Below are 72,089 nucleotides of genomic sequence, written 5' to 3'. Positions count from 1 at the left end.
AAGACCTCTAAAATCTTAGCTTCTTCGAAGAGGGAAAGGTTTATAAAGCTTAAGAGAAAAAGGGTCTATAGGATATAATCACGGTGAAAAAAGTTATGTGTGAATGTGGCTTCACAACATCTATGAAAGCCCTTGGGAGATATTTGGCACTGGAGTGAAAGGACTTAGGGGTTTTTCAAACCCAAAGGAAAATTTGAAAGATAATATAAGGGTTTACAGTATGGGGGAAAAGGCATGTAAGTAGAAAGGGGACACGGGGTTTTTAAAAAAAAAGCTTAGGGGTGTATGAAGTAAAGAAATATGAGGGGTAAAACACGGGGTTTCAAAGAAAGATGGGACTTATGGATTTCGGCACGGGGATTAAGGGTTTTTGAGGTCAAGGGAATTTGGGCTAAGGTGGCTTTCGAGGGATGCTAGGGGGGCAAAGGGTTTCTTGATGCCAGGAGGCATATTTCACGGTGGATTCCGTGCCACGGTGGATTCCGTGAGGTTTTACGGTGGATTCCGTAAACTTTGATGACCGGGGCTCATACACAAAGTGGATTCTTTGTGCGAGAAGTTGATGGGGACGCCTGTCCTTTTCGGGCGTTTCATTAATTTAATGTGTACATGGGTGATTCCATAGCGGGTGATTCCGCAAAATGCATATTAAATTAATAAACATTTATGAGTTTAGAGTGCGCACTCGTAATAAATTAAGGTTAGGATTTATTTCTAACTAGTTGATTTATTTATGTAGCTGAAGACTGCTAGGTATTCACTTTTGTTGGTTTAATTGTATTATTTTACTAACGATTGTGAATGCTTCAGTTGATGTGTAGAGATAGCAGCAGTGGCAGAGGAAAGCATTGGAGTCTAGCGAGTATTCGATCTATGGATTATATTTTGATAGGCGCCACGCCTATATTTTGTCATGTCTATTGAGGCATCGATTATTTATTATTATTTTGTATGCGCCCATGCGCACGGATATGTTATTTCTATTTGGACATTGTATTGGGCGTGCCAGACTCTATGGGCACCGTCCATTAGCTTTATTCCTATTTTTGTAAAAGCAAACTCAAAAGCTAAAAGCTTGATATATTTTTGTAAATTGGGCTATTATTGAGCATGAAGATGGAAATATACATAAAATACATACTTTGTGAAGCACTCACACAAGGCATGGGGGGAGATTGCACCCAATTGGTCTTTTGCTCTTATCGTTCATGCTTTTTACCTTGTAACTTGTGCAAAAAGTAGAGTTCATTGTTCTTGGGGACCTTCCAGGATTCACTACGTGAGCATACAGCGACCGATCTGCGCACCATTTCTAAAGGTTAGAACCGGGAGGGAATGAAAACGGTAAGGAAGGGTATAGGAAGGGGAACTTGAGGGTTTTAAAAACCCGAGGAAGGGGGAATGAAAAAGCATAGGAAGGGGGGGCTTGAGGTGGTCCCCTTTAGAAGCTTCAAGAAGCTTCTTGAGCTTCTCTGGAATCTCTGTTGTGCCACGTGGGGAGATGACCTCGAATGTTGATGGAGTCGGTGCTGCAGCCTTTCGATTGGATGCAGAGCGATTCCTCCTCAACGGAGGTGGTGATATGGTGGACCCCCCCTCTTCCGATACTTTACCAGGTATGCCTACTCCACATTCATTATTGACTATGAAATGTTTGGTGCATGGACAGGAAAAGACTATTTTGCATGATGACAGTAGTACTCATGATTTTATTTCAGCAAAATTAGTAAAAGAATTGAAATTACAGACTGTAGCTACGCATTATCGCATAAAAGCTGCATTTTTAGGCACTAGGTATAATGGTACACAGGAAGTGCAAGACTTAGAGATTCAAATTGGTCAATACACTGAAAGAAGAAATTTCTTAGTTGTTCCATTATAGTCGAGTGACATTATTTTAGGTATGCCTTGGCGACACCAGCATAACCCAGATATAGACTATTCCACACACTCAATAAATATTAATTTTCAAGGAAAATCTATTACATTATATGGTATGCATACATCTAATGTTTTTCCACTGCTTTCGCATACTCAAGCTAAACGTGCATTACGCAAGAGTAGTAAATCCTATCTCATTTGGGTGAATGAATTGCAAGTAAAAGATAATCATATGCATCCTAGGCATAAAGAATTTCTTGCATATTTTAAGGACTATTTTGCAGAAAACCTACCACCTGGTCTACCTCCTTCACGTCCAGAAGACCATAAGATAGATTTGATCCCTGGCACACAACCACCTTGCAAAGCACCATATAGGCATAACCAGATAGAGCAAAAAGAAATCCAGAGTCAAGTTGAGGAATTACTAAATAGAGGATTGATTAGACCTAGCAGTTCTCCATTCGGTGCACCTGTTCTGTTAGTCAAGAAAAAGAATAATACCTATCGTATGTGCATTGACTATCGAGCTTTAAATAAGATCACTGTAAAGAATAGGTATCCTATTCCTAGAGTTGATGACCTTATGGACAAACTGCAAGGATCTGCTATATTGAGTAAAATTGGCCTTAAGTCTGGTTATCATCAGGTGAGACTAGATAAGTCAGACATATTCAAGACTGCATTTAGAACACAGTTTGGTCATTACGAATTTTTAGTCATGCCATTTGGATTGACTAATGCACCTGTTACCTTTAGTAGAATGATGAACCGTATATTTCTGAAATATCAGTATTGTGTAATTGTTTTCTTTGATGATATTTTGGTGTTTAGTCAAAATGAGAAAGAACATTATTAGCATTTGTCATTGGTTTTTCAGTTATTGACAGAAAATCAACTGTATGCAAATCCTGAAAAGAGTGAATTCTTTAAAACAGAAATTGAGTATTTAGGTCATATTGTATCATCTGATAGAATTAAAGTTGATCCTAAGAAAATTGATGCAATATTGAATTGGCATGTACCTAAAAACGTGCATGAGTTACGCTCATTCCTTGGTCTTGCTAGTTTCTATAGGAAGTTTGTATGTAATTTTTCATTACTTGCTTTACCATTAACCAAACTTCTGAAGAAAGGAATTGTTTATCAATGGACCGAAAATCAATAGAAATCCTTTGACTTACTGAAACATGCATTAACCCATGCCCCTGTTCTACAGTTGCCTGACTTTAATAGACCATTCTTTCTAGTAGTGACCGATGCTAGTGGATCAAGAATAGGAGCTGTACTTATGCAAGACAATCATTCCATAGCCTATTCTAGTTGTAAGATGAAACCCTCTGAGCTGAAATATTCCACATATGACAAAGAACTATTAGCAGTTGTACAAGCATTAAGACAGTGGAAACACTACTTAATGGGTTCAGAATTTATGATTAAGACCGATCAGCAAAGTATTAGACATTTACTTAGCCAACCCCAAATCTCTGACCGACATATCAAATGGGCCTCCTTTATTCAAAACCTATCATTCAATACCAACCTGGAAAAGAAAATCTAGTGGCTGATGCATTGAGTAGAAGACCTGCCATTCATAATATTTCTGTCATATCTTTTGATTCTTTGATTGCTATGAAAGATACATATCACCAGGATATTACTTTTCATGCTGATTGGAATAAATTAGTTCAAAATAACTTCATTCCTATTGATTCATTGTCATATAATGATGGATTTATGTTTTATGAAAAAAGATTGTGTGTTACAATTCCATTCCGATCTTTTGTTTTGAATGAAATTCATTGTCCCCCATATCAAGGTCATAGAGGTATCATATCTACCTTACGTATGTTACCTGAAGATTTTTATTGGCCGCATATGGATGCTGATGTATCTAACTTCGTTTCTGAATGTTTGATTTGTCAAAGAGTTAAGAGACATCATGGTAAACAGTATGGATTACTTATGCCTTGTCTATTCCATCTAAACCTTGGGAACACATTTCTATGGATTTTATTACTGGTTTACCAAATAATAAATCTAACCATGATATGATTTGGACAGTTGTAGATAGATTTAGTAAACAAGCATATTTCATTCCATGTAAGAAAACTTTAACAACATCACAAGCAGCACAATTGTTTTTGAAAACTGTTTTTACTAACCATGGATTGCCAAAAGTGATTATTTCGGATCGTGATTTCAGATTTTGTAACAATTTTTGGATTACTCTGTTTGCTAACCTAGGCACAAATATTGATTTCTCATCTGCATTTCATCCAGAAACTAATGGACAAACAGAAGCAACTAACAGCACAATTCTAGATCTTTTACGTGCATATACTATCTCTAAACCTCAGACATGGGACACACATTTGCATTTATTACAGTTTGCATATAACAATACACCACACACATCTACAAAGAAAGCACCGTTTGAAGTGATTTATGGATATAGATTATCTACACCTGTTGCATCTTTGTCTAATAGAATTCAAACTGCTGATGATATTGCTAGTATGCATAACACTATTTTTGATGAAGTTAAAGATATGATTGCTAAAGCCTAGCAATCATATACCAAACAAGCCAACAAGAAAAGACAAGCAATGAATTTTCAAGTTGATGATTATGTTTGGCTGAGAATAGAAAAACGTAGACTGCAAAGTGTAGATAGGCATCCAGTTGTTAAATTAGCCCGTAGATTCTATGGACCATTTAGGATCATTCATAAAATTAATGATAATGCATTAAAGTTAGAATTACCACCTCACTGGAAAATTCACAATACATTTCACATTAGTTTATTGAGACCATTTAGAGGCCAATTACCTGTACACCCTGTTTATGAAAACCCACCTTTATTAGAGGAAGAGACTGAAATACTTGAACCAGAAGCTATCATAGACACTGACTTTATGACCACTAGAACTGGCCAAAGGTATTCTAGATATTTAGTTAAATTTAAGAACCATCCTGTAGAGGAAGCACAATGGATGCACGCTAGAGACTTAAATGCTTTCCCCACTCTATTAGCTCTACATTGAGCTAATAGCAATTGAGGTCAATTGCTATCCCACCCCGGGGGTATGATGCCAAGAGGCATATTTCACAGTGGATTCCGTGCCATGGTGGATTCCGTGAGGTTTTACGGTGGATTCCGTAAACTTTGATGACCGGGGCTCATACACAAAGTGGATTCTTTGTGCGAGAAGTTGATGGGGACGCCTGTCCTTTTCGGGCGTTTCATTAATTTAGTGTGTACATGGGTGATTCCATAGCGGGTGATTCCGCAAAATGCATATTAAATTAATAAACGTTTATGAGTTTAGAGTGCGCACTCGTAATAAATTAAGGTTAGGATTTATTTCTAACCAGTTGATTTATTTATGTAGCTGAAGACTGCTAGGTATTCACTTTTGTCGGTTTAATTGTATTATTTTACTAACAATTGTGAATGCTTCAGTTGATGTGTAGAGATAGCAGCAGCGGCGGAGGAAAGCATTGGAGTCTAGCGAGTATTTGATCTATGGATTATATTTTGATAGGCGCCACGCCTATATTTTGTCATGTCTATTGAGGCATCGATTATTTATTATTATTTTGTATGCGCCCATGCGCACGGATATGTTATTTCTATTTGGACATTGTATTGGGCGTGCCAGACTCTATGGGCACCATCCATTAGCTTTATTCCTATTTTTGTAAAAGCAAACTCAAAAGCTCAAATCTTGATATATTTTTGTAAATTGGGCTATTATTGAGCATGAAGATGGAAATATACATAAAATACATGCTTTGTGAAGCGCTCACACAAGGCATGGGGGGAGATTGCACCCAATTGGTCTTTTGCTCTTGTCGTTCATGATTTTTACCTTGTAACTTGTGCAAAAAGTAGAGTTCATTGTTCTTGGGGACCTTCTGGGATACACTACGTGAGCATACAGTGACCAATCTGCGCACCATTTCTAAAGGTTAGAATCGGGAGGGAATGAAAATGGTAAGGGAGGGTATAGGAAGGGGAACTTGAGGGTTTTAAAAACCCGGGGGAGGGGGAATGAAAAAGCACAGGAAGGGGGCGCTTGAGGTGGTCCCCTTTAGAAGCTTCTTGAGCTTCTCTGGAATCTCTGTTGTGCCACGTGGGGAGATGACCTCGAATGTTGATGGAGTCGGCGCTGCAGCCTGTCGATTTGATGCATGACGATTCCTCCTCAACGGAGGTGGTGATATGGTGGACCCCCCCTCTTCTCACAGCAAACGTCGACGGCAGCAACATTAATTTCCTCGCCTCCTCTCTTCGTGTCGTTGTACCTGCGGCCCTTCGTCTTTATATAGGGGAGGGGAGGGAATCCTCCCCCCTTGCCTGTCAGTTTGCATGGCGAGGGGCCTGAGCAAGCTCCAGCGAGGAGCTTGCTGGCCCCCCCCTCTATCCCCTATCGATCCCCGTACCTTTCACGGCGTCACGGCTACAGCACATGCGCCGCCATGAAGGCGTAAAATTTTTTGTTTTTATATATTTAATATATTACAAATTCAATGGTGTTCTCAGCAGTTGTTGCTGATGAGCATATGCCATGTTGATCAGCTCCTCTTTTCATTGGCTTGCACGTTTCATAACAGAAAAAGCAATAGCAAAGCGTGAAGAGGCATCAAACATGCATCCTTTCACCTCTACGCTTCGAGATATGATCCCTCTTTTTTATGATGACCCGTGAACATATGGAGACGGCCCAAAGAGTAGTGGAATTACAGAAAGAAAAGCTGGTGGGAAGGCATGGCGAGACTGATTTAGCCGAGAAAGCTTTTTTTTCTTGTCGTTGCTGATCCTCCTGGTGATGGATGGGAAAAGCGCCCACTATCCCTCTGCCACCTTCTTCTTTGCAACAAAACAGGTTCCCCCAAAAAGCTTTGTCTGGAAATAGCCATCTGTCGCTTTTCCTTCCCCAGGCTCCTTAAGTAGCTCCTTCCACTTTTTAAGATCAATGCCGCTAAATATTCCATCTATTCAATGAATTTTATCACCAATTTCTAGAAGGACTCTTAACGTGCTGATGATGGGAAGCCCTGCACCAACTGTCACTTCATAGAAGTAATGTCTGTAAGACATTTTTACTAAATACCAAGATATCATCAAAGAATACAATAACACAATGCTGATATTTCAAAAATATGTGATTCATCATTCTACTAAATGTAGTAGGTGCATTAGTTAATCCAAAAGCATCACTAAAAATTCATAATGACCAAATTGTGTTCTGAATGCAGTCTTGAATATGTCAGATTTATCTAATCTTACCTGATGATAACCAGATTTAAGATCTATTTTACTAAATATGGCAGAACCTTGTAGTTTATCCATAAGATCATCAACCCTAGGAATTGGATATCTATTCTTTATAGTAATCTTATTTAGGGCACGATAATCAATGCACATACGATAAGTATTATTCTTTTTCTTTACCAAGAAAACAGGTGCACCAAATGGAGAACTACTAGGTCTAGTCAATCCTCTATTTAATAATTCCTCAACTTGAGTTTGAATTTCTTTTTGCTCTATCTAGTTATGCCTATATGGTGCTTTACAAGGTGGTTGTGTACCAGGAATTAAATCTATTTTGTGGTCTTCAGGACGTGAAGGAGGTAAGCCAGGTGGTAGATCTTCAGCAAAACAGTCTTTAAATTGTGCAAGAAATTCTTTATGCCTAGGGTGCATATGTTTTTCTTTAGCTTGCAGTTCATTCACCCAAATTAGATAAGATTTACTACTTTTGCGTAATGCACGTTTAGCTTGAGTATGAGTAAGCAATGGAAAAGCATTAGATGCATGCATACCATACAATGTAATATGTTTTCCTTGAAAATGAATGTTAATTGAATGCGTGGAATAATCTATGTCAGGATTATGCTGATGACGCCAAGGCATACCTAAAATAATATCACTGGACTGTAATGGTACAACTAGAAAATTCCTTCTTTCAATGTATTCACCAATTTAAATTTCTAAATCATGCACCTCTTGTGTTCCATTATAACTTGTGCCTAAGAATGTTGCTTCAATGCGATAATGCGTAGGAACAGTTTGTAATTTCAATTCTTTCACTAAATTTGCAGAAATAAAATCATGAGTACTACCATCATCATGCAAAATGATCTTTTCTTTTCCATGCACTAAACATTTCATTGTCAACAAAGAATGTGGAGTTGGCATACCTAGTAAAGTATCCGAAGGAGTAGTAATGTCGTCCTCATCTTCTGTAAAGTCAGGCATTTCTTCATGTTCTTCATCTTCCATTGCTCCAAGATAGTTGATATGGACAGGTGGCTTCTTCGATTGGCAATTGGCTGCTAGATGTCCAGGTTGATGGCATTTGTAACACACTATAGGTTTGGCTTTAGATACATTGTTTGCAATGGCAGGAAGTCTAGGAATATTAGGATTTGGCTGTGAAGATGGCTTAGGGTTTTGATTGGTATTTGATGGCAAAGCAGGTGGGTTTGTCCAAGACTTATGGAAAGATGATGAAGAAAAACGACCTTGATTGAATCTTCTAAAATTTGAATTGAATTGCTTAGAACTATAGTTACCATTTTCTTGAAATTGTTGTGGACGCTTGTCTCTTCCTCAAAGCTTGTCTTCAGTGTCATGAGCTAAAGAAATTGCATCTTCAAGAGTTGCAAGCTTGAACATATTGACTTAAGAGTAGTAATGGCCAAGTAATCCAGATATATACTTGCGCTTGTGAGTCGCTTCAGGTACGTCTTCAAGCATGCATAACTAGAGTAATGCATTCCAAAAGCGTTCGGTGTACTGAGGAATAGGCTCACGATCTCTTTGTTGAAGAAGGTTCCATTGCTTTATGGCTTTTTCATGGAATTGTGGAGGAAGGAAATTCTGCATAAACTTCTTCTTGAAATTCTCCCAGGTAGTGGGACAATCTATACTCTTACGAACCACGGTCCACCAAAGAGATGCTCTATCCACTAAATGATTAGTGACACACTTGATTTTATCTTTTTCAACGTATGTTTCCTCATGAAAGTAATCATCAAATTGACTGATGAATGCAAGAATAGTTTTTCCATCTCGAGTGCCACTGAAAGTATGGAATTTGAAATTTCTTTTACTTATCTTTGTTTCTTTTCGGATAGATTGAGCTTCGAGAGTCGCATCGATGGTATGTCGAATAAGATCTTCAGATTGTGGTTCCTCTCAGTAGTCGATCTTTGTAAATTGGCCAATTGAACTTGCAATGCTTACCGGGCTCATCGTTCTTCGTCCAACTGCATCATAATTAAATCCAACTTTTGTTCCACTGTAGGTTCAGGAAGATCGCTTTCAGCCATTAAATCATCCATATGGTTAGTAAAATAATACAATTAAACTAACAAAAGTGAATACCTAGCAGTCTTCAACTACATAAATAAATCAACTGGTTAGAAATCAATCCTAACCTTAATTTATCACGAGTGCGCACTCTAAACTCATAAACATTTATTAATTTAATATGTATTTTACGGAATCACCCGCTATGGAATCACCCATGTACACACTAAATTAATGAAACGCCCGAAAAGGATAGGCGTCCCCATCAACTTCTCACACAAAGAATCCACTTTGTGTATGAGCCCCAGTCAACAAAGTTTACGGAATCCACCGTAAAACCTTACGGAATCCACCGTGGCACAGAATCCACTGTGAAATATGCCTCCTGGCATCAGCCATATTATTAATAAATCCTTTCCCAAAGTAGATAGCTAATTTCACCGTCATTACACAATAGGGATCTCTAATGACTATCCCAATACTCCCTTTTTTAGTGGGACCCCTGGATGCTCCATCAAAATATAAGATATATGCCCATAAAGGGTTCATGCATTTGGCCATCATGGCTACAAGCAAAGTTAAAGTCAAAGAAGCTACAAGCAAAGTAAAGAGTGACAAACCAAGCAAAATGAAGAACAACATGTTGTATGAGCTCAAAAGAAAATTCAATGTAATGTCAAGCCATGAGTCAAAGCCATACAAGATCCCAAAAGCTATGTATCCTAAGATTTATGAAATAGTTCAACAAGTCATGCCAAGTCATAACAATGTACCCATCTCAAACTCACTGAGAAAGAAGACCAAAATGACCTCACAAAGAAGACTAGAGCACAAGATAATGATGAACAAGTCAAAGATAAAGAGCATGAAGACCAAAAAGGAGTCCAAGAAGATCAAAGATACCCAAAAGATTGAGAAAAGCAAAGGATGCCAAAGAAGCATGAAGAAGATAAAGAAATTTGTACTACTGAGAACAAATAAAATTTCCATAATGGGTCTTTATTTCCCATAGTGGATCTTGTTTCCCATAGTGGATCTAAAAGCTCTTACCAAAGATGTAAAGTTTCAAGCCTTAACTTGACTAGGCTGCCAAAGAGCTAGTCTCCTGGGCCATATCATCATGAAGGGGGGGCAAAAGACAAAAAGGGTAGAGACTCATCATTTGAGGGGGGGTATTGAGAATAGCAAATGATCATGCTTGCCCATAGAGGCTAGATGTATGCCCTGAAGAGGCTAGAAGATAGACAAATGATATATGCTCTAGGAAGAGATGTTCAGAATCCCATATGCACAGTGAGGAGAGTGGTACTATCCAAAAATCTATAAAGGCATGTACTTAGTTGATACTCATTACAAGGTAATGGAACTATCAGTTTGAGTCATTGTCCATCTTACGCAAGAATGTGTTTATAAGTCTAAGCTAATCTATCTTGGAACTTGATTCAATTGTGTAATAGTTAGTCTATCTAAGTCTATGTCATCATGAGTTGTATATTCATATTCTATCCTTCATAGTTCCTGCCATGCTCTAGATATGTGTTTTTTGACAACCATTGCATCCTCTTCTTATACCACATTAGGGGAGTTTTGAGGTCTCGAAAATGCTATGTAAGAAATCCTAGAGAGAGAAAATATTCTAATAAATAAAATAATTTTTTAGTTTTTTAAAAACTTTCATATTTTGGTAAGTAAATATATAAAAAATTGTTGATAAGTCATTGTTGTGATATTATTGTGGTCACATCAAACCTAAAAATCTAGGCTACCATGAAGGTGACAAAGATTGTCATAATGAAGATCTTGCTCATCCTCATTAAAGTAAAAAATAATATATCAATTTGAATTTTGTTTAATGTTTGATTACTTTCCTCCATTCTCACTTTCTTATTTATTTCCCATCCTTATTGTTTCTTCTTCTTTTTTCTTCTTGTTTCTAACTCGTATATTTTTTCAATCCAATCTTCTAATGGCATCCTTAGCTATGGATCTGTCATCCAATGATCTCTGTAGCTCTAGTAAAAGGACTCTCTATCATCTTCATATTGAGTTGGATAGTGAGTATGAACCAATAAGGAAGAGAACAAAGCCCATTATTATTACAGAGTCTACAAAATATATACTCAGGTTTGAAGGAAAGAATAAACTTGATCTTTGGTTAGATGGTAGACTATATCTCAAAGATTCTAGCAAAAATAGCACTCCACCTTTCTATAATAGCTCTTCATTGTTGAGGTTCATTGGTGATGGTTATAATGGGTTTCTAAGCTATACACTTAACTTGGTTGAAAAGAATGTCCTCAAATTGAAGAACCATCTTTTATCAAAACATAACAATGAGTTACTTCAGAAGCTAGAAGGCTATCAACAAAGGGTTCATTTGTTGGAGAAATGCATCAAATATTATAAACGAAAGCAAACTATTTTAGGACTTCAAAATCAACAAAAAGCTCTTAGAAATATTGAGAGTCTCAAACGAGGAGAAGGTGATTGTAGTAAAATAATCCAAGTATCAAGGTACATTTTTTTTCACTTTAAAAATATAAAATATGACTTTGTTTATAATTAATTGTATTGATTTGTGATGTTGATTTTGTTTAGGTCTCTTCTTTATTTGAATGCAAGTGAAAGAGATTCTTTAAAAGCATCTTAGTTTTATTATCATCTTCTTTCTTTAGTAGTTTCAAAAGATATTTTAGAAAAGAAGAAATTTAAAAAGGCAAAGAAACAATGCTTGGAGTCATTTATAAAGGATCTCTCTTTGGATATTAAGTCAGTGCATAAGTCACTAGATAATACGAGATGCTTATATACAACTTTTCTAGCTTTTATAATCAAATGTGAAGCAAGGATAAGTACGTAATTGCATACTTTCAAGGCCATGTGTGATTAGAACTATTAGATAGAGAGTGAATAACAAAGTAATGGAGATTTTCCATATAAAGGCTAGCTTCAAGGGCAAGAAAAAGGAAGTTGTATTCAATGAATTTAACAATACTTTCCTTGACTTGTCTACCCTACAATGCTTGATTATTAGATTCTATGACTTGTCACTAGAAGAGAAACAAGGAGTGGCTAGATTTGTGGTTAAACTTGATGAAAGTGAGATTCTAAAATGTACAAAACTAGAGAGAGTCTCTATTACCTTGATGAATAGAGCACTTTCATCAAATCATTATAATCACTCAATGTCATTTAGTATTCAATCAAAACACATTTGGTGGCTACGAACACTCAAAGTAGATACAGAGGATTTTGATATATTGTATTAGGTTTTTCATCGAACACCAATACCTGATATTATGAAGAGACATGTAGGAGAACAGCTATTTGTTGAAGGATTTGGAAGCTATAAGATTGAGTGTCACATAGCTGGTGACTAAAAGACACTTAAATGTATGTACACTGTATCAAAGGGAGTCAATTCTAGATCTCCTTGCCTATATTGCATATCCCCAGCCATAGAGTTGAACTCAAGCAATTGGAATAGAGCACCTTCTAGGCACAACAAGGATCCACAATTTAAGCCAATCCTAGATATTCATTTAGTGAATACCCATATCTGTACACTTCATACACTTTGTAGGATAATTGAAAAGCTTGTTCTTCTTTATATAGGATTTGTATGGAAACTGAAGTCATTACCAGGTAGAATAGATACTATAACAAAGATTGAAAAAGTCTTATTTCAATTGGTTTGCATGGTGGTAATGTTGTTATTAAATCGGATCTTCAAAAATCTAAGGATGGCAATTGTACTGTCCTCAAAAAGCCATCTATTGGTGGAGTGAAGGCTAGAAGGTTCCTAGACTTTTATAGGAGACTTGGTAAGGTAAACTCTAGGAATGGTGGCTCAACTATTAGATTGAATCAATGGAATTGTCTACATAATGTAGTTAAGGATCATGGTGATAATAGACAAGCTCAGAATAGAAAAGCCAATATTTGGGAAATGCTAGATAAAGTATTCTTTTATTGTGATAAAACAGAGTGGAATGATGATGATCTCAAAGACTTCAAAAACCAATTGAACCTTTCTTAAAAAGTACAGAAGCTTGGGATAATCAACACTTCACTCACTATATGGTAAGAAGTTTACATATCTATGTATCTTTATTGTCTGACACATAAAGGGTTTTCTAATTGAATTTCTTTATTTGTTATCTGCGTAGCATATTTTATACAACCATGCTCTATATTTTATCAAGAAATATGGATCTCTATCTATTTGGTCAACCCAAGGGATAGAAAAATCACATTATCAAGCAAGAACAAAATACTTTAGACATACAAGAAATGGATGTGAAAGATACAAAGAAAACAGTCTATTAGAGGTCTTTCAATGGTTTTACATACAAATTTGGCACAAATTCAAGCTCAAAGGCACAATCCCATCATGTAATACATCATCTTTGGCAATGACTATATCAACTGTTACCCAAAGAAAAAAAGAGGGATATTTAAACTCTTGTGAAAAAAGCAAAGATGTTTTGAATGGTTATAAACTAGACAAAGAGATGAAAAAAGATGGGTTTCAAGAAACCCTTAACATCTTTTAGTCTGACTCTATTGTTGCAGAAGAGTCTTTAGTTTCAGGGAATTCAATAGGTCCTCTAAAGGAATCTTTTGTTTCATCCAACTCTACATTTGAGGAATTGTTGTTTCCTACAGCTTCAAATTCTTAGTGACTCCTATATGGAAGAGCAAATAAGAGGCAAGAAGTCCAAAAGTATCCTGCCCTAGATTCATTGTATCCTGGCATGAAGCCAAAAACTCTTACAACCTATACCTTCTCCACCAAAATTATCTTGTCTGAACCTCTATTGAAAGCTTGGGATCCAATCACCTTAGAGATAGCTTTCAAAGCCATCATTGGTAAGCTTGGAGAGCTTGACAACTTGCTATGATAAATTGCAATTGTTTGATTATTTAAGCTTCCAATATAATGACCAAGGCCTTAACTTTTGCCAAGCTTCAATGGCCTTGAGGCCTTGGCTCTTTCAAGAAAGTTGTTTGCATCTTCAATTTCTATCTACACAATAAACCACAATAGTATAAGATGTTAGTAGACATGCATAACATACTCTAATATAAATCACAATTGATATCTTAGAATTATCTTTCATACCTTAGGGTTTTCATCTTCTTCAAGAAGACTATTATTATATATATTTATTGAAATTTTGGGTTTCTTCTCTAATGGAGACTTCAATTTCTCTTCATACCCCATGTTATCAATACCAAGTCTCTATTGAATTTGTAAGTACTCTTTCTCTATAGGTATTCACCTCTTTTCATATTCCACGATTTGATTAATACAATAATGCAAGGCTACAGAACTGACTTGAAAATTCTCTCCCTCAATATCAAGAGTTGCTAGCAATTCCTCTTCATAACCTATAAAATTCTTATCATTTTGACCCCATGCAACAAGGATTTCCAAGCAATAATCTTCTCTAAGATAAAAAAGATATTGGATATCATTTAGCAATATATATCTCTTTTTGTTGATGAGATGACTGGGAAACGTTGGGACACATTTAAGAGGACCTATTTCAATCTCTGCACTCAACTCTATCTCCTTTTCTTCCACTTTTGTAATGTTCTCACTTTTAAACAAAGCAGCATTAAATCCTTGCACTAACTGGTTCTCAATATCCTCCTGAAACATTTCACCTTTCTCTTCAACTTCTTTGTCTTTGCATGCAATATCCTCCATCTTCTTCTCTTGTATTGTATTTGAAGAATAATTATTCATATATTAAAGATATACAAGAAATCCAACATCCTTCTGTACAAGAAGACATTGTTGCTAATTCTGATGAAAAGGGCAATCCGCTTTACACTTCTTGAATTCTTCATCAATAAGGCTAAACCTTGTTTGCAAAGTTGTTCTAGCAGCATTGGAAGCTTCCATTACATTGCTATAATGGACAAATCCCTCAATCTCTAGACCTTCCACATGTCTATCATAAAACTCCTTGAAATTCTTCAGTTTATTTTCAAGATCCTTCAAAAGCTCTTGCAAATCAAAGAGAATATTGAGCATATATATGATGTAAACAAATCTAGATGAATTTCTAGTTGCATGAAGAAAATCAAACAACTTTTCATTATAGATATCCTCCAAATCCTCCTCCTCCATTCCCTCTAAAGATAACTTCATTTTAGTCATCCTGATTACTCACAAAATAAAATCTAGAAAAAAAAATTAAATTTGGGGGATAATTTACAAATCAACATTCGCTCATATCCAGTAGCTTAAAGAAATATTGTTAAATTTTTTTGGCATGAATTGAAACTCTCTGCAGCCTTACAAAACCTATAATATACAAGATGAAATGATTGAAATGAATGAATGAAATAAAATTTAGTCAAAATCTATAATATACATGATGAATGAAATAAAATAAAACTTTATGCGATAGAGAAAGCATGAAACATTCATGACTCATGAAACTCGAAAACAATGATTCAGATGGCCTTACAATTACAAAATCGTGTTTCATACGTTACTTTAACAAAAAACTTAACGAATTTGCATTTTATACAACCGAAAATTTTGAGCAAAACAATGCATGAAGAACATAAAAAAATTTGACGAATGTGTGTTTAACATGTGTATCAGACCAATATTGATAGAAAAACAAAGTAAAACCCTTACAGAATTTCTAAGTTTCTTATGTAACATTGTTCTCTTAAACCAACTAATATCTTCAATGCCACGAAATTCAAGATTGCATAGAAAAATATTAAGAAAAGTGTGATACCTTATATTTGCAGGCCTTGCTCTTGAGAATAAATGGTTTTTGATAAGAATGTGCTTGGTATAGCTTGTAATGCTTACAAGATAAATAGCTAGTCGAAGTTAAGAGAAGATACGTGAAAGAAATAGTAACCAAAACCCGAACCTGAGTGTTCATATATATATATACCAATGATCATCACATGTTGGATAAAAAAGTACATTGCACTCATTTGGAGGAGGTGCCCTTAAAAAGAAAATGGTAAAAACTTAAAAATCAGAGTAATAAAAGTGCTATTATATCGAAAAAGTAAGTGACACGTGGTACAACTTCCCAGGCAAAAACGATATGCAGTCGCACGTGTGAAATTAACTATGCATTACAGTAGCAGGTGCAAACAAAAATCCTTATAAACCCGATTTTTGAATCGTAAAAGAGTTTTTTGGAAGACAAAGCCCTCTATCTGCTCAAGCACACCAACACAATGCTAATTTGATCACAACACAAAATTATTCTTTCGTGCAAGGCTACTAAAGAAGGTTTCATTGCCCAGCATACGCATCGAACACTCAAGAATGTAAGCTTTTTGCTCAAATATAAGTTACCCTTGAATCACTTGAGAATTTCTACTAGACCATTCCTAAAAATGCCAAAAGTATGAAACGTGACGAGCCATGGCTCTTCACATTGGGAAGAGCTATTTCGCAATTCATAGGTATTAAATGTGAGACTGTGTTGGTTTCTCTTCTCCATGTAAAACCTCCTCGTGTTTCATGTGACTTAGGCATGTATTTATCCTTTTGTGACGTATGAAACACGATGGGTGTGAGATTTCTCTTTTCTATATGAGGGCTCCTCGCGTTTCATATAACTTAGGAGTGTATCGTTTCTCTATTGAAATATGAAAAGCGATATGGTTTTAAGTACTCTGGTCAAAAAGGTCCCTCATGTCCATACGACTTAGGCATGCATCATTTCTCCTTCGACATATGAAATGTGATATGGTATTTAGTTCTTTGGTCCAAAAGGCCTCCTCTCGTTTTGTATGTCTTGTGCACTATTTTATTGAAATTGGATGTAGACTATGTTGTTAGTATTTGCTTGCTTTTTACTAATTGGATATCTTTTTTAATTTATTTTTATTATTTATTTTTTTGGATGTTGTAGATGGCTAGAACTAAGGCCATTGCAAGGAGGTGATATTAACAAAGATCTGATATGGTATTTTTGGACTCTGATTGTGTTCAAATTCTCAAGAATAAAGTGAGAGAATTAAATGACTCGATTCTTCTTGCTGGGATGAGGTATAGTATACCAAAGGCCAAGTGTGTAATGCATGAGCTCTCCTTTGATATACAATAAAAGATTGAGGTTCTTAATCCATCCATTTCATACTATATGAGGAGTGAGCTTTATGTAAGTGCTTTTGACCATTGGTTCAATTCAATTGACTTTGAATCTTTGGAGCTTCTTATAATCCCATACAATGAAAAGTAAGTAAATTGATATTGTGCTAGATTTAATGAGATCTTGTTTTGCTAAATTATTAAAAAAAAATTTCAGTTCTCATTGGAGCCTAATTGGAATAGAGTGTGTGGAGAGACAATGTTTCCTCATTAATTCTATAAAAGGAAGCCATGGAAATGCCAAGTTGTAAGTTATATAATGTAGGGTCTTCTTGATATTTTGATCTTTTTGTTGCAATTACTCTACATATTTTGATATTTCTTTTATAATAACTCTATATTTTATTACCTTTTTGATACAGAGTTGTAAAAAGATTGATTGAAGTGCTAGAGAAAAGGCCTCCCATACCTTCTATCTTACTTGTAAGAATGCAAAATAGACAAGTTGGGTAAGGTCTTGATTAATATGGTTGGAACATACTAAGAAAATTTATTCTAAAAACTACCATAAATAAGTTCCATAGTTTTACTTTATGTTGTTGATTGTAGTGTCCTCATCAGGATAATAGTTACTCTTGTGGCCGTAGAGTAATTGTAAATGCCAGAAGATTGGTTCAGTTTATTTATCTCAATGATGATAAACTTATGAAGGTAATGTGAAATATACTAAATTTTAGAATAGAGTTTTATTGAAAAATAGTCCATTGTAAAAAATAACAATAAACTAAAAATATTTTCTTAAAAGTGTATGATAGTTTACAAGGGATTGCTATACAAGTGAGTACGTTTGGTATATAAGAGCAAAGCTCATGAAATACATAATGGCCAATTGTATAGAACCAACAAGAATGGACAATAGTGGGGGCTTGGATATTGAAGGAGAGGAGGTACATGTAACTACATCAGGTGAAGCTATGCCTTCAACACCCAAGGAAACCAAAGTATCAAAGATAGGCAAAAGGACTCCTAGAAAGGATGTCCCTTCTCCTAAGAAAAGTTCTCAAAAAAAGTAGCTTTGCCTCATATTGTAAAGCCTTGTGTATAAGCCATGGAGATGGCTGATAAAAAATTGTACATGTATTTTATATTAATATTACAGATATCTTTTCTTCAATGTCCTTGCATTGTATATTCTTTTCTCTCATCGTTTGATATTTGTAAAAAAATATGTTACAAATGTTTATTAATCAAGAAGTGAAATTAGATATATACCTAAGTGGATATAATATGATATAAAAACTTACTTGTTTGTTATTAAGTTGGAACACAAATGAGTATGGTAGTTCAATATCTTCATTCTGTAAATCCATCCTCACTTGATGTAGCATACATGATGATCTAACCTTTAGGATTGCAATAATATCCTCATTGTACTAAACATCAAGATCCACTATAGGATCTTTGCTAAAATTAAAAGAGGAAAAAACATGAGAGGGATAAAAGAAAGGAAGGAAAAAAACAAGTGCCAAGCTCTTTATTAATTTGAATTTAGATTAAACATGTCATTATTATTAATCTAGACATATCATTAAATAAAAGTGGCGGGGACTGTATATCATTAATGCAAAGAATTTCATAATCAGGAATATAAGAGACTAAAAATAGATATTGATAATACAAAGTCGTAATATTATTATATATGTATCTTTTTGTAAAAAAAAAATTGTCCTTTTTAAAAATAGAACTTCTATTACACAGGCTCTACTCCTATTGGTCTAGAGCGCTTTCTCTTTATCTCCTAAAAGACATTTTCGAGACCTCAAAACTCCCCTAATGCATCAATTACATCATGGCTAGCTGCATTAAGAAATTGATTCTTGGACTATAACAATTTATAGGAACCAAATGCTTTTATGGTGGATGATACTCAAGTAAAAATCAATGCTATTCATTAAGGTTTTTTTCTACAATTACATTTGTTGTCGTTGTTCATCATGGTTAACCACAAAGTGGTTTTATCCACTTGTGTTTTCATAGGGAGGTTTTTGGTATTTCTATATATCTATGTATATGGCAAGTTTGTGTTGATATGTTTAGAGCACTTTGCAACATTATAAATATGCAAGGTATACCTAATTCACATGAGAATGCTAGGATAGATGAGGCTCAAACTCTACTATCATATTTTTATGAAAAATAAAAGAGGAAGAATTATTCATCAAGTACTTCAAGGATACATGATTATCTTGTATAGGTAACCCTATGTATAATAGTACGGTTGTTGCCCAATTCAAAGCTGAGACCATTATTGAAGAAAGCTATGCAAATGTAGATATTGTGTCTAACTCCTCTTCTTTCTATATTGTTCCTTCTCTTTCAACTTTTCCTAAATTTAGGGATAAGGAATACATACTACTATTAGACATCTAATGTCTCTTTAATCTCAGGGAGGATTATTGTTTTACAATCATTGCAAAGGCTTCTGATGCTATAAATGGCATAGTTGATGTCGAAAATGAATCCAATAAAGAGTTACTTAAATTGGATACTGAAATTGTAGATGACAAGTTTATTGATGCAAGGGATTCCCTTTCTCTTTGTTTCAATAAGGCAAAGGATGCTAAGAAAGAATTGGGGATGACTGATGAGGAGTCTAACCATCTTCAAGACTGACTTGGAATTTTCAATTTTGGAAGAGAGTAGTCAGAGTATGTTAAATAATTGTAAGATACCAATGAGACATCGTCATCAATTAATATATGAAATCCAACTAAGCTAGAGCATGATGAAAACCAATTGGTATCGTAGGAATGTGGATATGTGCTACAAAAGTTATCCCTCACGCAAATCAAGAGACAAATGGTAGCATTGAGTCTTACCACTCAATTTTGAAGAGTCATTTTCTTAGTGAGAAATGAAACTTTCATGGTCAACACATTGACTAGTTGATTGAGAGGTTGGTTTGCTCTTATCATACATACTATTGGTACCAAGATATGCTAAAATATGTGGATTTCAATAAGTATTTTAATGTTTTAAAGGTCATAGAAAATTCCATTCAAAGAGCTAAATAAATACCAAATTTTATTCATGGTGATAGAAGTCAGGCTTCAATATAGAGTTGCACAAGTGATGGCCATGGGTACCATGTTTGAAATGTCGATTGTAGTTGGCCATCAAACCAAGGCCCTTATATGTAAACATAAAACCAAGGTCCTTATGTTAAATGGAATAGAAGTGGAGACCATTGTAGAAAAGTCTAGGGAGTTATATGGTGCACAATTTCATGAGCACAAAAGTAAGTATTTAATATATCATCACTATGGCTAATTGAAGAATTGTCCATTAAATGTTTAATGTTTGCATTCTAAGTTTTTTCGTATTTAGGATACATGACAAGTTTTACCCTCAAAGGAGAGTGGGTCACATGTCCACTAACTTAACATGCACCTATAAAGGTATGAGTTTGAAAGGTATGGTGTAAGAATAATGATGTTAGCAAATGTCATAGGGTGTAAAATGTATTGGTAATATGTGATATATAGGGTTACATAGAATGGCACTGCATCCTGCAAACACATCCAAGACATAATCGCATCGCTCTGTAAAGGTGGACTGTAACCGCCTAATGAAAACACAACTTGTTAAAATACATTCAATAAACTATTTGCTAACATTCGAAGTATATGAGATATCACCTATAAAACAATAATGATCTCTTCCCATCACCCCTAGAGAGAATCCCATGAATTTTCATAGGATAAACAAAGCCATCTAGCACATAGCTCTGATGATCTAGAAAGTAGATTACATCAATGGCCTTACCAACCTCTTCGTTGTATGACGGAAATACTACTCACTTACCCGCCCAATGCCACAAGAAAATGTTGAGTGCCACAACAAAACCAAGGAAATAAAAGTAAAGAAGATTCTAGGTTCTTACTATCTCTCGAGTAATAGGGTGTCTATAGGCTTTTGTCATACAATTGAAGTTTTTATTGCGATAGCTTTATGATTGTGTAAAAATTATTAGGTCAAAATACATTTGTAAAAGAGCTCACAAAATCCAAGCTCTTGTATGTATGTCAACCGTGGGGCATATGATAAAGCTAATGATAGTCAATTACTTCTACAATAGATTTGTCGCACACCTCCCCTTGCTTTTCTCGATGATGCTATTGAACATAGATCAATATTTTACACCATCCACAGTTTTAAAAATACTCATCTCTTAGTTTGAATTTGCTAACCTTCATCCTTTTGTCTATGTTATCAACACATTTGCAATTGAGATTATATACCTTGGAATGAGAAAGTCATATAGTGACAATCATGAGGCAAACAAAGCTATACAATTTTTTAAAGGGCAAGAATACATTGTTTTACATCAAATCTATCTTCTCATTGCATACAGCAAGGCCAGTTTATCATGGGGGACTAGGGTTATTTCAGCTCATATTATAAGCTATGGAGCTAGATCTTTTGAGAGATCAAGCCATGTTGACAAACCAGAGACATTAATAGTAGCCATAATATGTTGTGCTTTCCATGTAGTCTTGTTTGTTGACTTGCTTATTGCATGTACCCTATAACAAGAGGTGGGGCTAGGATGTGGATGTTTTTAGTAACTAGTGGAGATAAATCAAGAGGATGCTGTAGATATGCATGCTTCTTAATGCTAAAAATAAGCCATGAAATATTTTTGGATAGCATAAATGCTTCTCCAACTTAGGGATGGACTAAAGATGTGGACTAAAGATGAATGTATCCTAAGAGCTAGCCACAATTGGTATCTTAAACCGGGTTAAAAAGATGATAGAACCTGGATAGATGGATATTGGTTAGAAGCTGTAAGTAATACAAATACACGTTGCAAAGAAGGTTATTGTTGTTAATAGCTTTGGATGGATTTAGTATTCTTAAAATTTGATGCCAATCAGAGAGCTTTTGATGGTGCTCAGCATATCCAAAGTGTGCTTTGACACCTAACGAGCAGCCCTACCAAGTTTGATAGTAAATCCAGCAAGTGTGTGAGAGATGTACTCTCTAAAAGCTTGACAATTATAGTGGACTGCATGCGGATGGTACTACATGCTATACAGAGTTTTTTTGAGATGGAAGCTTTAAAAAATTTCCCCCTAATGTCTTTAGGGAAGTTGTACTTTGGAATGAGCACTTCATTTTTCCTTTAGAAAGTTCATCAATCCAAGTTAAGGATCATAAGGTATAAGTAGTTTTATACAAGGATGTCCTCATTAACAGGATTTCAAAAAAAACAAAATAGTTGTCGTTAAATTTGATTTGGGTTTCTTAATAAAATGTACACTCATAAGTTGGCAGTCTGGGGATACTAATCATGGTGAATGAAAATATTTGACGTGGGTTATATCACCAAGTGTAGAAAAAAAATAAAGGACATGTAAATATAGTCTATTTCTCTTTTGGGTGAGTGTTCCTAGTAGAGTTATCTTTCTCTCTCCAAATCTAGTCTTTCTCTCTCATTGTCACTCTCTTTCTCTCTCTTCTTACAATCTTTCTCTCTCTTCTGTAGTATTCTCTTTCCTCTTTCTCTCTCTCTAGTTCTCTCTCTGACAGCTCTATCATCCAAAACTCGCAATGGCATATCCTGTTTCTTTTTAGCATGTTTCCATATAGTATCCATCTTTTAAGAAAAACCCATAGGTTTTCCTCTTGATCTTCTTAAACTCCTCATCTGACCATTCATCTCTCTTTGTTAATGTACTAAGGTATTGACCAATTCTCAACCACTCTGCTACATATTTGTCTCCTATAAACTTTTCTACACAAGAATCAAAACATCTAAAGTGTCTTCTCTTTGTTGTCAAAGCTTCTATTAATATTGTAGCAACACCTTGCATTGCTAAATTCACTCTTACAACATCATTTTCAACCGCAAGAAAGTCATCTTCTTCTTCCTCATCCAACATCCCATCTTCATTCTCATAGCGTGCTCGAGATAACATGTCTGCCACTGGGTCTTCTCTTCCTGCAATATGCTGAAATTTGAGGTTGAAATATTTGATGTATGCAATCTACCGGAGCATAGCAATGTTGGGGGTAGCACAACTAGTAATCACACCCAATACCGGCAAACAATCGGTCTCAATGACTACATGAGTACCTAGAAAATACTCTTTATCACATTTAAGGGCTGTCACCATTCCCCATAATTCTCTTTTACTTGTGGATACCTTCTCTAGCGTTCAGTCAATACTTTAGCACCAAAGCAAATTGCATATCTTTGCCCTTTCTCATCATCTTACCCAATTGCCCATCCAATCTTGATTGGACTTGTATCAACAGTCATAATGATAGGCTTTCCATGTGAATAGTCAGCCTTTTTCAATGTAGGAGCAGATTTTAAGAGTTTCTTCAATTTCTTCATTGGTTTTTGATGCTTCCTTTCCCAATGAAATCTCTGACCTTTCCTCAGAAGCTGATATAGAGCATCAACTACATGTGCAAAGTGAGGGATCCATATCAAATAGAATATACATGCACCCAAGAATCTACGCACCTCTAATACATTTGTGCATACATCTTGCATTCTATTAATCCCATCTATTTTTTCTGGTGATGGCCTTTGCTTATAGGGCCCACACATATGCCCAACAATCAAAACCTCTTCAACTCCAAAGACAAACTTTTGTCCAAAACTCACAATCCACAATATGGTCTGCAACAAACTATTTGCAACCATGAGCATCCATCTCTTTATTATTTTCATCCACTGCACACACCCTTTGATTGGAACATCATCCAAGAAGGGCATTGTCAATTGTGGTATAAAATCCATGAGTACCCTATTCATAGCATTTTTCATATGTGCCACTGAGTTTGTTGCACCCTGTGGGAGAGTACACATCCTTACTAACCCCAAGAGAGTCCTTGACATGGTTGTGATATCCCTGCGCTCAATTGCAAGTTGAAACTGATCATAACCCGAGTAAAGATCACCCAAAGAATAGATCACTCTGCCTGTAAAAGCCTCTACAAATTCATCAACCATAGGACCTGCACCCACATTTCTTATGGTCACTTTATTGACCAGTTGCATGTCTTGAATAAATCTCAAAGCCGTATTCTTTTTGGGTACAATAAACCAAAAATTTTAGTACGGGGCTGAAGAGGGCTCCAAGATCTTCATGTGAATCTTTTCGTTTAGCAAATCCATCAGCTTTGGAAAGTAAGATTTAGGCATTGGAATAGGCCTCAAGTTCCATGGTACATATGGCACAGTAAATATTACCATAGGAGAGACAACATTTGGATCCACACAACCTATTTTAGTTGGCGGAAATGCAAATACATTTCCATACCTAGCCAATATCCACATAAAACAATCTTTTTCAGCAGGCAAACGAAACCCTTTTGCACCAATGTAACGTGTCCACCTGTTGTCTTCATGACACGTCTTAGCAATCCATCAGAAAGGATGTCTAGAAAGTTCTGCCCGACACTCCCATGGAATGTTACGGGGTTTGCGATCTAGGACTTTCCGCGTCTGCCACGTAGCAGAAGTATTCTGGCCGTTCCCACTTAGGACCGACTTGAATCAGGGTTTTCCCTATTGGTCATTTCCTAAACAGCAACTAGCGTCGAACCCGAACGAACTTCTTTACGCAGAAACGCCAGGTCCGAAGTGGATTCACGCTGCACTTAGTTCAAGGAGAATGGGAAACGAGAGGGATGCAAGGCTCGACCTCTCTGCCACCATAAGACATAGTCCCATTCCGTTCCCATAAAACAGCGTAAATCGGGATTATTATAACTTAGACTTCTAGGTCAGTGCCCTTGCTGTTCATGTCCTTTGAACGATCTTCTTGCTGCCCATCATGATTGAGAAAAGTTCTTGGCCAACCAGAACCACCCATCCGTAGGACGATGCACCCATGGCCACATCCACTGCACTTTCCTCAGGTTGTTTCAGTTATCTAATTACCTACCACATTTAGTTGGACATGCATCAAACAGCTTTCTTAATTAGTCTGTTAGGCACTGGTTCCTTAACGTAATCATAGCACTTGACATAGAAAAGCAATGCCAAACAAGTTCCTTTTTAACAGCTTATCATATTTATATTTGGAATACATTTATAACATCCAACCCTTAGGCTTATCCATAATCCGCCTGAAGGCTATCCAGCAATCCATAGGGATTACTAGTCCAAGATTCCACCCGTAGACTAGTATGCGGGCCTCGAGATCCAATCCCGAGTCACATTGGCCTCTTTTGCAGGGCCCGGAAGGCGAGGGATTTAGGCCAGAGCCCCCCGGCACCCAAGTGTCCTCCTGCTCCAAGTAGCGCTCAACGGAGAGACCTCTGGTGGTGGGTTCGGTCCACCTTCCCCGGCGCAGTTAACAACCCCCTTGGTTAGGGTCAGGCAGGAAATCGGGGGTAACTGAAGATGCCTCTCCCTTCAAGCCTTCAACCTGAAGCATTTAGATATCTTTTCATCCTTTAATTCTTTGAGCAACTAAAGCAAAACAATGCTCTTAAAAACTGTTACAAGCACAATCATTTCCATTGGTCGTTATTTTTGGCCAACTGCTAAGGAGTGAATCCTTCTTTCCGAATGCATCCAACACTCGATCCGGGATCAATGGAGACTTGGCAAGATCCCCAAGGGTTTGTTTGTTAACCCTTATCCTTGGGTTAGGGCCGTACCCTATTAATCCAACTTAACCAAAACCTTAAGTTCAGTTAACAAAAAATATATTACTCCAAATTATTGATTGGTCCTTTTCTTCCAAGCAAATATCTAATCCCCGTATCTTGGTTACTTTACCCAAGAAAGGTACTATATCAGGACAATTATTCATCCTCTTGCAAGATAAACTTGCGTAAGAATATGCCAATCTCATTCCAAGGAATTGGCCATTCCCTTGTGATCAAATCACAAGATCATGCAACTCTGCAACTTGTTGCACAAGTGTCGCATCAAACTATGGGACTATTTACCCATCGAATGGAGTCTTATAATCACGAAATCATGATTAGATATAACAATCCGTTCCTGATTGCATTAGGCCGACATTGTTGGTCCTAGGGTTCCAAGTTCAAACCGAGTTTCATCTTTTTAGCGAGAGATCCTTAGGGTAAAAACCCTACATCTTTTCTCGCAAGTATGTCCTACTGTCCCTACATTCCGTGAATGTGGGCAAGTCTTTAGGGTATAGGAGTTTCAGCTTTAGAAATAAGAGCGACTAGGTCACGTCCTCAACGTGTTATATCCTAGTTAGCTCTTTGGGATATGTTGCATTGAATTAACCCTTCCTAAATGAGTCCCTCGCGGTTTTTAGGTGTTTAGGTTTAAACCAATTTAACTTGTCTATTCTTGAATATAATTACACTACCATTTTCGTAACCACATGATTCATTGCCTACGTATAAGTTGATTTACAAGCCCTAACTTTTTGGGTTTAGATCAAAGCATAGGTTAAATTATAGCATATTTCCAATTGATCATCCTATAACATGTAAACAGGATTCATGCTACTAAGCTTTAGGATTTTATGTTTAAACATGCAGCCTTTTTCTACTTTCATTTCGGAATGAATTAGTCGTATGCTGAACTTACACAACCTTTCGTTGATTTGAGTTTTTTAGGCCACTTGCCTAGAGTTAAATCTTCTTCATGCAGCCCTAGCAATTTCCTACGGTTGCTAGTAACTTTCTTTAAGAATCATTTCGAATAAGATGTTCAATAATGCGATATGCGGTTTATTCCTTCCATGCTTAATCGAAGTGTACTATCATATTTCCGTTTTGTAAAGATGGGCATTGATTAATCTAATTTCATTACTTTGCAATGCAGCAAAACCACTTGCTAGAAATGCATAGAAATCTTATGCTCACTTTATTTTGTTCGTTTTATTGAAAAATACTAATGACTAAATCCCTCAATTGTGAGCTATTAGCCAAAGTATTTTCAATCAAAAAAACATGCATCCTTATTCCTCAAATGATCCATGCATAATTGAAATATTACGATGTTAATCAAATTTAGGAAGAAAAACCTGGAGTTGTGGTGAAATTTCCACATGGATGTTAGGAGATGATCCTCCTTCGGTTATGCCTTGTGCTTTCTTAGAAGCCATCGCGACTGCGGCCTTTTCGTCTTGGATGCAGATTTATGATCTTGGCCGTCTCCTTCGCACGCAAAACTTTCTTTATGGGTCAGCCTCCTTGATTAATTTCTTCGTCTTTTGGAACCGGCTTTAGAAGGATTTATGAGATTCCTCCTTAAACTTTAAGGAAGAAGGGGTGTAAAAGATTTTCTTTGTGAAGGTAAAGGGGATTTTTAAAAGATCCCGAGTTAATAAGAACCCGCTTGAGAGGGCAGTAGGGAAGGCCCACGGGAAGGGGTTTAGCACTCAGGCTATTGGGAGTTTGTGGGGAATCCAAGGGGGAAAAAGGGCTTAATGAGCCTTTTTAAAGGCCTCGGATAGGATTCCACGGGAAAGGGGGTACTAAATGGACTTTAGCAGATTGAGAAAGGGGGGCAAAGGGTGTAAAAAACCTTAAAGAGGGATTTTTGTGGAGGGGGGAAAGAAACCCGCGGGAATGGGGTTTAAATCCCGGGGAGGGGATAGTTTTAAGATGCACTTGGTGGACAAAAGGGGGGAAAAAGGGGGGGGAAAGGGGGCTAAAAGGACCCCCCCTTAGAAGCTTCTAAAAATCTTAGAAGCTTCTAAGGTTTGTGGCCCAGCACGTGGCCAGACTGAGGACGGTGGCTAATACAAGCAAGTGGTGACGTATCATGGCAGCTGACGGATGGCAGCGGTGCTTGGTCCACAGGCGGTAGCTCACGGCATTTGCAACAACGTCCCTTCTCGCCAGCGACCCTCACTCTCCTTCTCTATGGCAACGTCGCCATCATTTCCACCTCCCCCTCTCTGCCCCATAACTCTGGTTTTTATAGCCAGAGGGAGAGGTATCTCCCTCCCTCCACGTGGCCATACGCATGGCTATGACCTTCCCCATGAGCTCCAGCAAGGATGCTCAGTCATCCTTGCTATATCCCTCTCCTCCAGCACGACTGTTGGCTGGGGGAGAGAGGGATAATTCAAAAAAAATTGTCTTATTTCTAAAAAAAATTATCCTTTTGGCCTCGTAAGAGGCAGTTCGTATGAAGAGCACGGGTTTTCAATAATCCATAGTTCTAAGTCTCAATGTGGCCCGTGGAGACCGTGTGAGTATCATGGGATTTAGAAATTTTATCGCGGAAATATTACATTCTCTCCTTCTTGGAGGAATCGAGATGTTCTCATCTCGAGATAAATTGGGGATATTGATGGTTGAGAGTGCTTTCATCTATCCATGTGGCATCCTTCTTGGGATAATCTTTGCACTGGATGAGGCATTCTCTCAAGGTTCTGGATCTCAGTTGTCTCTCCCTAACATCTAAGATCCTATCAGGCCTTAGTTCAAGGACTCCTTGACTAGGCATTACAACTTGTTGGTCATCAAGTACATGGTTAGGATTAGTACATACTTCTTCAATAGGCTGATATGAAATACATTATGAACCTTTAGGTTCTCAGGGAGTTGCAGTCTATAAGCATTAGGTCCTAGGCACTTAAGGATCTTGTATGGTCCACAATACCTTGGACTTAGCTTTTTGCAATTCCCTAAGGATAGAGAACTCTTCTTTGGAAGTACGTGAATGAAGACCATGTCTCCTTCCTCGAAGATTCTATCTTGACACTTCAAATCCATGTATGCCTTTTGTCTATCCTTGGCGTCTTGGATGTCCTGTCTTATTCACTTTATTTGGTCATCCATCTCTTCCAACATCTGCCTTGAAGCTTCAACCCTCAAGGTTGGATCTGAGAAGTTTAGGGGACTTCGATAGTCATGACCATACAATGGTTGAAAAGGGGTCATCTGAATGCTTTGTTTGTAAGAAGCATTGTAGGCAAATTCGACCAAAGGCAAGTATTGAATCCACCTTTTTGGTTCACGACAGCAGTATGCCCTAAGGATATCCTCGATGACTTGATTGACTCGCTCCGTTTGACCATCAGTTTGGGGATGGTAAGCTGTGCTAAAACAGAGTTGCGTCCCAATGGCCTCAAAGATAGCTCTCCAGAAATGTGATGTGAAGAGAGAATCACGATCACTAATGATTCTTCTGGGTAGCCCATGAAGCTTGAATATCTCCTTAATAAACAACATTGCAATGTCTGAGGCTTTATATTTTGTCTTTACTGAAACAAGGTGTGCAACCTTAGTCAGCATGTCAACCACAACCATGATGGAGTTGTATCCTCCCTGAACTTGGGATAGGCCAACAACAAAGTCCATACTGATGAATTCCCATTTCATTATGGGAATGTCAAGTGGTTGTAACTTCCCTAGCATTTTGACATGTTCGGGTTTGATACGTTGACAAGACAAACACTCAGTGACATATTTGAGAATGTCACCTTTAAGCCTCTCCCAATATTAGCTCTTCCTAACTGCATTGAGAGTCTTGGCATAGCCAGGATGTCCTGAGAAAGGGGAATCATGAGCTTCCCACAATAACTTCTGCTTAAGTGACTGGCTTGTCGGTATACATACTCTCGTCCTATAGTAGACAAGTCCACTATTGATAGAGAATTCATGATACTTAGCCTGTAGCTTTTGGTCCTGATCCTTGATAGAGATCTCCCTTAGCATCTTTTGATACGTTGGATCATGGCATGCTTCTTCTCTAGCCAGCTCAAGTATTGGATTGTTTGGCATGGACACCTTTGTGGCTAGAGATTAATGAATTCTAGATCCATGCCAAACAACTAACAATTCTAGAGATTAATGATGGCAACTAACAATTCTAGATCATGAGTAGCATAATTCTTCTCATGACTCTTCAGTTTCCTTGAAGAGTATGCTACAGGATGACCTTCCTGCATGAGCACACATCCTAAGGTAAGCGTGCTAGCATCAGTTACTACTTCGAACTCCTTACTGAGGTCTGTAAGTTTTAGGATAGGTGTTGATACCAAACTTTGCTTCAACAATCTATCAAAGCTAGTTTGTTCGGGAGTTGACCATGCAATGGAAGCTTGCTTCTTTAGTAAGTCCGTCAGAGGTGTTGCAATCAAAGCATAGTTTTTGATGAAGATCCTATACCATCTTGTTAATCCAAGAAAACTGTGTATTTCTTTGACAATTGTTGGTATTGGCCATTCTAGCACATCTCTGACCTTGGCTGGGTCCACTGAGATTCCTTTTGCTGATACGATGAATCCTAGATATTCAATCTGATACTTGAATAATGCACATTTCTTCATTTTAGCATATAGCTTGTGTGACCTCATTGTCTCAAGGACAATCCGAAGTTGGGGTTCATGATCTTCCTCCTGTTTGGAATAGACTAAAGTGTCGTCAAAGAAGACGAGTACCAAGTCATCAAGATATGGCCTAAAAATATCATGCATTAACCTGTTGAAGGTGGCAGGTGTATTCGTAAGCCGGAATGACATAACTAGAAACTCAAAGTGTCCATATCTTGTGTTGAAGGCCGTCTTTGGGATATCTTCTTCCTTGATCCTTATCTGATAGTAACCAAACCTGAGATCAATCTTGGAGAGGATCTTCGCACCCTGAAGACGATCAAGAAGCTCATCTATTCTAGGAATAGGGTATTTGTTCTTGACAGTTGATTGATTCAACCCTCGGTAATCAATACACAGTCGAAGTATTCCATCTTTCTTTTTCTGGAATAGTACTAGAGCTCCCCATGGTGAACTGCTAGGACAAATGTAGCCCTGATCTAGTAGCTGCTTCAGTTGTTCCTTCAGCTCAATTGCTTCCGGGATGGACATTCTATAAGGTCTCTTCGCAATTGGCATAGCTCCTGGTACTAGCTTGATCTCATGATCCACTTCTCTTTGAGACGGGAGTTCTGTTAACTCTTTAAGAAATACGTCCGTGTATTCCTTTAGCCAAGAAGGTCCTTCACTAGACTCTTGCTTCTGATCTAACTTGTTGAGCTTAATCAACTAGACAGGTAGTCCTTTTCTAACTCCCTTTATAATCCGAGATGCCTTGGCCAATTGAATTTTTGGCACTCCAGCCTCACCTTGAGTTGTGACTAAATCCCCTTCAGAGTTCCGAAAGGAAATTTATCCCTTTCCACAATGAATGTGGGCGTCATTAGGTTTAAGCCAATCCATTCCAAGTAGACACTCATGGATGCCTAAATTCATGACTCTGAATTTGACCGAAGTTGTCTTTCCTCCCAAAAAGAATTCCACCTTAGCAGTTTGCCTGGTACAAGTAACCTCACGACCATTTTCCAATTCCACAAGCAAGATAGGTGCTTCTACTGTGGCTATTCCTAATCTTTTTGCACAAGCTGGTGAGATAAAGGAATGTGTACTGCCACAATCAAACAATGTCTTGAAACCTTTACCTTGATAGTCCGACGGTGTCTGAATCACTGAGAACTGGCGATTTGGGCCCTGAGCGGCATGGACTGTCACCCTTTCAAACTCTGCTTCCATGGTCGGATCTTCTTCTTCTTCTCACATTTGCCTATTGGCAACGCAGGTGGTTCTTCCTCTGCCTCGGGTAGCGGCTCCCTGACCACGGCCAGTTTCTTGGAAAGGTGCTTGGCGATGTCCTCCTCCAAGCTTGGGACATTGCCTCTTGAAATGACTGGGCTCGTTGCAATGGAAACAATGGAGGTTTCGGCCATTGCTTTGAGTAGGAACAAAGTTGTTGACATTATTAGCCCTTGCTTTCTTTCTTTGTCCCTGATTTTGACCTTGAACTCTCTTCATTTGAGGCCTAAATGTTCCTCTGTTCGGGTCATTATAAGACCAAGTTTTGTTACCTCTTGGTCTAGCCTACACATCCTAAATTATAGGGGCAGCTCGAATGAGTGCGTCCTGAAGATCTGATGGGCGCATAGATTCAAGACGAGTATTCACTGGTGGATTTAAACCAGCACAAAATTTTGACACCTTCTGTGTCATGTCCATCTGTGGCGCATACTTAAGAAGTGAGACAAATTTAGAGTAGTATGCGTTAAGAGTGAGTCCTAGCTGTTTCAGCATGTAGAACTCATTCATTTTCTGCATGCGATACGCAGGTGGTAAGTATCTTTCCTGCACGGCTTTCTTCAGCTTCTCCCACAGGTAACGGATCCTTCCGCGATCCCTTGATCTCTGCACCATTGCTTCCACCAAAGCCTAGCTTCGCCGGTGAGCTTCAGCTTGGTGAGCATAGCCTGGTTGGCGGGTGCAGTACCGGCTGCTTCAAAGTAATCCTCCATGGATTCAATCCAACTTTCAGCATCTGCTTGGACGGACCTGCCTCTCTCGTCAAATTCGGGCGGCTTAATCTACTTGAGAATAAACTTCTTCTCTTGGATTACAACAGTACTTGATGTAGGAGGCAAACTGGGATTCGGTACCTAAGGTTGTGCCTGGATAAAGGTTTCTTAACGTTATTACACGTTAATCAATATGATTTATATTTCATCTCCATTTCAGCCATCAATCAAGCAATCTAACCACTTAACTTCTTATCAGTTCTCATAGACAAAACTGACATTGATAAAAAGAAGTTTTTTTGCATTATATGGGTCTAGCCCTTTCGGAGTACAACATCTCTTGGTATGGCAAAGTGGCTGATACATTTAGTTGAAGGCGAATAGTGTTGTATTACATTTATCTGCGAGAACTGGATAATAGTATGGTTTTGGGTCATGAATCTTCAGGAATCGGTAAGTCATCGAAAGATCAGGGTATTCTTTCCTTTGGAACCCATTCTTCTCATAGCGCCCCAACACCTTGATCCTGTCGGGCGGGGATTACACAAGTCACTTCCTCATATACATATGAGTTCAGCTCAACCCTCCGACCTCGAATATGTAAAGTTGAGTTTACATGAGCCTCCACAAAAATGAACAACTTCACGACTTTCAGGTCTTCCAACCACTTGATCCTTTTTAGGTTGGTCTGAAGGTATGCAAACCGATGGGTAGCTATATAGTACATTCCTTAGGCACCTGTGCATCTTCGTTCCATGTACAAAGGTGATGGGTTATAAATACGCTCTAGGATGTTCATCATCCCAACCCTTTGTTGATAATATGGGGAATGCATCGCAGTCATAAACATGACTCGGAGCACTAAGAACCTGTTCCATGCTTCATAATTCTGCAAGACAGCATTAAAAGTAAGAAAATGTTCGGAACAACAACATTTTCTTTACTTCATCTTATTGAGACTTCATAAAAACAAATCCTTCGTTGATTCGCTCTCATACCAACTGTAACGTATCCACCTGTTGTCTTCACGACACGCCTTAGCAGTCCATCAGAAAGGATGTCTAGAAACTTCCGCCTGGCACTCCCATGGAATGTTACAGGGTTTGAGATCTAGGACTTTCCGCGTCTGCCACATAGCGGAAGTATTCTGGTCGTTCGCACTTAGGACCGACCTGAATCAGGGTTTTCCCTATTAGTCATTTCCTAAACGGCAACTAGCGTCGAACCTGAGCGAACTACTTTACGCAGAAAACACCAGGTCCGAAGCAGATTCACGTTGCACTTGGTTCAAGGAGAATAGGAAACGAGAGGGATGCAAGGCTCGACCTCTCTGCCATAAGGCATAGTCCTATTCCGTTCCCCTAAAACAGCATAAATTGGGATTATTATAACTTAGACTTCTAGGTCAGCGCCCTTGCTGTTCTTGTCCTTTGAATGATCTTCTTGCTGCCCATCATGATTGAGAAAAGTTCCTAACCAACCGGGACCACCCATTCGTAAGACGGACCCATGGCCACATCCATTGCACTTTCCTTAGGTTGTTTTAGTTATCTAATTACCTACCACATTTAGTTGGACATGCATCAAACAGCTTCCTTAATTAGTCTGTTAGGCACTGGTTCCTTCACGTAATCATAGCACTTGACATAGAAAAGCAATGTCAAACAAGTTTCTTTTTAACAGCTTATCATATTTATCTTTGGAATACATTTATAACATCCAGCCCGTAGGCTTATCCATAATCTGCCTGAAGGCTATCTAGCAATCCACAGGGATTACAAATCCAAGATTCCGCCCATAGACTAGTATGCGGGCCTCGAGATCTAATCCCGAGTCACATTGGCCTCTTGTGCAGCGCCCGAAAGGTGAGGGATTTACGGCCAGAGCCCCCCCTGGCAGCCAAGCATTCTCCTGCTCCAAGTAGTGCTCAACAGAGAGGCTCGCGGCGGGTTCGGTCCACCTTCCTAGTGCAGTTAACAACCACCTTGGTTAGGGTCAGCAGAGGCAGGGAGTCGGGGGTAACTGAAGCTGCCTCTCCCTTCAAGCCTTCAACCTGAAGCATTTAGATATCTTTTCATCCTTTAATTCTTTGAGCAAACAAAGCAAAGCAGTGCTCTTAAATACTATTACAAGCACAATCATTTCCATTGGTCGTTATTTTTGGCCAACTACTAAGGAGTGAATCCTTCTTTCCGAATGCATCCAGCACTCGATCCGAGATCAATGGCGACTTGGTGAGATCCCCAAGGGTTTGTTTCTTAACCCTTATCCTTGGGTTAGGGCCGTACCCTATTAACCCAACTTAACCAATACCTTAAGTTCAGTTAACACAAAATATGTTGCTCCAGATTATTGATTGGTCCTTTGCTTCCAAGCAAATATCTAATCCCCGTATCTTGGTTACTTTACCCAAGAAAGGTACTATATCAGGACAATTATTCATCCTCTTGCAAGATAAACTTACGTAAGAATCTGCCAATCTCATTCCAAGGAATTGGCCATTCCCTTGTGATCAAATCACAAGATCATGCGACTCTACAACTTGTTGCACAAGTGTCGCATCAAACTATGGGACTATTTACCCATCGAATGGATTAGATATAACAATCTGTTCCTGATTGCATTAGGCCAACATTGTCGGTCCTAGGGTCTCAAGTTCAAACCGAGTTTCATCTTTTTAGCGAGAGATCCTTAGGGTAAAACCCCTAGATCTTTTCTCGCAAGTATGTCCTACTATCCCTACATTCTATGAATGTGGGCAAGTCTTTAGGGTATAGGAGTTTCAGCTTTGGCAATAAGAGTGACTAGGTCACGTTCTCAATGTGTTAAATCCTAGTTAGCTCTTTGGGATATGTTGCATTGAATTAACCCTTTCTCAACGAGTCCCTCACGGTTTTTAGGTATTTAGGTTTAAACCAATTTAACTTGTCTATTCTTGAAGATAATTATGCTACCATTTCTGTAACCACATGATTCATTGGCTATGTAAATGATTTACAAGCCCTAACTTTTTGGGTTTAGATCAAAGCATAGGTTAAGTTATAACATATTTCCAATTGATCATCCTTAACATGCAAACAAGATTCATGCTATTAAGCTTTAGGATTTTATATTTAAACATGTAGCCTTTTTCTACTTTCATTTCGGAATGAATTAGTCATATGCTGAACTTACACAACCTTTCGTTGATTTGAGTTTTTTAGGCCACTTGCCTAGAGTTAAATCTTCTTCATGCAGCCCTAGCAATTTCCTACGGTTGCTAGTAACTTTCTTTAAGAATCATTTTGAAAAAGATGTTCCATAATGCAATATGTGGTTTATTCCTTCCATGCTTAATCGAAGTGTACTATCATAATTCCATTTTGTAAAGATGGGCATTAATTAATCTAATTTCATTACTTTGCAATGCATAAAAACCACTTGCTAGAAATGCATAGAAATCTTATACTCACTTTATTTTGTTTGTTTTATTGAAAAATACTAATGACTGAATCCCTCAATTGTGAGCTATTTGCCAAAGTATTTTCAATCAAAAAAACATGCATCCTTATTCCTCAAATGATCCATGCATAATTGAAATATTACGACGTTAATCAAATTTAGGAAGAAAAACCTGGACTTGTGGCGAAATGTCCACATGGATGTTACGAGATGATCCTCTTGCGGTTGCGCCTTGTGCTTTCTTAGGAGCCATTGCAACTGCGGCCTTTTCATCTTGGATTTAGATTTATGATCTTGGCCGTCTCCTTCGCATGTGAAACTTCCTTTGTGGGTCAGCCTTTTTGATTAATTTCTCCGTCTTTTGGAACCGGCTTTAGAAGGCCTTATAGGATTCCTCCTTAAAATTTAAGGAAGAAGGGGTGTAAAAGATTTGCTTTGTGAAGGAAAAGGGCATTTTTAAAAGATCCCGGGTTAACAAGAACCCGCTTGAGAGGGCAGTAGGGAAGGCCCACGGGAAGGGGTTTAGCACTCGGGCTATTGGGAGTTTGTGGGGAATCCAAGGGGGAAAAAGGGCTTAATGAGCCTTTTTAAAGGCATTGGATAAGACTCCACGGGAAAGGGGGTACTAAATGGACTTTAGTGGATTGAAAAAGGGGGGCAAAGGGTGTAAAAAACCTTAAAGAGGGATTTTTGTGGAGGGGGGAAAGAAACCCGCAGGAATGGGGCTTAAATCCCGGGGAGGGGATAGTTTTAAGATGCACTTGGTGGACAAAAGGGGGAAAAAAGGGGGGGGGAAGGGGGCTTAAAGGACCCTCGTGTTCGGACTGAGGATGGCCACCAATAGAAGCAGGCAGTGGCATATCACGGCGGCCGACGGATGGCAGCGGCGCTTGGTCCACAGGCGGCAGCTCACGGTGTTTGCAACAACGTCCCTTCTCGGCAGCGACCCTCACTCTCCTTCTCTATGGCAACGTCGTGATCATTTCCACCTCCCCCTCTCTACCCCATAACTCTGGTTTTTATAGCCAGAGGGAGAGGTATCTCCCTCCCTCCACATGGCCATACGCATGGCTATGACCTTCCCCATGAGCTCCAGCAAGGATGCTTAGTCATCCTTGCTATATCCCTCTCCTCCAGCACAACTGTCGGCTGGGGGAGAGAGGGATAATTCAAAAAAAATTGTCTTATTTCTTTAAAAAAAATATCCTTTTGGCCTCCTAAGAGGCGGTTCGTATGAAGAGCACGGGTTTTCAATAATCCATAGTTCTAAGTCTCAATCTGGCCGTGGAGACCATGTGAGTATCATGGGATTTAGAAATTTTATCACGGAAATATTACAACCAAATTTCAATTCTGGTAATGTTTCATATGTAAACTGATGACCTATATCTTTAGGATCCCGTCAGCTTGGTTGCCTTGACACTTTTTCATGCAGACCCTCACTTTCTAGTGGAAGTGGCAAAGCAATTGGTTTCAATTTTTTGTCAACTGTCTTATACTTTGTCTCCACAAGTGCTTGAGCCCATTGTAATCCTTCTTGTTGAGCAAACAATGCTATAACATCATACATATCCAAAGAACATACTGACAACACTCTATTTTTAGTCTCATTTTCTACATGTATAGTTGCTGAAATTTTAGCCATAGTGTCTTTAATATTCAGCCCATAAAAGATGCATGAAATGCTTCATTTTTAGCTAATAGTCCCAATGCTCTCAGTTCAATAGTAGCCTGCTTCATATATATGCATTCAACCTTGCACATAACTTCCATAGGCTGAGGCCAATATGAACTGTTTGGTGTAAACTGAGAATAACCAATATTAAATACATGTGTCACTCTATCAAGAGGTGAGTACATCCTTTGAACATCATTATTGTAGCTCCGCATTATAGCAATGCTTAATGAAAATCTAGGTCTTTGAATTCCCTTGCATTTGGAGCCAAAGGAGACTCTCAAAGTGTATCCCGATTTCTAGGATGATTAACACAAATAGTAAGAAATTGGACTACTTTCCTCCCATCCTTGCTTCTGACTCTTGCATAAGTAGAACCATCATCAAGCACCTTTGTTTCCATACGCACTCTTGTAATATAGGGCTATCCCAAATTCATTGCATATGAGGAATTATCTTGCACAAAGAAGTGTTTCTCTTCTTGTACATTACAAATCGTCACTTTTACATTAGGACATGTAACATAGATCTCTCCCAAAGAATTATTTATAGCTCTCATATGCCAAGCATGATCATTGTGCACAAGCCATGCACCATTTTCATACAATCCATGCTCAATGACATTAATCTCAGACCCATGGTCAAGTAAAGCAACACAAGGAGTTTCACGTTTCCCTATTTTCACTATCATTTCAGTGGTAGCCCTGGTCCAATGATTTCTTGTGTAATGACTTTGAAGAATAAATCCTAGAGTCTCTTCCCCATATTGTTGCATCTGCCTTACTCCACCATGCATATTGCTACAAGACAATGCATTTTCAGCCACTTTCTTCTCTTTTCCACATGCTTTCCACTGGTTGTAGTAGCATCCTGCATAAATAATCCAGTACTTATTCATGCTTATATTCAGCCCGAATACCCAACAAACTGATTTCCTATTCAAATTGCAACAATGCACTAGTGGTATCACCAAGAAACTGATGCTTCCTCTTAATTATGTTAATGATCTCATCATGAAATTCTCACTTGGCAATGCCAAGCACGTCTCCCAAGGTGAATTCCACCCGACTATTTAAGATTTGTTCTTCAAGAAACTTCTTAAGATCTATGACTATCTCAATGTCAGACTGTAACTTATATCTTGATTGCTTGCCCTTCTTTTTACCCTCTTGTTTGTTATCTTGTTTTTGCTCGTGTGACTGACCTCTTCCATAACATGCTCGAAAGGTGGCTGATTTGTAGCTTTAGGCTGATCCACACTTCTTGTTGTCACTCTTTTAGATGTCCCTGCATTATCTTCATCTCTCTTCCATTTCTCTTCCACAAGTACATCCGTGTTCTGTACATTTTCTAAATATATATACATTGAATATGCATCTACCAGTGATTCCCAACCAGTTATGCCACAAATGTCTTGCCCTTCATGAGACATTTCACTATCAATAACTTTTTTCTTTTCAGTTGCATGCAATGCATGTGTCCATATTGCAACCTTTGGACCAACCATCACTTGGCCATGCAATCTATCCAACTGTAGACCAAAAGTAGAAGCATGTACCATCCCATAAGCATTTCGGACAACCAAGTCTTCCAACAACTTTTGCATACCTCCCTTTCCAAAATTCAAAGCAAAAGGCAATCCCATTTCTTGTGCATGGATCTTGCCATCTTTCCAAAAGATGAGCTATCGTGCCAAGGCCTCCTAATAGGTAGCACAATCCTTTCTCTCATGCTGCAAACTATCACACCACATACATCTTTTTCTTGGCTTAAGAGATGATGCCCATCCCCTTTCCTCTTGTCCTTTTTCACCCAATTTTGCGACCTTTAGCTGAAGATCCCGAATGCCTTTGACCATTTCATCTAAGATATCTTCCCTAACAGTGGAAACAATAGCAGGTATAGCCATAGGGTTAGCCACATAAGTGGGTAGCTTACTGGGTACATCATTTGTTTTGCCCATAATAGTGGGCAAGCTAGAGACATCCAATCTTTCTCTTCTTCTGTGCTTTTTCACAAGTGCAGTAACAGCCTCCTTGACATGTCTCCACTCTGTTTTAAGACATGTCTTTGTAGTCTGATCCTCTAGCAAATCATCAAACTTCTCTCGAAGCTCAAGATCTGCTACTTGTAGAAACAATTCAATTTTCTAACTTGCAAGAGCTTGTTGTTCTGTAAGATCTAACTGCTCAAATTTACTTTCAAATTCTCTTAATAATTTTGTAGCCACCATAAGACCCTTATTGGGTTGTATAACCCACTCCTGAAAAGTCTTGTGCGTAATCAAACTGGTATCTTCAATGTAAAATTCTTCCCTTAGTGTCTTCTTGAAAGCTACATAGTTAGCATCCTACATGTACAGTTCAGTAATTCGCACTTTCAATTCATGTAGAGTGATCCAAACAAAATATTGACTCCATGCAGGTTGAGCAACTCCAAACAATTCCATCTTTTGAGCATAGGTATGTACATATACAAATACATTCTTGCCATTGAATAACTTCATCTCATGCTCAATTGCTTGCAAAGCATGCATCACAACACTTTCTATTTGAGTAGAAGCATGCATCACCTGTTGTTGTTGTTGTACCCGCATAAGCATTTTTATATTTTACACTAGCTGCTGCAAAACATCACTAGAAATTATGTTCAAAGGTTCTCCCATCTTGTATTTCCTTCTTTTGATGACCTTTCACGTTGGGTTCAACAATGTTAGAGGGGTTTTAGTCGAAAGGTCGTATCCACCGAGGATCAGAGATAGAAGGAAGCAGAGATAGGAGATGGAAGAGAAGAAAAAGAATAGACAAGAGCTAAACATGATAAAGACAAATCACAATGAATTGAATCAATATGTATTGATAGAACCTAAAATCCCTTGTCTAGCAATACTCAAAAGCAATCTCCAAGCACTAAATCTCATGGAGCTCCCTTGTAGACCAAAAACATGTATCAAACAATAGCTTCCTCTCTGTTGCTCAAAACCCAAATGTGATAGCTCCCTTGACTCCGAAAGGGAGGTAAAACTCTAGGATACTTGTTCAGGGATCTCCCAGATCACTCTTTATTCCTCTTCCTATTTGAAGTGTTGTTTTTTGACTATTAACTGTGATCGCGACACGCGCAATTTTTCCCATCTTTATTTTTTATAAAAAATCCCAAAACTAGTTAAAAAAGCAAGTTGCTTTTTGCATGCCACCCTAATCTAGAATTTTTCCTAGATTTTTAGGATCTTTACAACAATTAATATCCAATATATCCAAAATAGGCTAAAATTGTCCAAAAATCTACTATTTTTGGACCATCCATGCTATACACACTAGCACTAATGACTCAAATGACATTGAATCTCTTGATCAATAAGAAATTCGGATGATGATGCAATCCCGAGTTTTTCACACGGTGTCCGCATAGTGGCACAACAACAGTCATAAGTGATAAATATCCAAGTTGATAGATGCTTGCTTGATTCTCGCATGCGATATGTTAGGTTCTAAACTATACCACGTGAGAATAGTTCATTGAAAAAGATAAACTTCATCTCGATTATTTGAAGGAATGAGTTTCCCAAAAGATGTATCAAGAGAAGTTAATTGTATTTAGATGCTATGCACTAAATTCATAAATAGCATATAAAGCCTTCAATCATTTGTCGACTTCCCATCCTTGCAATAGTAGATGCGTTTTCATCACTTTGAAGGCATATACTACAACTTACACACCTGATGGATTGCATAGCAAGCAACCTAGTGTAAAAGAAATTCAATCTTAAAACTCTAAGATCCTTGGCCAAGCTCTTGCTACTATCACAAACTACTAGTTCATTGGGATCTTGATTATGTGCATAGTTAGTACAACAATGATCGTAAGAATTAAAACTAAGATGCCTTGAGATCCATCGGATAACTACTTTGTTTGTCAATCTAATTCGGGGTGAGGCTAGGTACAAAAAAAAAACTCCAGGCCTCAAAGGCAAGTAGAGAGCCCTAGGAATAGGAAACCCTAAGTCAAAGGAAATATCGATACTTTTATACTTGTTTGAGAAGAAGGTTGGGTTATCGATCAATGTAAGTGATCTATAGAACTTACGTCTTGTACACTGTTTGAAACCTTGACATATGCCCTAGCTGATGGAAGGGAGTATTAAGTAAAATTTTCCATAGTATCACTCTTTGATCCCAAGGGGAAGCGCAAATATGCGATGGAATTGTTATTGCGTCTATTCTTGCATTGTTTGGAAATACAATTCGGCTTGTTGTGTGGTTGATCAAACAACTTTCTAAATGCTTTTACATTCAAATGCTTCTTGGATTGTCATTGGATGATTATTCTAAGTGCTTATGATTGATGGTAAATTCATGGCAGGGTTCTGTGATGACAAATTGCGATGAGGATAAAGGAATGCTTGCTTGAAAGATGATATTAGGGATGATTGCATTGACTGTTCTTGATTCTTAAATGGATTAACTAAGGAAAGGATATTTTGCACATGTGGATCACCTCCAATATCACATTGCGGATTAACTCGAGAAGGGCATCGCTTGATTCACAGGCAGAAGGTCGAGTGGTGAAAAGGCCAACCATGGAAATGGTGTTTCACTCCTAGGTAGCTTGTGGGTCAAGTGAAGCTCTAGACACCCCTTGTCCATTCCGAACAGAGCAAAAGACTGTTGTGGCCCCAATGTTTGTGGTGTTGGAAGATCCTATTCTAGATAGAGGATGGAATTTGTGGTGCCATGTGATTTGGACTAGTTACTTCTGTAGGGCAGAAGGGATATATATTTCTCCTGTATGGGTATGAGACAACGATTAACTTGAAGATAAGTTAAGGAAATTTTATATCAAAAGGACTGCTTGCTCTATTTTTGTGTCGGTGCTATAAGTTGCACGAGCAAACCCTATTCCCTAAAAGGATTAATTAAGGAAGATAATTTTAAATGTCACACATAAATGTGATAGGACCTAATTAGAAAACAGAAGCTATCAAGGCAAGCAAGTGGGAAGAACCCGTGACGAGTCTGTCCTACAGTAGGGTGGTCTCCCAAAGATCTAGGATTCTTCTCACAAGATTTTACCAAAGTCCAACCCTTGAAAATTGTTAGGTTAGAACCCCGATTCATACACTTTTAGGGGACCAGAATGGGACTATGCCCTACGAGTAGAGAGATTGAGCGGGGCATCCCTCTCGTTTCCCATTTTCTTTGAACCAAGTGCGACATGGATCTACTTTGGCTTGGATAATAGGAAAACAATGAGAGAATGAGAGAGAAGGTTAAGAAAGAAAAGTAAAGGGAGAGGGGGGAGAGAAATAAAGAGAGGTGGGGTGACATTTCTTTCAATATCTTTGTTTTTAAGCTTTTTATTTTCTATCTTTGATTGTGTTTGCAATGAGATGCATTGAGTGAGAGTGGGAGGGAAGGAGGGGAGAGAAATAGAGAGAGGAAGGGAGGGGAAGGAAGAGAGAGACGAAGAGAAATAAAAAAGGGAGAGAGAGAGAGGCCTCATAAAAAAGTGTCGAAACACAAACATGGCATTTTACAGGTTTGTAAACAAGCAAGAGAGAGAGAGAGCCCACCACCACCACTGCCATCCATGAAGAGAGAGGAGAGAAGTGTAAAGGAGAAGGAAGGAACTTGTGAAGGAGAAGGAAAAGGAGGGAAGTACGAAGGGTTCTTCTTCAAGCTTTGAGGTAAGTGCATTATCTCTTCTCTCTTTGTTTTTCTCTTTTCTTTAAATCTTGGCTTTATCTTCCTTTCTTCTAAGGCAAGGAATCGCATGCCATTGATATAAAGTTCACATAATCTCTCTCATGTATGTACCGTCTATATGCATTTGCAACCCTTAAACAATATTTTCCTCGATAAAGATTAATCAAAGACTCATCGATACTCAATACTTTAGAGTCCCCTACGCTCCTTATGCTATGCATGGATTCATCGCATAGCAACTAGGTGCAATTTAACTCCCCTTGATACAAGCACTTCACAAACTTCATATTTGAATATTTGAGATGTGATTTATCCTTTTCAATGGCCTATTTTAGCACAACAAAGTACGGAGCCTAAAGTATCTCATATGAGAATCAAAGCAAGCGTCTATCAATTTAGAAATACATTACTTACGATCGGAATAGCAGTTGGATTGACAGTGATGCCTTCGCCCGAAACTTTGTTTGCCAGCTGTAGGATTTCCATCCGTACGCGACATTCTTCACTTAGAGGCTATTGTCCACAAATAGAGCCAAGAGATTAAGAAGGCGGAATAGATTGAAGATGGGAGAGCATAAGCGAATATGGCTAAGTCGAGGATCGAGATAGAGGGAATTGTGCAACCTCTCAAGGTAACTCTTCTCTCTCTCTCTCTCTTTCTCTCTCTCTCTCTCAAGCTCTCTCTCAGAATCTCTTGGAGGGGTATCCTTCTCTCTACCTCTCTCTCGCAACCTCTTGGGATCTCCTTATGCCCCCTTGTGCATCCCCATGCCTCATATTTATAATGAATTAGAGAGGAGGGGCTTCTCCCTCTCTCTTGCTCTCTATTTTTTTCTCTCTACCTCTCTTTCTTCCTCTCTGTCTCTTCTTTTCACTCTCCTTCCTCTCTTTACCTCACCCTTCTTTTCTACCTCCTCCTCTCTTCCTTCCCTCTCCCTCTCTCTATTTCTCTCCCCCTCTCTTTCTCTCTCTATTTTCATTTCTTTGTTTCCTCTCTCTTTGTTTCTCCCCCCTCTCTGCCTCATTGTTTCTCTCACTCATCCTCCTCTCTCCTTCCCTTCATCTCTCATTTCTCTCTTCCTCTTTCTCTTTGTTTCCTTTTTCCCCTTTCTCTCCCTCCTTCTCTCTTCCTCTCCCTTCCTTCTTCTCCCTCCCTCCCTCCCTCCCTTCCTCTCTCTCTTTCCATGCATCTCTTTGCAAAGAAAAACAAAAAAAGAAAAGAAAAGAACACAAAACGAAAGCAAGAAGAGACAATGTACCTACCTCAAAGGCGTGAAGATGAAACCCTTTGTAGCTTCTCTTCGCACCTTCCCTCCCTTCTCCCTTGCATAGCTAACATTGCACTAATTTAACTTTTGGCTTGGCAATGGTGGTGGTGCTGTACGGTGGTGATTAGCTCCCTCTCCCTCTCCCTCTCCCTCTCCCTCTCCATCTCAAAGATTTAAGCTCTCTCGCTCTCTCTTTCATTCTTTCTCGCAAATGTTTTCTTCGCAAATGTCACGCTTGGGTTTTCAAAAAAAAAAAGGATCCGACATCGTTATTTGCCTTGCTATAGGCCTCACTATTTACCTTGCTATAGACGTCACTATTTGCGTTGCTATACGTGTCGCTAATAAAATTAGCGACACAAGTATATAGCGACGCTGATAGTGAATTAGCGAAGTGTATAGCAACGCTAATAGTGACACATGTATATAACGATGCTAATAGTGGCGCAAATGAGCAACACATATAGCAACGCAAATAGCGACGCTTTTAGTGACACCGCTTTTTTGCATCGCGAATGGCCGTCGTTGTTGCCCCATTCCCTTGTAGTCACTCACACACATACACACACACACACACACACACAAAGAATGAAAAAAACAAGAAGAGAGAAAAATGAAAATATGTGTGCGTGTGTCTGTATATGTGTTTTCCGTTCATTCATAATTAGAGATACACATTTATATATATATGAATGTGTATCTATTACACACACACATACTCACTCACTCACACAAACTATTCCATTCTTTTTATACTTATTATTAGAAGGTTTTGGGAGTGCCACATGGCAGCCTCTCATCAAATCCCAAAACCTTATATTTTTCTCTCATTTTTAAAACTTTTTTCATATTTTTTCTCTCTCCCCTTGATAAATAAGGAGGATGGGCTCTCTCTCTCTCTCTCTCTCTCTGTCTCTCTCAATATACAACATTTTTCTATATTCTCAATAGTTATCTATAGACATGGACACATGGTTATTATAATGGAATATTATTACGTAAATTATACTCAATCTATAATATATATATATATATATATATACATATACATATATGATACTTATATTATGTATTTTTACTTAATTATTATGTATAATTATTATTAATTTATTATTAATATTCATTCTAATTATTAATATGTATGCATGAAACTATTATTATATGTATAATAATAATAATAATAATAATAATAATAATAATAATATATTGTATTAATTATATATTTAAAATTGACTATTAATATATTACTTATTTACTAATAAAAATATATATATATAATATATTAATATATACACACACATATATTATATATTTTAATTAGTGTATTACTATTTTACCTAGTTATTATTATGTACAATTATGATTTATTAATTATTTGTATTAATAAAGATTATAATATACATAGCATAATGATTAATTAATATATTTGATTATGTACTACAATAATATAATTGATTAGGTGTAGATTATAAACTATTAATATATCAATTTATTATTTAAAAAAGTGTATAAATATATTTGAATTAACTTAATATGCATATATATATATATATTATAAAAGATATATAAATATGTATATGTATATATTCTCAATGTAGTTTATGGATTGTCAAATTTATGTAATGTTGTAAGCGCAATATAGGGAGGATAATATATATGCCATGATAAGCTCAATGTGAAAAGAATTCACCATTAAATGTGTTTTCCTTTGAGGGGCCGCCACTCCCAAGATGATGGACCACTCGAGTCTCTAGTCGTGCCCTCGCCGCCTCGTGTTGCTGTCTCCAACATCCTGGAGAATCTGTAGCCTCCTCCCTGAGTCAGTGCCAGTCGTCCACGTCTAGCCAGTCGGGCTTTGAAGCCCCACTCTTGAGTGCCTTGCGTGCGTCTAATCGCTTGTGTGACATGTATGCACGCATGCACTCCATCATCCAGCCTGTGGAAAACCTATCTGTTGCGGCTAATACTGGAAACTCCTCATGCAAGGATGCTACTATGTAGTCCTTGCTCCCCTCCGGTATGTTCTTCCAATGATCCAAGATGTTGTGCCGAAAAACTTGTTGGCACAACTCTCTCATACAAGCAATCACCCTCCTCCCCTCATCATTCATGATGATGGCTCCTGTCATATCATCTACAAGGTAGGCCCTCTGGGGTATGCCTAAGATGGGTCCTCCGCAGCATCCCCCTGAACCACTCCCTCCATCTAGCCTAAGTCTAGAGCATCAACCTCTGCTGGAAACTGAAGCATCAGAGTGTGCCAAAGTAGATCTAATAGAACGGCCTGATGGTGTCCGAGACAACTCTTGGTCCACCATATCTTTGAATCTCGCCATCTGATCTAGAGACATATGCGTGAAGATCTCCTATAGCTCCTCATTGCTTATCCCTCGACTCATCGTGATGATCTAAGTATCCACAAAGGTCACCTGCACAGATAAAAATTGATGTTAGCATAATCAATATAAATCATACAAAGCATGGTAATATAAATCTTTAAAAAATGATCTTACCTAAAATACATATCTTATGTACCCTTATAAGCGATTCGTCAACAAATTGAGTAGGTGGATATCCAAGTATGAAGTACCCTATGGTCCCATGTCAATCTCCTCACACAACTCCGCATACACTGGAAGGTCGATAGACATGTCACCACAAAAGGATGAGTCCATCTCGTTCTCATAGAATTCTTAGACTCTTGTATTTCCATCATTGTTACCCGATGCTTGCTCCTCTACATGCTCCAAGCTTTCGGTGGCCTCCACCCATTACAATATCGACCCCTCTATTTGCACGTTCTCATCTATGTTTGGAACATCACTTTGATCATATACTCTTGCACTTTGGGGAGCTAAAGGTATAATGTACCACCATTGAGGTTGTCGGGGGTTTGGATAGAAAATTACATGTTCACCATCACGTACAAGAGAGATTTAACTATTGTGACATGTAGCATGTCGTGGGATTTTTTTTTTGTAAAGTGTATGTTCCCAAATATGGTAAGGGTGTTGTTTCTCATGCACAATAGCTTTCCCTTGCACTGTTGGGGTAAAAGTATACATCAATGGTGCAAGGAGTATCCTTCCTTAGTGTAGGAAGGGTTTTGTTTTGGTTGTTTAGGTAGTGTCCCAATAGCATGAGGGGACCTCATTTTGAGACTAACATGATCCCTTTGTGTTATTTGGTGGGGGATTCTTACTATTACCACTACTACTACTATGACCGCCACAACAACAACAAACAAGAAAAAAAGAAAAGCAGAAATAAAACAACAACAACAATAACAACAACCTCTCCCTCCCTCTCTCTCTCTCTCCCTTCCTCCCCCTCCCTCTCTTTCTCTCTTTCCCTATTATGTTTAATGTTTTCTCCCTTTCTCTCTCATTCCTTCTTTCCTTTTCTCTCTTCCTCTCCCTCTCTCATTTCCTCTCTTTCTCTCTCACTATACATGATTTTTAACAAAAACAAGTAAATAAAATGAGAAAAAATAAAAACAAAGCAAGAGGGAACAATGCACTCACCGCAAAGGCCCGAGGATGGATTCGGCGGCTCCTCTTCGCCCTCCGTACACTTCCTCCTCTTCTTCACAAACGGCAGTGGCGATAGTGAAAAGCTTTCCTTCTCCCTCTTTCTCTCTTTCTCACCCTCTCCCTCTCAAATGCAAGATGGAGTTTGCTCTCCCTTTCGCTCTCTCTTTCGTTCGTTTGTGCAAAATAACGCGCTCGGGTTTCGACCCGCGTTTTTTCATTTGAGTACCGCCGCTATTTGCGTCCCAGCGATACAAATAGCGATGCCACTAATTTGTGTCGGAAAGCATCGTCGCTATGCCTATGTATCCTTATAGTGTTTTTTGAGGAATCGTTCTTATCTCCAAGCATGACATTCACAAGTAAACTAGAGCTAGATGCCAATATCTTTGGCCTATTTCTATTAATCATGCCATGACGGGAAGGTGTAAGACATCCTACTTTCCATTAGTAGACCATGAAGGCCAAATGTAAGACACCCAACTGTTTCCAAGCACCACAAGTAAATTACTAATGTCAACAAAAAAAGGCAATGTCTTCAAGATGCCTAATAGAGACAAAGCTTCCTCTTCTTTGAGGAATCATTAGGAAAAACTTCATCCTCAAGCAAAAATAGCCAAAGGGTGAAGCAGGAATGATCCTACAGTTTCTACTGGTAATCGCATGGGCGATGTGATAGTCTTATCTCTCTTTAGCACATCCATTGGAACAAAAATCACAATATAAGTATGTGGAACAACTAACAAAGACCGTTTCATTCCAACAATAATAATAGATGGTCGAACATTTGTGAACAATTTAGTAGATACTAACAAATGTTGATGTAGTGTCACAAAACAACCTAGATCCTTTAAACCATACTTAAACAAATGCATCAGTATCTTATTAGTATGAGAGCATTGAAACCTCTTTTTTTATGGTCAACCTCGTGCATATGCACCCAAAAACATTGCGTGTACCCACAAAGTACAACTTCAATAAAAGCCGAGAGCTTAATGTCAATATTAACAGCATTATATAAATTCTTAACAACTTTTGCAAGCATCCTTATGATATCATCACTCATTATTATGCACAACGTGCACTGTAGCTCCTTTTGATAGTTAGAAGAGCTGGGTAATAGTGCTACTCTAGGGTAGGCATCTAGAAAAGTCAAATAAATAGTGAAACATGAAAAATAATTTACTTCCGAAAGAGTATATGTTAACTAAGTATGGCATGAAGAGCAATTCACATATATGCCAAACTAGTGTCCCTACATGATCATCAATAACTACATCTCCGCAAAGAAAGCAATGCACATTATTGCACCTTTCAAAGTATATCCTTATATACAATATTTGTGGTCATATCCCCATCCTTTTCACCCAATAGAACTTTCACATCATTCAAAGATTTTACCCTTGAAAATACAACATACAACTGACCATGTGTAAATACTGGCGCCTTTAGATATAGCCCAACAATGAATAGAGTCTGTTCCTATGACTTGTTGATTATCATAGCGAATGCCAAACGGATGGGAATCCAAGGAATAAATACTTATTCCCCCACATTTGCCTATGTTATTATCTCACCATCTATCACTTTCCTATTGAAATCCCTACATATAAACTGTACCATTACACATATCCCTTCCTAGGTTTACATTTCTAAGAAGAATAATAGGTGCATTTATTATTAGCAATAATAAATAAGGAGAAAATCCACCTCCAAGGTCCAATGTATTTAAATACTCAACAGAGTACAAAAATGATTCATCTATCTTTGCAATTTAATCCGCACTATATTACTATCTAACTTGCTCTGGTATCAATTGCAATGCATGGTCATTCACAGTAGCCACCTTTGTATTCCATGAGACAAGTATAGCCCACTCACTAAAATATGTTGTGTAGTCACCCACATTGGACACATCATTGTAGATACTACCAATCAAGGTTTTAATAGACAGCCCTTTCAATACCATGCTAGGTGGAACACACACCTTATCACAGTTTTTGGTAATACCCACTTCATCCCTTATTCCTTGAATCCAACAAATGAACCCATTGTCCACTACACTACCAGCTATTGACACTCGCATATTCCCAAATAGCCTTAGCACCCTTATGTTATGCCACAAATCAGAGTAACACAATGCAACATTAATAATATCCTCACGTGTTCCCTTTACCACAACTAGCAAGACCTATCTATAATCTGCTCCAAATAAAACAATCTTTCCACCAAATGGCTTATCAAAACTCACAACTTCTCTCAAAGTTCTATCAACCACTTCAAGAGGCATATCGATGGGTCATATGAGCCTCATCCCACAAAATAAGGCTTGATTGTCTCAATAACTGAAAAATGTCACTTTGAATATGAATGTTACAAATGGATTGATTATTTAATTCTACTAGGATTTTAAACCATGAGTGAGTTGTACAACCACCTGGTAGAAGCAAGGCAATAATGTCACATGATGTTATTGCCAGTGCTATATGGCCACCACTATGCACCTTCACAACCAAACACTTATACATGATTTTAAATCGTGAGTGAGCTATACAACTACCTGGTAGAAGCGAGACAACAATGTCACATGATGTTATTGCCAGTGCTATATGGCCACCATTGTGCACCTTTGCAAGTGAACACTTATACAAGAAAGTCTTCCCAGATCCACCAGAACCATCTAAAAAGAATATATTTCGAGTATCTAGATCAACATCATCCATAAGTGCACTAAACGAAATTCTTTGTCCCTCATTCAACATTCCCTCCATGGATTTAGAAACCCTGTGTTGTTTCAATGTATTGTATGCATAGCAAACAAAGTACGAAGTTGAGTGCTGGTTTGCACAAAGGCAGTTTCTTCCAAGCACACAACATACTCATTATCACTCTTGAACATGCCCCTTGCAATGCAAGCATCCCTAAAAGTATCATAGATCACATTATCAAGAGTAAGCAGATCTTCAAAAGGAGTACACCTCTAACATTGTGTTAAAAGCATCTGCAAATAATAGAGCTCAACATAGGTAGCCACCAAAAAATATGTCTGACCACATGTATTTCCACGCGTCCTCTTAGTCCACACCTTATATCATGCATTCCACACCCAGTGCATTGGAAAGTCGTGATAACAAATAGTCCTAGCCTCTAGATGAATGTGATTGCACACAAACCATTTGGTAAGAGTAGTTTTTTGGAGGTCCTCATTCTTCACAACATTTGGCATACTATCTGTTTCTTGAAACACCACATAATTCTCACCAGGTAAGTGCACCTACAAATGTTGTATATCAAGCTTTTCATCGTGCAATGGGTAATCATAGATTTGCCAATATGCCTCAGAGATAAAAAAATATCGTGCATCCAAATAACTTTGAATCTCATCCACTTCATGAACATTTCCACCATTCTGTGTGCTAAATCAACCCCAACAGAAAAATTGATGGTTGCACACTCATGCCCCTTGTACACATACTTGTACAAATACTTAACAACCACTACTATCGAGCACACCTCCACATTTATGTGTGCATTGTATTTCTTAGTCAACTAAGGATTATATGGAATAACCCATTGATTATCAATAACATTACCATTTATGATCACTGAGTTTCCATCATCTCGTCTTTGATAGATGGGATAGCCATAACTATCAATCGTTGTCATGCCCACGAATTTTCACAGGTAGTCTTTAGTACATCTACCATTTCCATGCAAAGACTCTTGGGGTTCAATCCTCTGCAAGGGCCATGAATGTTGCATTTTTAAATCATCTCAAATAAGTCTAGAAACTTAATTCTATCCAGCAACTCAGCACAAACCAGTCTATCATAATGATATGCTTCAAGAAGGTTTAAAAGACCGCTCTAAACTTAGCAAAGTATGAGAATGTGGTAGCCCCCTCTTTAAGAATTCTATCATAGTAACATAGACCGCAACCTTTCCAAAGAGGTAATTTTGTAACAACGTGTACATTAAATTAGTATGGTTTTTTAAAACATGCGAGCCGTCAAATTGGGATGGTCATAATCACTCTGCCCAGGCAACAAAGCATTAGTTATCTCCCACCACTTTGGATTTTATGGCATTGTTATAAAGAGGTCAGGTTTCCCCTTGCATTGCACTATAGCCATGGCATCCTGATATAATTGATACGTGTGCCATGGCCCACCCATGAATGATGTCAGTAAAACTATCCTCTTGCCAATAGATACACCAACAATATCCATTTTCCCATTATCATTTGCCCCCGCTATGTCTGCCAAGCCTTTGGTGGCCTCTGATTGCAACATTGACTGATTCTGAGAATAAAGTTGCCATACGAAGCTGCCATGAAGCAGCCTAACATTCCATGTGTTTGAAGTGTGCACAAAATGCTAGTTAAGAGAATGTTTTTGGGGATTGCCACATGTTAGCCTCCTGCAACACCCACAAACACTTTAATGGAGTGCTTTTTGGAAGTGCCACATGGCATCATTAGAGCTCTCTCTCTCTCTCTCTCTCTCTCTCTCTCTCTCTCTCTCTCTCTCTACAAGAAAAGTGGTTGAATAGTATAACCTACATGCAGGAGGGCGCGGACGACTAGTCATTGGTTAGTTCACAAAGACAGTTGTTGGTGCTCTGCAGAGAGAGAGACACACACACACACACAATGTGTGTGTATATGACGCATGACAAGTTACAGTAAGCAAGCCGCAAAGCATCTCTCTCTCTCTCTCTCTCATGCCTAAGGTCCTAATCATGAAAAACTTTTTTCCTATCCAATGGAGAAAAGGAAAAGGCTTAACCTCGACCAGTTTTGGGAGCCAAAATTTTTCTAGTTTTCATCAAGACGAGCTTTAATTTCAACCAATTTTTTGAGAATCTTGCCTAGGAAAAATACACTAAAGGATGGTTTTCTCTTAACATTGCCTAAGGTATAGTAACAAAATCTAGTCCTATTTGGAGCAGGCCAAAAAGCACCTAGCACAACCATGAAACAAAGCAGCTGGGCAAGAGAGTAGCGGGCAATAATCTCTCTCTCTCTCTCTCTCTCTCTCTCTCTCTCTCTCTCTCTATAGGCAACAGGCTATCCATTGCTAGTTCGAGAGGTTTGATGGGCCTAGCATTGGTGGGGATGTCTATGCATAGGGCAAGGGTCGAGGTGTAAGCCACCTTCATGATTGAAAAAATGCAATCCAACATTGAAAGTAGAAAGATAAGTCATGAGAACAAAAAGTTTTTTAAAAAAATGCATGCTCTTATGGAAAATTATTGTTCTTTTGATTGAGATTAGAACTTTATATTGATATATGTGTTGATCATAATGTGGGGTCTTAGTTCTATCCAAGATTCTGGAAGATCTCATTCTTTGTCACAACATGAAAGAGTTCAATCATCTCATCTTATGACTGCTTTAGTATGTTATAAATGTTTACTATAATATTTACTTTATAAGTAAGGATTATAACCACTAATTTGATAGATAGAATTTTTGAATTGTTTCTCATTTATACATAATGGTTGTGTGGTATAAGTTTATACTTATATTAGAACATTTATCAATTATAGATTATAAGTGATAATACTGGATTGTATTTCTTACCCTTTATGTCTCTTCAACTTATGTAGGTGGAAACATATGATGATGAAGATCAAGAGACCATACTTATGAAGTTTTGTTACATTCAAAATATTGATGAGTTATATTTATCATTGAAATCATCTTTCAACATCATAAAGAGAGATGCCACCTTTGTAGGAGATCGTAGAGAGAAAAAATCATTTGTGATTAAAAAGCTTATTGTAGAGTGGTTTATTTATACAAAAACGATTGTTGTTACGAGAAGTGCGAACAATGCACTAAGTCTTGATTATGTACTCCTATTGGAGTGAAACATTTATATTAAAACCTCTTATGAAAACTTCAATTTATGATATGTAAACTTGTTTGCATCATTTCTCTTCATTGATTCTTTACTATTCATGCCTTATACAACTAATTATATTGTTACATTTAAACTAGGATCATTTGTATGGTAATTAATCATTTTCATGAGCTTGGAAAGAGGAGTTTACTAGATAAATAGAGTTATATTTAGTTAAATTTGATGAAAAATAGTAGTTTTGTTAGTTTACATATGTAGTAAAATTTATTAAGATTTTTTACTAAATAGAGAAATTATGGTATTAAATTACTATATAGTTATTTAAAAAATGATAAATTATAGGGAATTGCTAACTAGTAATCTTTACAATTTTACTACTCAATCAAATAGCTATATTGTATTTTTTTCTAGATTGATTTTGTTATCTAGTAAAGATTTTACTATAATATACATATCTAACAAAACATCCACTTTTTACTAGTTGAGACTTTTGCTAGACATGCTCTAATTTGTCTAGTAAACTTATCTTGTTTTGCTATATAGCAAATGGTTTAGAGTTCCTTATTGCAAGCATGATAAACCATTATTGGAACACAAGTTTGCTCCCGCCCTCATGGAAGAAATCTATAATCACCCTGGGTCTAAGGCTAAAGCCCACATTGACTAGACAGTTTGTGAATAAGAACTAGTATGACTTCATTAGTAAAAGGAACTTAGCAGACAATGCCCTAAACATGATAATGGCTTGGAAGTGGGCAGTCTCAACTAACTAGAAGATTGTATTCCTACAACTTGAAATAGAGAGAGCATTTGACAAAGTAAGATGGCACTTCATCAAGGATGTGATCCTAAAAATGGGAGTCCATGAGAATGTGGCCAATCTTCTTCTAATGCTATCCATGGACAGTGAAGCTTTCATCTCCTTGAATGGTATGCTCTTGGAACCAATTACAATAGACAGAGGGGTTTAGCAAGAATGCCCCCTTAGGCCTCTTCTATTTGCGCTCGCGACCCATCCATCATTTTGACTGCTTAATAAAGCAGTAGAGCAGGGTGAGATAGTCAGGATCAAATACACAAATAGGCAACTGATAGGCCAAGGATATAGATGTCCATGTTCTAGACTTTACAGCACCTAGGAATGAGCAAGCTAAGGACTAGGTGTCCCTTTTTCATAGAAAGCCATGGCAGGATGTTGTAGTTCACAAGGACTACTAGCCACACACTATATTGTTGAGCGGAGACCAAATAGATTCATCCCATCCATAGTAGGACTGAGAAAAAGATTTATTGGCTCTCATTCAAAGCTTAGAAATGTGGAGTCAATATGACTCCATGCTCAGAATCTGCTAATATTTGCTGGACTCCATCTATGGATCCATTTTGTGCATGTCACATTGTCAAGCTTGCCATACTTAATGTGTGAAATATGTAATGTATATATAGTATAAGTAGAAAATGTCTAAGAACCTTTTGAGGGATGGTTTGTTCTTACAAATCCTACTAATACCTTTAAGCACCACACTTCAGACATGTATTCATAGTCTCATAGTCTCCTCGAAATAGCACACAATCGTTCATACATGCATGAATATTGTTGTAGTCTATGTCAATCTTCTGTAACACCAGTTTGTGCATCATCATGAAACTCAAGCATTATCTTTTCAGGTGGCAGTATGTGATATTTTAGCAACCTGAAAAAAATACCCAAGCACCTTTGAAGAGATTAAAAATCATTATTATAATGGAGTCAAAGACAAAGGAGTGTAGTATGTACTTGAACAACTCGGGTACACTCGCATCGCTCCATATAGCCTATATAATTAGGAGTGCAAGTAACATCTTTAAGCAAGATGACCTAGCATCCATAGGTAGTAATGCATGAGTCATTGCCTTCATCTCACGCTCCAAGTTTAGAGGAAAGTCCAAAAGGCCCACCATCTCTTTTGGTGTCTAGGGCATAGTTAGTAATGTATCCTCCAATGGGTTTATCAGCTCAAGCACTCCATCCATTGCACGCCCACAAACTCTTCTTAGAATACACAATAGATTCATTCCTTCAAACGGAACGGAACCTCTCTGTAGAAATTTCTAGGACACATCTAGTATTATTATATATGATATCCAATTACAGTTTGAATGTAAAGTGTAATTGGTACACTCTTTTCTTACCATTAACTCAAAGTCCAAGATTACTTAATTAATGATTATCGATTGAAAGTCGCCAAAGCATCACACGTGGTCTATAAATAAGTGACATTTATATTAAATTTTCAACTTGCACTCAATGCAAGGATACATGACATGCTAATTGAGAGATGCCTTTTGATCTTAAATATCATGCCCATCATCATTTCTATTTGGTCTATGTTACAACAAACAACATACTTTTGTTTCTCTCCCTCACCCTCCTTCTCCCTCCTCTCCTTGTTTCTCTCTCCCTTCCTCACTCCCTCTTTGGCTCTTCCTCTCTATCTCCCTTTGTTTCTCCCTCTCTTTATTTCTCTCTCCCTTTGTCTCTCTCCCTCTTTGTTTCTTTCCCAACTCTCTCTCTCTCCCTCTCCCTCAATGCATCTATCTAGAAACAAAAATAAAGAGAGAAAATAAGAAAATTGAGAAACAAAGAAATGAGATGCAAGGTCTCTTTGCCTCTTTATCTCTCTCTTTTTTCTATTTCTCTACTTTTCTCTCTCTCCCCTGTCTCTCATTCTCTCTTTGTTTCTCAATTTTCCTCTCTCTGACTCTATTTTTATCTTTCCCTCCATATCTCTTTCTCTCTCTCTCCTTTCATTTCTCTCTCTCTCTCTCTCAAAGCATCTATCCACAAACAAAAATAAAGAGAGAAAATAAGAAAATTGAGAAACAAAGAAATGAGATGTAAGGTCTCTTTGCCTCCTTATCTCTCTCTTTTTTCCTCTTTCTCTACTTTTCTCTCTCTCCCTTGTCTCTCATTCTCTCTTTGTTTCTCTATTTCCCTCTCTCTTGCTCTATTTTTATCTTTTCCTCCATATCTCTTTCTCTCTCTTCTTCCATCTCTCTCTCTCTCTCTTTCCCCCCCCCATGTTCTCCTTGCCACATGATCCCTAGTCATGGCTTGGCCATGCCAAGTTCTTCTTGATTAACTCCATGTACAGTGCAAATGTGTAGTGACCTACTCTTAAATGTAAAGTCATTGAAGGTCATGTGCGGCCAAGACTTCACCTTCATCTTTTCCCCTCCCACCACATTGAATTGTGTTTGCTCCCTTTCCATCAGTGTTACCAACCACCCTTAGTGTTCTTCCTTGGAGGCTACCGTTCTAGGCTGAAATAGATAGACAATCCAATGTAGTACAGGAGGAGCTAGCAACGATTTTTGTTGGATGTCTAAAAAAGGATACTAATGAAGAAAAACTTGCAATCTTGGAAACCATCTAAGCTACCGTACAACCCACCTCTATAATAGAACACTCTAGCTTCTACCAGAGCGCAAGCTTCAACTCAAGTCTTAGTATGTTATATTGGTACACTCCTTATTGGAGGGCCAAAAGCATAGCATAGCGAGAAAGCCTCGTGGTGGACAACTCTACTAGCTAATCTGCTACTATTATCACTCAAGCTTCCATCCAAATCATCTTAACTCCAACATTGAACACACATCCCATCTCTACTAGTGAAGTGATTATCTCAAAAGAGTTCTACCCCTAATTGACCTAACGCCACCTAAAGTATGTGGCAAGAGCAATCTAGTGGCACCAATAGGTGTAATAGCACACTTTGACGCTTTGGATGGAAATAGAGTAGATGCAACAAGAAAATGAGGCTCTTCGTGTCTAAGTTTAGCAATAGCATGGGAGGAACTCCAAGATCAGGGTTGGCCTACAAAGAGACCCACTTGGGCTTTGCAGATTCCATCCAAGACTAGATCCATAGCGGGTGCAAATAGACTCCATATTCTTGTGCAAATAGATGGCAATGGCTACTAATCCCAGAGACTCTATGTCCATCACTTCGAGAGCCTTGTAGGAGGAGTTGTAGGAGTTCTTCTAAGAGAAAGTGTGCAATGCCTAGGATGAAGCAATGCAACTATTTTAGGCTATACTAAGAGATTCATGTTTCCAACTACCGCCTTAGAATGATGATCCAAATATGGATGCATAGTCTCAGTCTCTAACCTAGTTGACTTTGGTCACCCTAGCCCACAACTAACCACTAACCTCAGTGAATCAAAAGGCATGCCTTTAGAGCTTGGCCATTAGAGGGAATATGGACTTAAAAAGGTTCCTTTACCTTAGGAGTTAATGAATCTTCTAATGACAAGAGATTTGAGGTGGACCAATAAGAGAGGGGTGGTGTGCACATTTTATCCACTCCCTTTTTTTCCTTGTCCCTACCACTTAGAGGCTTGTCCCTTTATGCCCCCCTTCACCTTCCCCCCACTTTTACCACCCCATGTCAGGTGGGTTCCACTAGGCGTTCAAAAAGGTGACCCAAAATTTAAAAAAATCCCCTCTATCCAAAAATAGCTTTTTTCTCCCAAAGCCTCTTATTATGACATGTATAGTCATAAAATACTTTTTTTGTGTCTTTTTGCAAGATGTACTTTCAATTTGGTCATTCTTTTGCCTCCATTCCACAAATCTTCTTAGCTCTCTATGCTCCAAGATTCTCTCAACCATAGCCACACACCACCTAGCTTCTCTTTTTCTTCCATGGTCATTTTCTTACTAGCCCCAGCTTCTCCCAATCCATAGCCACATAAAGCCGGTCCTCTCTCTTTATTTTGAGCATAGGCATAGCCATAGAGCCCCCATATTTTCCAAGACATAGCCACCAAATAAACCAAGTTCTTCTCTTTCTTCCATGGTAATTTTATTTTTTCCATTCCATAAAATCTATCATCTTTTGTGCTTACACATCCATAGCCACACAGCTCTCCTTAGAAGAAGGCAACTCGATCAGGCATTAAGATAAGCTCACTACACTCCTAGGTGTGAGAGTGCGCTTGGGTATGTGAGAGGTAGCTATTGCACTTGGCTTGAAATACTTGAAACTATAATAAGCAGTCCATGGGTCTTGGCGGTTGAGCGAGAAGCTCTCACAATTTTATTACGTTGCCAAGACAAACGATTCAAGCTTTGAGTACTTGCACGCTCTAAATTGAGTGATTAAGTGGGACTTCAACTCCAAACAACACTTGGTTTTAGGTAGGAAGCAAGGGAGTTGGAGGTTATTTGATTTTTTTTTGTGCATTAGTTTGAGTTTAGAAAGCTTTTTGTGCATCAACTAGAGTAGGAGTTGTGCTTTCTCTGAAGTTCCGAAATGGTTTCTCTTCACGAAAGATTGTAATTAAGCAACAAACAAATGAGACCTTGAAGCGAGTCAAAAAGCTCTAGAATGATCATAGCCAACTACTGGCTAATGCAAACATGGAGGCAAAATACATTTAGAAGCACATCCCACCATCAATTTAGAAAACCTTAGACTAGGCAATGTAGCGGGGTGTTATTTCTTCTTCTAAGTTGGTCCAACCTACACCTGTAATAAAAATACCCCATACTCGAGCTCAAGTATTTGATGCTTAAGGCCCTCCTATAGAAGAAGTCAATGGAGGATCCCACAAAGACTAGTAGCATCCAGAGGTGAAGCTTCCTAAGTCTAATATTAAGTTGCATGCTGAGGTGAAGCAATTCAAAGGGAGACTAACACATGTGGAGGCCTTATCTGCAAAGCATGTCATGTGTATGTACTTGCTGGAGGATGCTACTAACAGTGAAGCAGAATGGGTTGAACATCTAGAGTATCACCACATGCTAGTAAGAGGGGAGTGAGATCATCTTTTATAGGCTATTTGAATGGGTGCCTACTACATGAAAATCCTAGTTGCAAAACTCTTCACCCATCACATTTTCTCGCCGCTACACTAGAAGTGCATGGACATCTACTCCAGTGGCACCATCTAAACTACAACCCACTTTCTCCCTTACCACTAGTACCCTTCAAACCCTAGCCCCCTTCTTCTTTGATGACTCTACCCATCCCTTTGAATCTACCACAACTAGATCTGTACAATCTTGGTCAGCACCAACACCATAGTTGCACCCTAGGACTATACACCCACTTTCGAAGATGCCCAAATATTGAAAAATAACCTCCTATGACTTCAAGTCTAACATGCGTGCCATGTGTTAGGCACAAAACAAATGGGATAGATTAACAGCTAAAAGTAGCAATCAATGATACTTCTAGCCGCCAAGGCAAATTAGCAACTAAAACTAGGACATGGCAGATTAGCAACTAAAAGTAGCAATCAATACTGATGGAAATGGCATAATAATAAAAGACAATGGTCTAGCCAATGATAGTAGTAGAAGAACTTCAAGACATTGCATGTAACAAATGCTATAAAAGGGCTAGAAAGGAAGTTACGAGGGTCTCACTTGTCTGTTGTTGGTATGAGTACATAAGTGATTCAAGAGTTGTATTGCTTTGAATGGTAACACTTTGGAATGTATTCTCTTTCCTAAGTCTTATTTATACACATGATCATCTCATTGAGAGACCATGATGGTTTGTATATACTACATTGACTGTGCTATTTGAATATATGAGCAATGTATCTAATTGTCCATTTTTGTGTTCTTTCTTTCGATATGTTGTGACTATTATGCATGCAATCCAAGAATATCACTATGTCAGGTGTGAGCATGTTAGGGCTCTATCATCTCACAAATCTGGTACAATTCACTTGCACTTGGTGACCATAATCCAGGCTTGGACACAATTATAGGAAGATATTACCTCAATCATTTTTTCATGTTCGCATTGCTCTTGAGATATTGTTCATCCCAAAATGAGTAAAGTGAAAGTTTTGACTATAAGTATTTCTTACCAAACCAATGCCAATCTAAGGCTCTAAACATGCATTGGAAAATAGGTCCAAATGACCATCAATATATATGTGAAACTTTTTCTTTATATGCATGTCCCTATATACTAGTATTTTTATTGACATATAATTTGTTAAAAGCCATAAAAATAAAATAACAAAAGTGGTAAGCATGGTCATTGAAATCTGGCTACAATAAACTCTTTATTTGTTGTACTGGGTTAAGATGAACCCCAATCACAAATAATTGAAATTGGTCTCATTTAGAAAAAATTATCATATCAATATATAGATTACTATATACCAACAGAGGTGTCATTACATAATCTACTACTATCCACGAAAATAGCAACAACGCAAGTTATAGCAATGTCCTTTTATATCTAACTTCAATAAACTCACTTTGTTATAGTTGGTTGAGATAGATCTTAATCCCAAATAATTAAAAGTTGCCTCATTTCAACAAAGTGCAATGTTTCTATTTACTTCTACATTTCAAAATGTAGATAGAAATTATTCATATTGTAGTTTTTATCAATCACATTAATTGCAAAATGGGTTGAATGTCTACACGTTAATTGCACGAGGCTTTCTAACATTTTCAATTTTGTAATCCCAATTGTGTGTGAATAAGAGTTTGAGAATGATGCTTGATAATATGATCCTTAGGTTTGGGTTAATACTAGCCATGTAATTTGCCACAAAAATGAGTGTAAGCCACTTCAATAGCTCAGACTACAAGATACATGCCTCATGCCAACATTCAAAGGGATAGAAATGTTCATTAAAATTTTGCCTATGTTATCACTAAACACATTGGTATTAGCATCTCCATAGAACCATCGATATATACGTCAGTATTTGCGTTGCAATTTTCATCGGTTTTGCGATACAAATACTGACGCATATAGCAACGGTTTATGACGCATATTGCGACACCCATAAGGACGCGTGCAATAAATTTGCAACACTAATAGTGATGGTTACAAAGAAAAAAAATTGATATAACACTATGTGATATCTTTATACTCTATAAATGAATTACAATGTTACGTGCACAATGGTTGTTAAGATGAGCACAAAATGTACTTGAATCAACAAGACTGATACAACATAGAATAAGTACAAGATCGTTGATGAACACTCATGGAATTATGGCAAGATACAAATGATGATAAGAACATAGTACATTGAAGATGCCTACATAAATCACATGACAAGAAGAGGATGTGCACTCCACAAATCCAAGTGTGAGCTATAGATCCTGGCCATCCGAAAGCTCATTCCGATGCAAAGGAGCATCGAACGGACTTTGCAAAATGAACAACTACACATCAATCCACCATACATAATGCATTTTAATAAAAATAGTAACTACGGAGAAGAAAAATGATTGACTTACTAGGCTGCCACATGCATAGAGTCCCCTCAGGTATATTCTTCGAATGATCCAAGACATTGTGCCAAAAAACTATTTGGCACAACTCTCTCATGTGAGACATCAACCTCCTCCCCTCATCATTCATAATCATGGCTCCTGTCCTATCATCGATGACGAGGTATTTATACCCCTCTGGGATATGTCTAAGGTGTGTCCTCTCCCATCTACGATCATGCTCGTGGGCATAAACAGGAGACCCTTGTACATCTATTGTATCCATGGAGGTGGTATCTCTCGGAGTAGCACCCATAGGGGTGCCACTTGCTAAGACCTCTAGAGATGACTGTGAGAAAAAGATGGAGTCACTGGAGTAGATATCCCCACAAGTGTGATAAATCCTACAGGTGACACACCTGCACCAGAACAATGAGATGGAGACATTGCATCGGTGCCTCCACAATACCCACATGAACCACTCTCTCTTGAACCTGTACGAGAACGAGGAGTAGCACATGTATCTCAAGCAGACTGTAGGCTCACAATATCCGCATCTCCGCAACACCCCTTAGAATCACTCTCTTCGTTGAGGCCCATTCTTGGAGCGTTGAACTTGTCTACTAGAAACTAAAGCATCAGAGTGTAACAAAGTAGATCTAACAAAATGGCCTGATGGTGCTCGAGACAACTCCTAGTCTGTCATATCTCTGAATCGAGTCATCTGATCTGGATATATACGTGTGAATATCTCCTGTAACTCCTCATCACTCATCCCTTGACTCATCCATGTCTCCAAATATTGTCAAATTTTACCTGCATAAACAAAAAATGATGTTAGCATAATAAATATAAAGATTCAAGCAAAGCACAGTAAAATAACTCTTAAAAAAATAATGTTACTTAAAATGCATATTCTAGAGTATCCTTATTAGTGATTCATCAACGAATTGAGTAGGTGAATGCTGCAAGTATGACGTAGCCTATGGTCCCATATCAATCTCCTAGCACAACTCTACATACATTGGAAGGTCAATAGAGAGGTCACCACAAAATGATGAATCCACCTCGGTCTAAACGAATTCCTCGCCTCTTGTCTTTTCATCATTGTTACCTGAATCTGCCTTCTCTACACGCTCCAAACCATCTTTGATCTCTATCCCTTGCAATATCAACCACTCCACCTGCATACTCTCCTCATCTATGCTGGGAACATTGCTTTTATCATATATTCTCACACTCCGAGGAGATGAAGGCACAACATACCACCATTGAGGTTGTCAGGGGTTTGGATAGAAATTTACATGTTCCAAATCACATACAAGAGAGATTCAATATATGTGGCATAGCTGTATTGTTAAAAAAATTTAAAAAATAGTTCATGTACCTGTTCACAATGGGCCAGTAAGACAAACATGTCTCATAGATCCGTCTATATTTTCTTAGAATCTATTTCAAAGAAATCCAGATAGACCTAGCCAAATGGTTTCTCAACTCCTTCCAATACCATTTTGAGCCACTGCACATCAAATATGATCATGGAGAAGGTATGGTAATCCATTGAGATAATACTTTGCAAGTTCCCAAAATACTCCATCTCATCTATAATGGTGCTTACTTATACCTAACGAGCCACGTCTCCATGGATGCATGGTGCAACATACAAAAATGATCCACTTTCTCCTCCATTGCAGCATCCATCCTTTTTTATACCCCATTTCCAACCACCACATCTCCGATCAGTCTATCATCGTTCTTTAGTGACCATAGCATATTTTTGTTGTCTGAATCCATTATTGGTAGCCACTGTGAAATGTATACTAACACCTCCAACACCAGCCAGCCTTCAGTCATGCTACCTTCTGGTACGGTCGAGCTCATTGTCACACAAAGCCTTTCAAGGTTTCCATGAAGCACTTCAAGAAGAACATCCATTGCATATGGATGGATCCCGCAATCTCCACTTCATCTACAAGATGCACCAGGAGGTGGGTTTGTATCATGATCGTGCTAGTGGATATGTACTTCTCAAAGAGATAGACAATCTCCACTGCTCCCCGCCTTGCGGATTCAATAGAGGATGTCCTTTTGTGAGATCCATTGCACTAAATTCAACAACTTGTAAATCGCCCTATGTGTTTCTAGAGTGAGGTATCCTGCGATCGTGATCCATATAGTACAAACTACCACAAATGGAGAAGCATTATGAACATCGACTAGACACTAAATAGCAAAATACGCAAGTCACTTACAATTGAGCCTAGTACAAACCTGATATATCTTATGACAATCATGGGATTTTAGCCGTGATAGTTGGTCGTCTTTAGAAAAGGTGCATCTGAGGGAACGCATCACACTCATTGGGGTGCAGATAGACCTCATAATTTGCTTCACAATGCACTCTTCTTTACTGGACAAAAGCCAAGGTGTGCAAGGTAGTTGCAAGTGACCATCAGCTCGACTATGGCTAAAGTGCCTCCATCTTGTCTACCTCCTTCAAATCCATTCGTGCCCCTGCAGTGTCTCTCCTTCTTGTGATGTGGTCCCGTAGTAAGTTACTCACATTCTTGAAAATATGTATGGGATCCAACAAGTGGTTTATTTATAAGTGGGTCCAATACGACAACTCGTAGGAAATTAATAATTGTCAATTACGTTTGGATGTGATTCCGTGTGGATCATTTTAAACTACTACCACCTTTGGGTGTTCATTCGTATTGGAGTTCATCCAAGAAAACCTTCCCTTAGTTCACGACCCTCCAGCAAGAAAGCGGTATGTCCTTGATATACTATCTTCTTCACGGTTCGTGACCTTCGAGAGCTTAACTTTGGCCCACATAATGGACATGAATGATAACCTGAGGTAACCAAACCTGTCCCAACACCCCTATTTAGTCAACATAAACTTGAATGAGCTATGTTAGATATCACCAATAAGAACAGAAGCCTACTTACCTGAGCACTCCTTGAATCCCAAAAAGTCATGCATGGTCCACATGAGAATGGCACATATATTGGCAGACCGTTGACCATCGCACTTCCTCATATCTTCCTCGGCGGTGACCCCCTCCTCCCACAAAATATTAAGCTCATCAACTAATGATCAGAGATAGATGTTCATATTCTTGACTTTGTATTGCCCAGAAACGAGCAAGCTAATGATTAGGTGTCCTTTCTTCGTAGAAAGCCATGGCATTATATTGTAGATAACAAGGACTACATGCCACACACTATAAGAAGTTGAGTGGAGACCAAATGGGTTCACAAAATCCATAGCAAGACCGAGCCAAAGATTCTTGTGACTCCATGCGCGTGAATCCGCTGATATTCGTTGGACTCCATCTGTGGATCTATTCTACACATGCCACATTGTCAAACCTGCCATGCCTGACATACAAAACATGTGACGTATACACAGGATAAGTGAAAAGTGTCTAAGAACTTTCTGAGGGATGGTTTTGCCTTGCAAGTCCTATCGATACATGTGAGCATCACAATTAGGACATGTCTCCATAGTCTCGTACTCTCCTCAAAAGAACATGAAATCGTTGACACATGCATGGATGCTCTTCTAGTCCATACCAAGCTTTCATAAAACATATCGTGCATCATCAGGAGACTCAGGCATGGTATTTCCAAGTGGTAATATATGATACTTCAGGAACTTGAAAAAAAATCATAAAACACCTTGAAAAAGCACAAAATATTTTTTATAATGGTGCCGAAAAAAATCAAGAGAGCATACGTGGAATATACCTAAACAACTCACTCACACTTGCATCGCTTCACACGTATTTTTCTTGCACACTTAGGAGTGTAAGCAGCATCTTCAGGTGAGATAATGAACACCCATCATATAATGGTATGGATGCTTTCTCTCTTAGCGAATCATATGCCTCAACATCCATGGGCATTAATGCATCGAACATTGCCTCCATCTTAGGCTCCAAGTTTGAAGGAAGGTCTGAAAGGGCGCATTTCTCCTCTAGTATTGACTGTATAGACTGAGTCGTGCCTTCCAAGTGGTGGACTGTATAGACTGTATAGACTGAGTCGTGCCTTCCAAGTGGTGGATTGGCTCAGTCTCTCCATCCATTGCATGCCCACGAACTCTTCTAAATATCTGCAATATCTGCATTCCTTCTTGGGATGAGATGTCACCTCCCTATATAAATTTTATGGCCACATCTAATGTTTTTGTATATGATATGCAATTAGTTTGCAAATGTAAGACATGATTGATACACACTTTTTTTACCGTTCACTCAAACTCTCAGATCACGTGATCAATGATCTCTGATTGGAACTCGTCGAAGCGTCATACGTTATCGTGTTACTACGCGGTCACAGTGTAAAAAATGCTGGAGTGCGGCTTTCTTATTGATCTAGAGAGCCAATGTCATTTTAAACATTAGTGTCAATGTCCATAGTATGGATGGTTCAAAAATATTAGATTTTTGGACAAGTTTAGCCAATTTTTGATATTTTAGATATTATCTCTTGTAAAAATTAGAGAACTATAGACAACTTCTAGAATAGGATGACATGTAAATGAAAGTAGGTAGCTTTCAGCCATTTTGAGAGGATTTTATGTAAAATGAAGGATTGTGAAATCGCACGATGCGTGATCGCTATTTTCAGGCAGTGAACATCACTCCAAAGAAGTGGGAGATGAAAACGGAGTGATTTGGCAAAATTTTGGCTAGGTGTCATGGTATTTTATCCCCCTTTCAGAGCCAATGGAAGCATCAGATTGGCAGTCTGAGCAGCATAGAGGAAGTTATTGTTTTATGTAAGTTTTTGTCTACAAGAGATTTGTCTTCTCATAATGCAGAAATAAACTGACATGCTCTAACTTTATGAGTATTCTTGTACATCTTCTATTTCTTTCAACCCCTTCTCTTTTGTCTTCTCCTCTCTTGAAATCTCCCTTCACCCTGCTATCTCTTACCCCCACAGCAGACTTTCGACCCCAAACACACCGACAACATGTTCTATAAACAAGCGATGCTTTCATCTGATTACCAGCTTGCATTGAGAGCAAGGACACGAGACACACTGACTAAGATATGCCTCGCAATCTTGGACATCACAACCATCATCATTTTTCATTTTGTCTACCTTACGACAAGCAATTGCTTTTTGTTCTCATCCTCTTTTTCTTTGTTTATTTGTCTCCCTTCATCTTTCTTTACTTTTCTCTCCCCCTCTATTTCTATAAATGTTTCTTTATCCCCTCCATATTCCCACTCCACTCTCACTTCTTCTCTCTTTACCTTTCCATTCATACTTAATGCATCTCGCTAAAATCAAAATCAAAAATAAAAAACTCGTAAAACAAGGCATTGAAAGACTTTCTCTCCCCACCCCTCTTCATGCCTCTCTTCCCCCTCTACCATTCTCTTTCTATAATTTTATTCTCTCTAATTCTCTCATTCTTTCCATTTTTCTCTCTCTTTCTCTCACTCTCTATTTTTTTTCTCTCTCTTTTTCTGCCTCTTTTTGTCTCTTTTTTCCAATTCTCTTTCTACCTCTCTTTTTTTTCCCCACTATTCTTCTTCTCTTTAGTTCACCCTTTTATCCACCTCTCCCTTCATTCTCTGTTTCATGTTCTCTCTCTCCTCTCTTTCTTTTTCTTTTGTTGCCCCTCTCTTTGTTTCTCTTTGCCTCCTCGTTATTTTCTCACTCATTCTCCTCTTTTCCTTCCTTTCTCTCTCTCTCTCTCTCTCTCTTTCCACTATCCTTCTCCGCTTTGCGTTACCCTTTTATCCACCTTTCTCTGCACTCTTCATTTCATGTTTGCTCCCTCGTTGTTTTCTCACTCATTCTCCTCTCTCCTTCCCTTTCTCCCTCTCTTTCTCTCTTTCTTTATTATTTTTCATGTTTATTCTCTATTTCTCTCTCTCTCTCTCTCTCTCTCTCAATCCACCTCATTATCAAGAAAAACAAACAAAAGAAAAGAAGAAAAAATAATAACAAACCAAGAGAAGGTAAATTTGCACTTACTACAAATGCATGAGGATGGATTCTTTGTCTCCTCACGATGTCCCCTCTTTCTTTTTCGTGCATTTCTCCCTCTTCTTCATGGAACGATGGCAGCAATAATGATAAGCTCACCTTCTCTATTTCTCTCTTCCTCGCCCTCTCCCTCCCAAAGCCATGATCTTGTTCACTCTCTCTCAAACTCACCTCATTCTCCTCTCTCCTTCCCTTTCTCCCTCTCTTTCTCTCTTTCTTTATTATTTTTCATGTTTATTCTCCCTCTCTCTCTCTCTCTCTCTCTCTCTCTCTCTCTCTCTCTCTCTCAATCCACCTCATTATCAAGAAAAACAAACAAAAGAAAAGAAGAAAAAACAAGAACAAACCAAGAGAAGGTAATGCACTTACAACAAATGCATGAGGATGGATTCTTCATCTCCTCACGATGTCCCCTCTTTCTTTTTCGTGCACTTCTCCCTCTTCTTCATGGAACGATGGCGGCAATAATGATAAGCTCGCCTTCTCTGTTTCTCTCTTCCTCGCCCTCTCCCTCCCAAAGCCATGATCTCGTTCACTCTCTCTCAAACTCTTTGCGGCAAAATACCCCCATTCCACTACAAGATATAGGCCTTATACCGACATTTAAAGCGACGAAAATGCAAATAACAAAATTTACCCCCGTCGTCGCAAAAAGCATCGTTATTGGCGACGCCATAGAACAGTCGGTATCACCGTCGCTATCAGTGTCGGTATTGACATCGGTATCAGCGTCGTAAATGCGACGCTGATACCGATGCCAATACCGACGCTGATAGCGACGGTTTGCGACGTAAATAACGACGCCAATAACGACACGAGCAGTAAAATTTGTGATGCTGATAGCGACGGTAACAAGGAAAAAAAAAATTTGTGGCAGGGCAGATATAGCACTGTGTGCTTTATGAGAGCCATACAAAATAGTTTCTGCACTACTGTGTACAATGCGCTTGCAAACATAAACAATGTATACTGAAATCATAAAACTAATACATGAAATAAATATATGATCGCATAGTAAGCGATTGGTACAATCATGACAGGATATCACTAATACATAGAAAATGTCTACATAGATTAGGCGACTCAAAAATAAAGATGTGTGAGCTCTAGGGATCTAAGGGCGAGCTACATATCCTCGTCCCCCGAAAGCTCGTCCCGCCGCAAAGGAGCATTGAACGGACTCTGCAAAAAAAGAAACAACACATCAGTCCACCATACAATAATGCATTCAAATATCTCATGGTAACTACGGACAAGAAAGATGAGTGACTTACAGGGCCGCTGCGTCTATACAATCGGTCGATCAATACAGTGAGACCATGCCTCTCTGCATATCGAGTCTCAAGGCCAGTCGGATTGCGATTTATAATGGAGTGCTGCAAAGAAAAAAAATGCTAACTGTTAGAAACATGATTGTCAGTACAAAGAATATTTTAAAAAAATAAACAAGCAAAACAAAAGAGAAACTTACAAAGTCCTCCAAATATGTCATGTGGCGCCACTCCCAAGATGATGGACCACTCCGGCCTCGAGTGGTGCTCTTGCCGCCTCACGCTGCTGACTCCAACATCCTAGAGAATCTGTAGCCTCCTCCCTCAGCTGGCGCCAGTCATCTGCATCTAACCACTCGGGCTTGGCAGCCCCACTCTTGATTGCCTTGCGTGCGTCGGATTGTCTATGTGACATGTATGCATGCATGCAATCCATCATCCAGCCCGTAGAGAATCTATCTACTGAGGCTAGCACCGGAAACTCCTCGTGCAAGGATGCTACTATGTAGTCCTTGCTCCCCTCCGGTGTGTTCTTCCAATGATCCAAGACGTTGTGCCGAAAAACTTGTTGGCACAACTCTCTCATGCGAGCCATCACCCTCCTCCCCTCATCATTCATGATGATGGCTCCTGATCTACTATCGACTAGATATCCATAACCCCCTGGAGTCTGCCTAAGATGGGTCCTCTCCCATCTACGCCCACGCTCCTGGGCATATCCAGGAGACCCCTGTGCATCCAATGTACCGACTGGGGTAATATCTCTCGGAGTGGCACCCACAGGGGTGCCACCAGTTGACGGCTAAGCAAAAGCCGGAGTAATTAGAGTAGACGTCCCCATAGGTGTGACAAATCACTGAGGTGACACAGCTCCAGCTGAACGATGAGACAGAGATACCGCGTCCGTGTCTCCACAGTATCCACCTGAGCCTGAGCCATGCTTCCTGGAAGAGCCACGAGAGTGAAGAGTCGCACCTGTATCCCGTGTCGACCGCGGGCTCACTGCCTCTGTATCTCTGCAGCATCCCCTGATCCCGATGCACTCTCTCCCTCTGGCCCAAGTCGTGAGCGTCGAGCTTGTCTGCTCGAAGCCGAAGCATCCGATCGCCCTGAAGCAGATCTAGCAGAGCACCCTGACGAAGACCGAGACAGCTCCTGGTCTGCCTTCTCTTTGAATCTCGCGATCTGGTCTGGAGTCATGCGTCTTGTAACTCCTCATCGCTCATCCCTCGACTCATCCTGAAAATATCACCTGCAGAGACAAAAAATGATGTTAGAATAATCAATTTAAATCATACAAAGCACAGTAATATAAATCATTTAAAAAAAATCTCACTTAAAATGCATATCTTATGTACCCTTATAAGCGATTGGTCAATGAATTGAGTAAGTGGATGCTCCAAGTATGAAGTATCCTATGGTCCCATGTTAATATATTGACACAACTCTGCATACACTGGAAGGTCGATAGACATGTCACCACAAAAGAATGAGTCCACCTCGTTCTCAAAGAATTCTTAGACTCCTATATTTCCATCATTGTTAGCTGATGCTGGCTCCAAGCTTTCGACAGCCTCCACCCCTTGCAATATTGACCCCTCTATTTGCATATTATCTTCATCTTTGCTCAGAACATCGCTTTGATCATATACTCTCGCACTTCGGGGAGTTGAAGGTATAACATACCACCATCGAGGTTGTCGAGGGTTTGGATAGAAGATTACCTGTTCACAAACACATACAAGAGAGTTCAAACCATTGTGACATAAACCATGTCGTAATACAATTAGCAAGCAAATGAGTCCATGCACATATTCACAATGGTCCGGCAACACAAAGGTGTCACGCAAATCCATCCATTTTTTTTCGGAATCTATTTCGAGAAATCCAGATAGACCTCGTCAGCTCCTCCAAGTACCACTTTGAACCACTACACATCGAATAGTATCATGGAGAAGCTACGGTAATCCACCGTAACAATACTTTGCAAGTTTCCAAAATACTCCATCTCATCCATAACCGTGTTTGGATTCGTTGCTCGCCGTCGGCTCTCTTGCTCGAACCTTGCCATGATACCACAGTCCATTGTGGAGCGCATTTTGTCAATACGCTCCACGCGAAAATACCGTCCGCGTGACCACGTTGCACTATATATTTTGTACTGTACATTGAAACACTCAAATTAGATGTCACATATAAAATTTAGATACGACAGATTCTAAACCCCTCATCACCTTTGGACTACATCCCCTTGAGAATTTCCACTCCTCCATTGAGACCTCTGTCTCTTTGCGAGACGGTGCGGTCAAAGCTCCATGCAACCATCACATTGACATAAACCGCGGCATCTCCTCCATGCCTTCGGGATATCGAATCGGTTGATGACGCATACTACGTCGAAATCCATCTCGCGCTTCCTCTCAATCTTGCCTAGCAATCTAGTACTTGGCGAGCCATGTCTCCATAGAGGCATGGTGCAACATACAAAA

Source organism: Lygodium microphyllum, chromosome 11 (assembly GCF_053477565.2).
Source record: "Lygodium microphyllum isolate KBCC chromosome 11, Lygodium_microphyllum_v1.1.10, whole genome shotgun sequence".
Lineage (NCBI taxonomy): Eukaryota > Viridiplantae > Streptophyta > Polypodiopsida > Schizaeales > Lygodiaceae > Lygodium > Lygodium microphyllum.
The sequence above is the reverse complement of the archived record's forward strand: the minus strand, read 5'-3'. Positions refer to the sequence as shown.